The sequence below is a fragment of the Apium graveolens genome, unplaced genomic scaffold (genome assembly GCF_009905375.1).
Source record: "Apium graveolens cultivar Ventura unplaced genomic scaffold, ASM990537v1 ctg5383, whole genome shotgun sequence".
Taxonomy (NCBI): Eukaryota; Viridiplantae; Streptophyta; class Magnoliopsida; order Apiales; family Apiaceae; genus Apium; species Apium graveolens.
In genome coordinates, this window is record NW_027418949.1 from 44,030 (window position 1) to 116,118 (window position 72,089).

Consider the following 72,089-nt stretch of genomic DNA (forward strand, 5'->3'; position numbering starts at 1 on the left):
CTTGGAGGCAGATAGGTTTCTTGGTTTAGCAAGAAACAAAAGTCAATTTCCACATCAACTGCAGAAGCAGAATATATTGTTGCAGGAAGCTGTTGTGCACAGATTCTTTGGATGAAGAATCAGTTACTGGATTATGGGTTAGAATTTTCTAAAATCCCTATTTACTGTGATAATCAAAGTGCTATTGCTATGACAGGTAATCCAGTTCAATACTTAATGACAAAGCACATCAGTATTAGGTACCATTTCATAAGGGAACATGTGGATGAAGGTACAGTGGAATTACATTTTGTTCCAACAGATCAACAGCTAGCAGATATCTTCACAAAACCACTATGTGAAGCTACTTTTATAAGATTGGTAAATGAACTTGGAATAGTTTCAGGTTCTTTCTCTAAATCTGCTTAGTTTTTGTTCTCATGCATCAGACTTTATGATCAGTGTTTAAAGATTGTATTATCTCTATGTCATCTGTGCTTAATTTGAAAATTCATTAAATGTTGATTGTTATCTAATGTGGATTTATATACTCTGATAAGTGTTTTGAATGTTCTGTGATAATTCAATCCAATGAGGATAACTGTGCTAGATGCTGACCTAGTAGTCTTTAACATACTAGAAATCCCATGTTTGAATTAGTTATTTATGTGGAAACTCATTAACACAAGCAGATTATGATATTGAGCTTAGTCAAGTTTACTTTGTGTATCTTATTACTAAGTCATAAACTAGATTCTTGTTTCTTATCTGTCAAATTCTGATGTCCTTAAATCTTAAGAATGAACTAAGTGCTGACAAGTCTCACTTATCAAAAGAAAAGAAAAAAAAAAGAAGAAAAGAAAAGAATAAAAGTCAGGTACTCCTTTGAGATCTAGAGTAAAAATGTGGAAGGGAAGACCCAAGTGCATTGCTGGTATTAAGTTATATGCATTAGAAAAGCAAAAAAAATTCTTGGTGACTTTTCACACTCTATGATTACTGGAGAAATACTCTGATGACAGCATAAATTCTGATAAGCAGTCGTGACTCACTTATACTGAGAAGCCACTGTAAAAAGGAATTTCAAAAGATGCATAAAATGAGCACAAACAGTTGAGGTGGACTCTTGCATAAATTTGTTCTATAGTAGACTTCATGACTGATGACAGATTTTAAACATTTTTCTTAGTTATGCCTTATTTCTAAGATGTACTGAAGTTTATCAGACTTTAATCTTTATCTGATATTTTGCTGAATGCACACACTTTCACTCCATATGAATGATGAAAATTACTGTGGTGATTAAGTTGTTTTTGACAAACAGTTAAGTGTCATTTGCATAAATTCTGAGGACAAGTTCTGATGGAAGTTCTGATGATTAAACTCTGAAGAAAACAAGTCAGTATTTGTATGAAGAATCATAGAAAAAGATATTCACTGTTTGAGTACAGAAGCCATGTTCTAATGACTGTTAAAATCTGATATAAGTTAAGTTCTGATATTAAATCCTGATGGAATCTTTGATGCTTACGTGGTATTTTTCTTTACTTGACTTATTTGTGGTAAAATCTGAAACAGTCATATTTAAATCAGAATAATTTTGGGTGAGATAAAAATAGTCATAATCATTATGGGTTAGTGGTTAACTGTGTATGTCCTGAAAAACTGCATGTGCACGGTAATTATTGCCTATTTTGCGTGCCCATTAACTCCTGCTCTAAACTTTTTATTGACTGTTCACACGGTGCCATGCTGTAAAGTGTATCCCATGCTTCAAAAATATAACTGTTGAGTAGAGAGAGTGTATATATGGGAGTTATCAGATTTTCTAATATTTTACTTACTTTTCTATTTTTCATCTCTCTTATTCTCTCTCTCTCTCTCTAATATTCTCCGAAGTGTTTTCTTTCAGGACTTTTAACAAACACTTTGCAAACACTCTCTTTCTCACTTAATTTCTTACAGAGATGGCACCAAAAGACGTAATTTTCAATGGAGCTAAGTTTGTTCCTAACAACTACTCTGACCATTAGCATAAACAACCAGACCTTCATATTCCAAACCTTCTAAGAGGACAAAGTCTGTTCCTCAACCTCCACAAAAGAGAAGGAAGATGATTCTCAGAGATGAGTCTGAGAGTGAAGAGGAAACAATTGAAGCACGAGTTTATGCATCTGAACATGTGATAATTGAAGCTGAGAATATTACTTCTCAGAAAGAAACAGCAGCTCAAAGTTCTGATACTTTTAAAAGGAAATCTGTAAATTCTGATGCTGCTGAAGCAACTCCTTCATTGGCAAGGAGATTGAAGAAAATGAAGGTTAGGAGGTATTTGGCTAAGGCTATATCAGAAGATACTGAAGAAGCTGAGGAAGGGGATCAGGAATCTCTGATCTCACAAGAACCAATTATCATTGAAGCCCTTCCAGCTCAAGCCAAAGACACTGCTAATGACACAGTTGTTACCCCTCATGTCTCTCCTATTAAAGCTACAGATGATGCTAAAGAACAAACTGACAATTCTGAAATAGATATTCATAATTTGAATATACCTGAAGTTCTTTATCTGGAAGCTCCATCTACATCAAAGACACCAGCTCTGGAGATAAATTCTGTTGATCAGAGTTTAGATGATGTTATTCCTGAATCTCCAGTTGCTTCACACACTGTTGAGCTATCAGAACAGAATGAGTCTAGGGATGGCAAAATAATCCGATCTGGCGGATACCCGATCCGAAACCCGAAATTTTGGATTTACCGAACCCGGTTTTTTGGATTTGGATTTGGATATGGATTTAATTTTTAAACCCGAAAATTTTTGGATTTGGATTTGGATATTAGGTATACCGATATGAACCCGATCCGAAATCCGAAACTCTATCCGAACCCGATCCGAACCCGAAATCCGAAAAAACCCGAATTATTATTATATATATTAATTATATATATAATATTAGAATTTTATATATTACACATTATAATATTATAATATATATATTAATAATGTACATTATACATATTATTATATAAGTTTTTGAACATATATTTTCATATTTATATTAAAAATTAACTTATTATAAATATTCAATAATGTAAACGAGTGATAAGGTTTATAAGGTTAAAAAAACATCTTTTAGTAATAAATTTAAAAAACTGGGTATCAATTGAGTTGATTTTTTAATTATTAGCTATACATATAATAACACAATTAATGATGTGGTGTAGTGGTTGAAGATGACACGTTAAAACACTTTCTCTTCAAGTCGCGTGTTCGATCCCAAGCACTTGCAATATCAATAATTATACAAATTTTCAGATTCCGGAATCGGGTTCGGGTTTCGGGTTCGGGTATGAATATCCAATTCAAAAAATTTCGGGTTTCGGGTTTACCCGAATCCGATCCTGAAATCCGATGGATCGGGTTCGGGTATTCATTTTCGGGTATTTTTCGGGTTCGGGTCGTGTTCGGGTATGGATTAAATTTTCGGGTTTGGATATGGATTCTACAATACCCGATCCGATCCGACCCGATTGCCATCCCTAAATGAGTCTTCCTCAAGTTCTGATGACAGTGTTTCCGTTGAGACTCCAGTACCTATTCTGGGCAAGGAAGAATTGGTGAAGAAATTTGTTGAAAAGGAAGCACCTATTCCTTGGGAGGATACTCACAGAGGTGTTGAGTGGACCAAGAAGTGGAATGAATCAGATTTTATTCCATGTTCTAAAGTTCTGACAGAGCATATTGCAAAAACTGATGAGTTGCTCACAAATGCTGATTTCAAGACACAACTCAAGATCACATCTCTGTCTACAAAACATCTTCAAGATCTACATACTTCTACTCATGAAAAGGTTGATACACTCAGGGAACAGGCTGATAAGCTAAATCTATAGATCAAGCTTGACAAGAATAGGTATATCAGACCTATTTCTGAAAAAGTTGAAGCCATTGAGAAAATTTAAGAGAAGCAACAGGCCCAAATTGATGAGGTCCTGGCTAACCAAGTTTCTCAGAAAGCTCAATTGGATGAAATCCAATCTTCAGTTGAATTTCTTCTTTCTTTCTTACTTCCTGATGATGCCAAAAAGGGGGAGAAGGTAGTTAAGTCCAAATGCTCACCTACTCAAGAACTGAAGAAAAAGGATGATAAAGGTAATGACCAGGGAAACTCTGAAAAGAGCAGAGGTCAAAGAAAAGTTCAAGGAAAATCTTCTATTCAGAACAAGTCAAGTTCTGATGCTGTGAATACTCAAAGACTGAAGTCAAGTGGTGATAAACAAAGTCTGATGTCAAGTTCTGATATTCTGATTCAGTCAGGATCTTAAGACTCTCAGAGGTTTTTGCAAACTCTGAAGTTAAAGGGGAAGCAGACTACTATATATTATAAAGATCCTAAAATCCAAAAACTTGATGAGGAGATAGAAAGAAGATTATTTCTGAAACAAAATCCAGGAATGGATTTAGAAACTCTCAAGGAGGAAGAAGCTAGATTTGCTGCTAAGAAGACAAATCCTAAGTCTAAAGCTTCTGATGCAAAGAAACCTCCAAGGCCTAAGGAAAAAGGTATTGTGATCAAAGAAAAGTCAAATTCTGAAACTTCAAAGTTCAAGACTAGATCACAGACTGAGAGTGATCCCAAAGACAAAGGGAAAGGAAAAATTTATGAACCAACCAAGTCACTGGACTTGAAAACTTCTCAATGTTTGATGAAACTAGTGTGTAAAATGGTTCAAGTAACTGATGATAATCTTGTTGAAGATGAAACTGTTCAAATTCTAAAAAGAAGAAACATAAATGAAGATTTTAAAACAAAATCTAACACAGCTCAAGTTGTTATTCAGAATAAAGGACAGGAAGGTACAGAAGAAATATCAAATTCTGATCAAGCTATCAAGACATCAACTATTGACAATTCTCAAGTTGATTTGGATAAAATGATAATTGCTGATAAGTAGAAGCTGTTATGGAAGAAAGCTACTCCAGTTGAACCAAAATCCAATCTCATGATTAATCAACTTGCTACATTTGGGTTAAAATCCAAGCAACCTAGAGATAGAGCTGAATTAGGTTCTTACGAAGAGAAGATTCAAACAGGAGTAGAGGTTACTCTAAGAGATCCTTTCATATTGACAGACAAACCATATGAACAAATCAAACAAAGGCACCTTGACAAGGTGTTGTCTGCTCAAGTTGTGATAGATTCTCATGATAAGGAGAATCTGAAAGAGAAATTGATCTTATTTCTCAATGATGGAAGGACTTATAGATTAGCTGATACTGATGTACTAAAGAAGTCTATCAGAGTACTTCAACATATTCATTATCTTCTGGAAGTAAAATCTGATGTTACAAGAAGATGGTCAGAATATATTGTGAAGGCTATAAGAGATCTATTCAGAATCTCTTGTACAAAGACTTCTCATTACAGTCCAATGATTACTGAAGGTGATGGAAGAGAAATTCCTATGCTGAAGTATTCTGCTAAGGTGGAAGTTATTCTGAAAGAAAGATGTTTATCTTATAATGAAAACTTTTCACATCCTAAGGTTATCAGACTTGGTGATGGACTTGAAAGAACATCCATTCAAGCTCTCAGAACAGCCATTTATTAAATTGTTGATAGTAAAGATGAAGAACTGATGCAGGTCAAAGCACAGTTAGCTGAAGTTCTGAAGAAAGCTGAAGATAATCTGATAAATGATTTTGTTAAGAATCATTATGGATTCAGATTGATTCAGTGATGTTGGTAAAGCTGGATGTTTTGTAAGTTGTAATTAATAGTCTTATTAAACTCTTATTGCATTTGAACTTAAATATTTTTGACATCATCAAATCTATTAACTTGTACATTCTTGCATAATTTACAAGTTGGGGGAGATTGTTGGATATATTTGAGATGTCATGTCTAATATATTTCATGTTTAGTTTTCAGATCTTAACTAACAGGAAATATCAGTTCTTACTGGAATCAAGACTTACTGGAAGTCATGACTTAAGGATATCAGGACTTAGATTATCAGAAGATGGATATCAGAACTTAAGTACTAGAGGACTAACAGTTAAGGAAAGAAGCTGATTTACAGGAAAGAAGATCGAGACTAATACAAGAAGAAGATATGCATGGAAAGAGTTGGAGGACTAGAAGAATTATATAAGATATCTGATTGATATATTTTAGGAGACAGAATTATATTCCATATCAATTAGAAGTTATCTTGTAACTGTGTGTCTATATAAACACAGACATAGGTTTACACTATATGTGTTACGATCATCGAGAAGATCATACATTGTAACCTAGCAGCTCTCGTGATATTTGTTCATCACTGAGAGAGAACAGTTCCATTGTAACAGAGTTTATTATATCGAATACATATGTTTTCTATTACTTGTGTTTTAAATCGATTTGATTGTATTCTACACTGTATTCAACCCCCTTCTACAGTGTTGTGTGACCTAACATTGTTAATCTTAGATATTGAACTGATCTGTAATTTGTACTTTGAGATTTTACTTTGAGATCTCCAGTTAGGCATATAGAGATCTTGACATCCCGATAAGTATAATGACTTATCGATATCTCTAATACTCCATAGATGATTTGACTTGTAGAGGTCTCTGAGTTCTCTATAAGAGAATTTGGCTTATCGAGATCTCTAATCTTCATATCGTCATTTTGACTTATCGATATCTCTGAGTTCTCTAATGACTTATTGACTTGTCGATAACTTAGAGTTCTCTAGTCAATTTTGACTTATCGATAACTCAGAGTTCTCTAATGAATGTTTACTTGTCGATAACTCTGAGTTCTCTAGTGAAGAATTGACTTGTCGATATCTCCAATCTTTATGTCTTCAATTTGACTTGTCGATATCTCCGAGTTCTCTAGTAGTTTTCCTGAGTTCTCTATAAGTCATTCTGGAGTTCTCGAATGACTTCTCTATAACACTAAATCTGTGACTTGTAGAGATGTTGACTTAAAACTTTTTTCTCAAAACAGATTTATTCAACTCCAAACTTCTTCATAATTCTTTTGAGGCATGATTTTCTTGATCTTATTCCAGATAGAATTCTTAGGCTTGACATTGTTTACAGGAAAAAAAACTCCAGTCCGTTCCTTTGATATTTTTGCAGACTTTAAATGTTACAAGTACAAAATGCAAACTAAGATTATAATACAACTTACTTAGAGTTGTCAATTTGACTTAGTCTTGTTAAAGTACAGGCATATCTTGCACAACAGAGAGGAACACCGATAACAAATACTATGTCCCAATTTATCTGTCTAGTTTGATTTTTTGCGTCCATGTTGACCCAATTTTGACCAAAAATTTCATATATATACAATCGAAAAAAATATAAAAATTATATTATTAGAAAGTACACGTAAAATACTTTAATATGTATTTTTCAATTTTTAAAAATAATGAAAAATTGATATTTAATTTACGGTCAAATTGGGTCAATTTGATTATAAAAAGTTAAACAATATAGATAAATTGGGACCGGGAGTATTAATAATAAATTGAAACATAAAAATGAATGATAAAATTAGATGCATCAATCAAATTTAAGGGGTGTGGTAAAGCTCTTAAATATTTATTAAGAAGACATGTATAGTCATGTAAAGAGTTTAATCGAGTTGTTCATATAATGTTAGAATTGCTCTACTGAATAAATGACAAGATAGAAAATACTAGCACAAGCAAATAATGCATCAACTGTCATTTTAATACTTGAACAAGATTTCTTTTTCTTTTTTATGAATAGTTTAATTTGGAAAAGTTTTTTTTTTTCAAAATAACTTCCCAAAGGTACTTCTTGAGCTCATTTACGAAATGTACACTTCATTCAATTAACAGAAAATTGTGTCAACTAGTGGCCGAGTTTCATCAGGAATCAGAGTTGCAGCATGGTTGAGGAAAAGAAAATTAAAAAGAGTAACCGCTTTGTATTATTGAAAAACAATAATATTCATATAAAAATATGGTACTATATTTTTGTACCTTTCTCGATTTCAAATGGTTTTCGAGTTCTTCTACCCTCGTTTATTTAAATTAAATATTCGTAGGTAATGATATTGGTATACCCTGGTTATGTTAGCGTTGAAAAGTATAAGATATTAAGATTTTTTTGACATATGTTTGGTTTATGTTTACGAGAAGAGGTGTTGAAGAGTGTAAGATCTTTTATATATATATGATTTACGTTTGTTCATTCTTACACTTGTTAGAGAAAGTTAAATAATATAAGATCATGCTCAGTTTTTTCGGCCACACGAAAGTTTAGATATGGTATGTGCACTATATCGCATACTATATCGCAAACAATTTCTCTTATATGTATAAAAGTGAATTTTCATCTATTCACGCGAAAATTCTCCGATACATGTACCATGAAAATTTTTGTCAGTATGATATGGTGCAACAACCGTTGTATTCACCAGACAGGGTTGTTGAAGAATGGATTGTGGATGTTTCTTGTGGAACTGAAATACAACTTTCTTTAATTTTCCCATTATTTTAGTAAAATGCTTGTGGCATCTGTGTGTATCCCACACTCTCTTCAATTTTCTAATACATTTTATCCCATTTGTGTGGCAACCACACTCCAATCTGTTATGATATTGTCAAATGATCTTCTTGAAATCTTGCTTTTTGAGTGTGCCCTCCTACTCAGCAATCCATAAATTTTCCATTCAAATGCATTAACCTGCTTTATTACACTAGTTTACTTGCTTTAGTTGCAATGTCATGGATTATTAGAAAGATTACTGATATTGTCATGATCAGTGTGATATCTCAGTCTGCAATATTAGATTGGTACGAAAACTTTTGAAATGCAAGCATGATTTTGACAGTAGTGTGACCCTGGTACTAGTTACCCTGGTACTAGTTACCCTGCTAACTAGTCATACCACATCATTTTGTAACTATTTTGACCATGCTTTGTACGAATTATATTTTGACACGTGTCATGCCACGTTATTTTGTAACTATTCGATACAAGTTTTGGGTTACTTAGCATTACTCGAGTAAATATAGTGTTATAGTATATATAGTGTTGTAGTTACAGTGTAGATATATGAATCTGTAAATCTTGAAGCCAGTGTAACTGGAAGGTGTGCAGTAAACAGAATATGTTTATATCATCATTCTGGACAATGATAAATTAGACAAAAGAAAAGCTTGTGCCCCAACACATTATCTTAACTTTATGCACCACTAACAACTTAAATACCACCAATAATATCATGTAGAACTAGCCTTTAGCACTATAAATACTCTCATTTATGGACAGTATCTTCATAAGCACTTCAAAATCTCTTCTTTCAACTTCCTTTCAAACAAGTACTTGACATTTTCTACTCTGATCTTCATGGCTTCTTTAAATGATGTCCATATATCAATGCCAAAAGAGAGCCAAGTACCTGAAAAGGAGTACTTTGATTACTCACAAAGGGCACAATGGCTTCGAGCAGCTGTTTTAGGAGCAACAGATGGATTGGTTTCAGTTGCTTCACTAATGATGGGTGTTGGAGCTGTTAAAAACGACGTTGCAGTTATGATTCTTACTGGTTTTGCTGGCCTAGTAGCAGGTGCATGTAGCATGGCTATCGGAGAGTTTGTGTCTGTGTACTCACAGCTAGATATTGAGGTAGCTCAGATGAAGAGAGACAAGAGAATGTCAGACAATGAGAAGAATGATGAAGAAAGTGAAAACGAACATCTGCCAAATCCTTTTCAGGCTGCATTTGCGTCAGCTCTTGCATTTGCTTTAGGGGCTATAGTTCCTCTACTAGCTGCTGCATTTATAGGTGATCACAAGGTGAGGCTTATTGTGGTGATTGCTGCGGTGACCTTTGCATTGCTTGTGTTTGGAGGAGTTGGAGCAGTGTTGGGGAAGACTCCGGCTTTGAAATCTTGCGTGAGGCTGCTGATTGGTGGCTGGATTGCAATGGCTATTACCTTTGGCTTGACAAAGTTAATTGGCTCTAGTGGATTGTAAAGAGTGATTGTTAGATTTATATCAATATAAATGATTAATATGTTTAGTATTCTTCTGCCTCTTTATCATTTCCTTTCTGAATCGAGATAGAACTTGCCTAAACATGCGCACATGAGAACATATTGTCATGATCCATAGAAAACAGTCACTATCACTCAGAGGAATAATCGACAAATTTGAGTTTCTGGCTTCTGAAGATGTTAAGTTTATATGAACATGACAGAAAACTATGTTATGAACATAAGGCTCGGCTGAATATGTGTTTCGGATGATAGATTTTAGAATTTGCAGAGGTTTGATATACAACTTGTTGCCTGCTTGCTACTTATGTGTATGTAACAATTTGTACTAAGCACTTGAAGAAACAATATAAATGTAGAATTACTGATACTTCAAAGGTATTTGAAATGAAGACAACACAAATGAGTTTGAAAGTGAATGAATTTGGATATCACAAAGGATAGAGTAGATATTTGGACAGTATCATAAGTCTAAATCATGTGTGCCACCTATAAAGACATGATCTCTTATTTACCTGATTGACAATCACAAACATTACAATCTTGGCAGGTTTGATTCTAAGTGGAAAGCTGAAAAGAAAACCAACAGAAAATCAAAAAGTTATCATCATTTCTATTTTAGTGGAAAGCTCATGTTTCTGTTCAGTGATTAAACCTGACTTTTTCATTAAGACTTTAGACAATCTCATATTGAATAACTAAATATATGAATGGCTGGTCTCCTCCACACTATGTAGCCATGGAGTTCCTTTAATTCATCATATCCCATTGGTAAATTCCCCAGCTAATGGACTCGTGCCCTCTACGCTATCTTAGCATTTTGAGGCACGATAACAGTGCTTATTATCAATAACCCTCTACACTATCTTAGCATTTTGAGGTACGATAACAGTGCTTATTATCAGTAAAGCATTTATTCCAGCAATTTTATGCTGTATATTTCTTTACATAATCTGGATTTCAAGGAAAAACTTATACCTTCTTTATCCTTATTTCTACCTATTTCACCTTCATGAATTCTGTTAACGTTAATGGTATTATTGATTCTATTATAAGGCTGTTACTTGTAAAAAACAATGACTGCGAGTACTCAAAAAGGTCAGAATGGCACCAAGCATCTACATCGTGACCCAATGATGGTTTGTGGTAGAATATAATATATGATCCTATTGGGGCCTTCCTCTAACACCTTGAGGTTTTAGAGCGACTGGTGCCCTGACAGTTTGGTTTCGTCTACTTCACTGATGAAGGGTATTGAATTTTTATAAAGGGAATCAAAGAAAAACAAAAGAAACTGAGAAATGAGAAGGCCTGCAGACTCGAAAGGCTGGTTGCAAGCTCTTTTATTATGCTTCCACATGGTTCGAGTTAGTTGCATACTTGATGTAGGTGGTAAATTAGTTCAAGACAGACAAATCATCTCAGTGCTAAATCCTGTAATATAGCATCAGTTCTTGTGGGCATTATGCTTTAGTGTTTGTTAGAAATTTCAATTATCCCTTGTCAATCTAGGTTAGCTATGTTTGTGTCTTTCACCTTTTCCTTTTCCTTGTACTTATCTTTGATATATGATGAGTTCCGTATTTTGTCAGAGAGGCTATTGAGTGCCTAAAGATGCATGTCATATGTGATCGACGGATTGTGACATCCGTGCATCTTTTTGACTGATTCTTTCTCAGAGGGTGGGAAGAACAAACTAGAGCATAGAAACATTTAACTGAAATGAAGACACATTTATAGCACATCGTTTATATAGACCCCATTCTTTGTCCTCTATTTCATTTTTGGTAAAACTGTTCATATTGCTTTTGCATCCCCCCTGGTAATAATAAACCGAACAAGATCACCAAATTTGGCGTTACAGGAACAACACAGATGGTACATAACACAGAATGAGTCCCTTGTTTACAGAATGAGTCAAGATTAGTAAACTTAGCAAGATGATCACAGAAGGCCTAACACAGCCTCTAATTGTGCCATGAATTTGAAGAACTTTACCATATAACCATATGATATGCATCATGTTGCTATTAGAGCATGTTCCTCAGTTGTTTGTTTATCCAGTAATCCAAGACCAAGAACCTTTGTACCTGATCCTGCATTATATGCACACTGCTAAATCAACGTCGTAGAGGACCAAGGAGCCAACTTGTAGAACACTATTTTCTGATCACATACTTTAGTAGTCTAGTTACAGTAAACACAGATTTACTTCGATATTAATGATCCCTTCAGCTCTGCGTTTATTGCTCAAGAATTACGGCCCTATGATGACAAGGTTTAGTGATAAGAATGGAACAAGAAAGTACATGTGCAGTGTGCACTCATTCACTCATCACTACTCTGGAAAGCCTTTAACCTAAAAGATCCATTCAACCTAAAACTGTAATCTTCTAATTTAGTGCAAGATCAAGAGCCTAATCGATTTAAATAAAGAAGAGCGTGTGACCTCTCTGTGTAGTCCACACTCTCTCCAATTCAAACAATGATATATATTCCACTTTTGTAGAATCCGACCTCCCACTAACATTTGAAAGAATTATTTCTCATCTATCTGCTCTCCTACACAGCATTCCATTTTCTTTTATATCCATTAAAATCGGCATTCTCTGAAGGCGACAGGTTACTATGCATGGTAATCTTAACAGATAGTCAAATGGACAAGGAAAAACACTAAAAATGTCAGCACTAAGTCTCTGGTGAAGAATCAACACGACAAGTCGATGAGGGTGAAGAAAGACAAATTCTGGTCACTTCTGTTGGAATAACTGTTGAGAATTCTAAATCTTAAGTGTCATTTGAAAAGTTTGATGAATTATATTACAGTTCAGCATATTTCTAAGAACAAATGTTATGAGATAAGAGTAAATGTGTCTATGTAAATGAGTAAACTGAGACTGCATGGTTGTTTTTACCAGAATGAAGTCTTCATCAATGTTTTAGATCAGTAAGTATATAGAGTTGTGAAGACTATAATAGTGTTTAGTTAGGTTAATGCATTAGTTAGATTATACCACAAACATGGGGCTTGTGCTTGACACAGTATCTTATATTTAAAAGCAATAAAATCCTAATCACCATCATTCCTATCATCCTTTACATTGCTTGTTAAACTCTATATATACTCTGCCAAGGGACTATCTTTTCCATAAGCAATACATTATCCCTTCATCCTCCTCACCTCTCGAAAATCACTTGAACCTTGCTTTTAGTTCTAATGGCTGCCCAAAATGATATTCAGCTTACAATTCCTAAGGATGACAGTAGGACTAATGAATGCCAAACACCTAATGAGGAATTCTTTGATTACTCTCAAAGAGCACAGTGGCTTAGAGCCGCTGTCTTAGGAGCCAATGATGGATTGGTTTCTGTTGCTTCACTAATGATGGGTATTGGAGCTGTTAAAAATGATGTTTCAGTTATGATCCTCACTGGTTTTGCTGGTTTAGTTGCGGGTGCATGCAGTATGGCTATTGGAGAGTTTGTGTCCGTGTACTCTCAGCTGGACATAGAGGTAGCTCAGATGAAAAGAGAGAGAACGGCAGAGGAGAATAATGAACAATGCGCGAAAGAAAATCTGCCAAATCCCATTCAGGCAGCTTTTGCATCGGCTCTTGCATTCTCCTTAGGAGCATTAGTGCCATTACTTGCTGCATCATTTATAGGGGACTATAAAGTGAGGCTAGCAGTGGTGATTGTTGCAGTAACCGTTGCACTGGTTGCATTCGGAGGAGTTGGAGCTGTACTAGGAAGGACTCCTGTCGTAAAGTCATGCTTAAGGGTGCTAATTGGAGGCTGGATAGCAATGGCAATCACCTTTGGGTTAACCAAGTTAATTGGCTCTAGTGGACTGTAAACAAGACTGTCTGAAGAATACCTTGTCTGTTCTTTTCTTTGGAATTTAGTTTTTTATTGGTACATGTAATGTTTTTCCTATGAGGAAGTACATTAAAATAAAACCATTCTCTGATTATTGTTATTTGATTATCTCTAAATACCATTGAACTCTTCCTTCCTGCACATTAAAAAAAATATTGCAAGGAGATATTAAGCTAAATTTGACCATTTGATCTGGCCTGATCATTCTGCTTAAGTTAACAGTTAAAGTTGATAAACAGTGATCAATTCTCCTAATATCATCTTACAACCTTAATCATTACTTTGTACTAAACCTATCCACATGACTTATTCACCTGCAACATTAGATTATTCAGTTAAACGGATAAAAATATCTGCATTCAACGAGACCTTTCCGAGAACCTGCTAATTATGGAGTCCTGTCTACTGGATACGACCACAGAAAATCTTGAATTTTCTGTATTTACAGTCTTCTAAGTTCTGATTCATCCTTAGAACTAACAAAAATCACTCTATTTTACCAAACCAGAAAACATTACATTTGAGTACAATGATTGTCTGAAACTTTCTAAATAAAAGGACTAGCAATAAAGCAAAAGATTGCTGGTCAAAAACCTCTTAATCAACCCTACAGTCTAAAGTTAAGATGTCTTTAGTGGAGACTTAAAACAAACAAGACACCATCTGATTGGTGTTTCTTGAAAATTAAAAGGCAAAGCATTTCAAAATGCAAAAAGAGGGGAAAATGTAAGCTTTTTTGCTTGAATTAAATAGCGAGAGCCTGTGCCCTTTGTGTGTATTCCACACTCCACAGTTGTTTAAACATTGTTTATGATCTATCATCTTCACCTGTGTGGAATCCACACTTCAATTTATAATATTAGTAATGGCCCTTTCCATTCCCCCTCACTCGAGAGTGGAGTGTTGGGAACCACGGACTTAGGGTGTTATTACATTTTACGATAAAGATTACGAAAAGAGAATTACCTTGTTAATGGTTGATTCCACGCTCTTCTATTGTATTCCCAAATTCCCTTGAGCGAAGTGTGGCCTCCGTCTTCTCAAGTAATCCTCTCTTCTTGCTCCTTGATGGCTACAATATGTTTTCACACAATTTCAAGCAAGAAGAGAATAAGAATATATATAGGCTACAATATGGACCATGGATAATTAGGTTGGGCCTTCTAATTACATCTTGAGTCTAGCCCAATGTAATTAAATATTAATTCAATCCACTAAAGAATTAATATTTGCACTACCTTTCCTAATACCGTAATTTAATTAATTCGGTTCCAATATTATTTGCTTATTAAATTCCCCATGTTTAAAATATCATATGTCCATTAATTAAATAAATTACTGATAATTTATTTAATTAATATTTTTTATCCTTGATCATCAACTCAACCTTTATTTAATTATGCTAGAATAAATTCCACCTGCAGGGTTTCACATAATTAAATCTTTTTGAGCTTTCAAGGGGACATCATTAACCCGAATATTATCAGGACATGGATTCCTTCAATAAATAATATCCACCATGTATATAATTCCATCACCCAAAATATAATGATATAATTCAAAAGAATTATTTCATATATAAATCAAAACATGTAAATAATATACACGTGTCAATTACTATTTCCGGATTAAGAACCTAAGCATTAATAATAACATAGAATCTTAGTTCTCCTTCTTAATCAGTATTAAGGGAACAATTCTAAATTTGATCATGTTCAATATACACAAAGTATACTAGTATTATTTATTAGTCAATATAAACTAATCTAAATAATACTACAGCCATACCAGTGGATTGTCCAACACCACATGTGCTGTGAACCTTATTATATTATATAACCATATTTAACAATCTAATATTTTGTATCCCATTTGATACTAGATTGTTCACAATATATAATATTAGACAACATGTAAACATTCAAATGATTCTCAAATAAACTGGCCAGAAATAAATATACATACTTCAAATAAATATTTTCAGTATACACTAACAATCTCCCACTTATACTCAAAATATTCTATGTGTACATCAGTGTTTATTTAATCCACTATTACATAAAAATCTATGTGTCCATCCATCTGACTCCTATCGCTTCCACATGCTTGTCAAAAACCTTGGTTGACAAGCTCTTTGTGAAAAGATCTGCTCGGTTGTCTTCTGATGATATGTGAGCCACAACTATATCCCCTCGCTTTACGATTCCTCGTATGAGATGATACTTACGTTCAATATGTTTAGCTGCTTTGTGGTCTCGCGGTTCCTTTGAATTTGCCACAGCACCAGTGTTATCACAATACACCATCAAGCTCATAGGCAAATTAAGTACCACATCTAAGTCCAAAAGGAAGTTCCTGAACCATACAGCCTCCTTGGCAGCCTCAGAGGCCGCCACGTACTCGGCCTCCATGGTGGAGTCTGCAATGCATTTCTGCTTTACACTCCTCCATATAACGGCTCCACCTCCCAAAGTAAAAACATATCCCGAGGTTGATTTCCTCTTATCCCTATCTGATTGGAAATCTGAATCAGTATATCCCAATGGAAATAGATCTGAGGCCTTGTAAATTAACATATACTCCTTAGTCCTTCTCAGGTACTTGAGTATAGTTTTTACTGCACTCCAATGTTCCTGACCTGGGTTCGACTGATATCTACTAACCATGCCTACAGCAAAGCAGATGTCAGGCCTCGTACATAACATAGCATACATTAAGCTTCCACATGCTGAAGCATAAGGAACTGCTTTCATGCTCTCTATATCCTTAGGTGTCGAAGGACACTGCTTCTTAGATAGAGCAACTCCATGCTTAAAAGGAGAAAACCTTTCTTGGAGTTCTGCATGTTAAAACGAGCTAATACTTCATCAATGTAGGGCTCTTGAGATAAAGCCAACATCCTTTTCTTGCGATCCCTTATAACTTTGATCCCAAGGATGTATGTCGTTTCACCTAAGTCCTTCATGTCAAATTGTTTGAACAACCATGCCTTTACTGATGACAACATCTCAACATTGTTTCCAATGAGTAAAATATCATCTACATATAGTACTAGAAAAATCACTGCATTACCTTCACTTCTCTTATACACGCACGATTCGCTTGGACTTTGATCAAATCCATATGACTGGACCGCCTGATCAAAACGAATATTCCAGTCTCTAGAAGCTTGTTTAAGTCCATAAATAGACCTCTTAAGCTTACATACCAGATGCTCTTGCCCTTCCTTAATGAATCCTTTTGGTTGCTGCATATAGATGGTTTCTTCAAGACTTCCATTAAGAAAAGCTGTCTTGACATCCATTTGCCAAATCTCATAATCGAGATGAGCTGTTATAGATAAAAGAATACGGATTGACTTAAGCATGACTATCGGTGAAAAGGTTTCCTCATAATTGATACCTTCTTTCTGAGTATACCCTTTCGCAACAAGTCTTGCTTTCCAGGCTTTCACCTTTTTATCTAATCCCCTCTTTTTCTTGTAGATCCACTTACATCCAATAGGTTTTATACCTTTGGGTGGTTCCACGAGCTCCCAGACCTGATTTGAATACATTGATTCTATCTCAGATTCCATCGCCTTTTGCCAAAGATCTGCATCTTTGTCTTGTGCTGCCTCTTCGTATGTACGGTGATCATCATCATGTTCACCAGAGACCAAGTCTGAAGACTCACCCAAAAACATGAATCTATCAGGCTGTTGAACAACCTTCCCACTACGACGAGGCACTGGTGCGGTATTAGTGACAGGTTGTACATTATGTTGTGGTTGTTCTACTTGTACTACAGCTTCATGGGTATTATTTGTCCCTCCCACTAGTTCCTCTAAAACGACACTACTCATGGGTTTGTGATTCATTATATATTCCTCCTCTAAGAATCTTGCATTGGTGCTAACAATGACATCCCGATTCTTCGGACTATAAAATAAATATCCTTTCGTTCCCATGGGGTAGCATACAAACAACCTTACTTCTGTACGAGATTTTAACTTAGTCGCGTTCTTGTTCAGCACATGTGCTGGACAACCCCATATTCGAATATGTCTTAGACTCGGTTTATTCCCGGTCCACAATTCTAAGGGGGTTTTAGGAACCGACTTAGAAGGTACTAAGTTCAGAAGATAAGCTGTTGTCTCTAAGGCATGTCCCCAAAACGACTTGGGTAAATCCGAATAACTCATCATCGATCTAACACTCTCTAAAAGAGTCTGGTTCCTTCTCTCTGCTACACCGTTCTGCAGGGGTGTGCCTGGTGCAGTTAACTGGGATTCTATCCCATTTTCTGATAAATATTCCCTAAATTCTCCAAGCAAGTATTCGCCACCACGATCTGATCGTAGTGACTTGATACTTTTATTAAGTCGCTTCTCCGTTTTAGCTTTGTACTCTTTGAACTTATCAAAGCACTCAGATTTACGGTGCAACAAATAAACGTACCCATATCTAGAATAATCATCAATGAAAGTGACGAAATATTCATAACCACCTCTTGCTTGGATATTCATGGGTCCACATAAATCAGAGTGAACCAATTCTAACAGTTGTTTGGCTCTATTCCCTTTTGCCTTGAAAGGCCTATTAGTCATTTTACCTTCCAAGCAGGATTCACAAACTGGAAATGGCTCCACTGCCAATGAGCTTAAAGGCCCGTCTACTACCAGTCTTTGAATCCTCCTCAAGTTAATATGACCTAATCTCAAGTGCCAAAGATATGTTTGGTTCAAACTAGAAGGTTCCTTTCTTTTAGTAGAGTTAGAAGATGTGTTGTTCAATTCCCTAAATTGCAGTTGCAGTGCAGGTTGACTAGGATTAATTATATACAAATTGTCTTGCAATGTACCAGAACATATAATTCGTTTATTCATCATAATAGAAATATTACGATCCAAAAAAACATTATAACCATCCAAAGCAAGTTTAGAAACCGAAATTAAATTCCTTCTAAAAGAAGGTACATAAAGACAATTGTTCAAAACCAAAATCCTATCAGAACCAAAAGATAAATGAATAACTCCTACTGCAACTACTGCTACTTTCGTAGCATCTCCCATGAACACGTATATCTCACCATCTCTAAGCATTCTGGATAGTTGGAACCCCTGCATAGAATTACAAACATGATCAGTGGCTCCTGTATCTACACACCAAGTGCTCGTAGATATAGCCGCTATAAATGTTTCTGTAACTAGAGAAAGAGACATACCAGTATTGTTTGTCTTCTTAGGAAGAGGACAATCCTGTTTCCAGTGACCTGACTGTTTGCATCTGAAGCACTTTCCCTTAGGCTTTTTCACACCACCCTGAACTCCCACTGCCTTCACAGCTTTCTGTATCTGAGCCTTTTTCTTCTTCTTAATACATTTCGGCTTAGAGGAAGAACCTTTCTCAGCCACATTCACTTGAACACTCTGCCGAAATAATCCTTCAGCTGCCTGAAGTTTTGTCAGCAGTTCCGCGAGACTATACTGCCTCTTGTTCATGTTGTAATTCAAGCGGAACTGCTCAAACTCTTGGACAAGCTCATAAGGATAATGTCAATCTGGGTTTCCCAGTCAAGTTCAGCACCAAGGATCTCTATCTCATTCAAATGCGACATCATCTTGAGAACATGATCCCTAACAGGTGTGCCTTCAGCCATCTGAGTGTTCATTAAAGCCTTCATGGCTACTTGCCTAGCAGCCCTATTCCGATCTCCAAAAAGTTCCTTGAGATTAAAGAGCATATCCGAAGCAGTGGCCATAGAGTGATGCTGATGCTGCAAAACACCCGACATTGCTGCCAGAATGTAACATCGCGACATCTCATCAGCCTTAATCCACCTTTTATAATACTCTTTCTCATCTTCAGGAGCATCAGCAGCAGGCTGTTCAGGCTTGGGTTCATAAGTACAAAACTTGTACTCCTCAGCAGTCAACACAATGTCCAAATTTCGTTTCCATTCAATATAGTTAGGTCTGGTAAGTTTGTTATCCTTAAGTATGGTGAATAGTGGATTAAAGCCCATTTTATCCTGAGAATCATGCATAAAAACATCAGATAAATAAGGGTGCATTAATTATTAAGATCTAAATTATTAAAATTTAATGCACTAACATCTAAACACCATAAGCTTCTGGTACGCCACGATGTGTGACATGTATACCACCTAATTTTGTTTAAATGTTACTTCGGTCCTATTACTAAACAATATGCCACGTTGGGGTGGACTATATTATTTTTCATAGCTAAGTGTATACCATCATCAAATCTTAAATTATTCGAAATCTATGGAACTTGGTACGCCACGATGGGTGGCGTGTATACCTTCCAATATTCGTAATTTTGCCTTGAATAGAATACTTCAATTCAATATTCATCAATGGTTTGATTTCCAGGTAGTGGAGGAGTCACATCGGTCTCACTTAAAACCCACATCCTTACAAGTTCGATGAACCCGTTTTTGACAAAATCGCCCCAAATCAGAAATAAAGAAAATCCGTATTTATTCCTTTCAAAATTTATTAATTTAAAAAGTTTTTCTAGTAATTTCTATAACATTCTAGACACCACAAATTACATGCCACGATGGGTGACGTATATATAATTTATATTCGTCTTTATGTTAAATTACCTACAACCAATAATGGAGACCATGGGATTTAATTTTATATAATTCCCTCTCCCACTTAGATTTTTTTTATATTAAAATTGAGGAATTTTAAAATTAAATGGGGCCCTATGTTGTTATAATTATGTCTAATCATGCATTCAAAATACACACATAATTTTAGCAACATATAACATTTAATTAAAGCAATAAATAAATTTTATGTCCATGTCGTCCTAATTAAGTTAAACATGCAATTTTAAAAGAATTACACACATAATTAACGACACACATAATCAATAAATTAAAGCAATCATTAAAATTTAATGGAAAAAATTAAAATAAATTTTCCACTATTATGGCCCTTGAAAAAAAAATCCAACTCTAAAAAAAAATCTGCCCCAAGCGCGCCCCGACGCCCCCAGCAGCCCCAGCAGCCTCAGCAGCCCCAGCAGCCACAGCAGCCACAGCAGTCCCTGCTGCCGCAGCAGCCCCAACAACCCCAGCTGCCGCCGCAGCCCCAACAGCCCCAGCAGTTCCAGCTGCCGCAGTGGCCGCAGCGCGCGCGCGCCTGTTACTTTTCTGTGAGTTTTGTTTTGATTTTGTTCGATCCAAACATCAACAGCAGCCCCTTGTAATCGCACAGCGGAACAAAAAACTACCGGAATTGATTTCCGATCGCACATAACTATTACAAAATACACGAAACAATTACAAAAAAAATAGATCTAATACAAAACTAATTTTGTAAAATCTATTCTAACACGATCAACCCTCGTGTAAATTACAACCACGATTAAACCACATGGAAACCAAAACAAAAATTAACCACGATTAAACCACGTGGGATCCAAACACATAATTAAAATATACATGGCCATAATAGTGGATTAACAACCTGCATCAAAACCAATACAAGCAAAACACTATATACACGCATATATAATTACGACATGGACATTATATCATAAAACGTAGAACCCATTACCAGGCTCTTGATACCAATTGTTGGGAACCACGGACTTAGGGTGTTACTACGTTTTACGATAAAGATTACGAAAAGAGGATTACCTTGTTAATGGTTGATTCCACGCTCTTCTATTGTATTTCCAAATTCCCTTTAGCGAAGTGTGGCCTCCGTCTTCTCAAGTTATCCTCTCTTCTTGCTGCTTGGTGGCTACAATATGTTTTCACACAATTCCAAGCAAGAAGAGAATAAGAATATATATAGGCTACAATAGGGACCATGGATAATTAGGTTGGGCCTTCTAATTACATCTTGAGCCTAGCCCAATATAATTAAATATTAATTCAATCCACTAAACAATTAATATTTGCACTACCTTTCCTAATACCGTAATTTAATTAATTCGGTTCCAATATTATTTGCTTATTAAATTCCCCATGTTTAAAATATCATATGTCCATTAATTAAATAAATTACTGATAATTTATTTAATTAATATATTTTATCCTTGATCATCCACTCAACCTTTATTTAATTATGCTAGAATAAATTCCACCTGCAGGGTTTCACATAATTAAATCTTTTTGAGCTTTCAAGGGGACATCATTAACCCGAATATTATCAGGACATGGATTCCTTCAATAAATAATATCCACCATGTATATAATTCCATCACCCAAAATATAATGATATAATTCAAAAGAATTATTTCATATATAAATCAAAACATGTAAATAATATACACGTGTCAATTACTATTTCCGGATTAAGAACCTAAGCATTAATAATAACATAAAATCTTAGTTCTCCTTCTTAATCAGTATTAAGGGAACAATTCTAAATTTGATCATGTTCAATATACACAAAGTATACTAGTATTATTTATTAGTCAATATAAACTAATCTAAATAATACTACAGTCAAATAAATATTTTCAGTATACACTAACATGGAGTGGATCACGGGCGCTCATCTTTGGAGCATTAATTTGTCATTTGTACTACGTTAGATTGTGAGAATAATGGGGGTGGCAGGGATCGAACCTCAGTCCTCTGCCAACGCTAACCTGAGCTCCGATACCATGTGAAGGAACCAGTTACTATAGAACCTCAAGGTGTTAGGGAATGGCCTTTTCCAGAATCTTATATTCTAACAATTGGCACTGTATCCTTCCAGCATCTCTGTGTTTGCTCTCCTATGCAGCATTCCATCTCCGAAGCTAAATTATTTTATTACACGATTAGCGTTCTGTTGAAAGTTGAAAGGCAGTGCAATTACACAAGCACACGCACAAAACACGAATCAAGAACACCACAACTTCACTGTTTCCAGAATATAGATTGCAGTACCAGCTCTGGATCCTGGCTCTGGCCAATGTGCTGATATCAAGTTATCGAAATCTTTCACCTAATAATCAAGAAAATTAACACAATGTCAGCAACTCAATTTCAAGTCTTGTAGATAGAACATGAATCTGAAGTTTTGCATAGTTTTTTTTTAATGTATTTATTAAATCCCACCATGATCTTTGTGCTCTCCAGAAATATAAATGATGATCTCATTCTTTTGTGCCACTACTGATTATAACAATGCTCATTATTCTAACATTTCTGCCCTATAAATATGCTTAATCAAGAAATTTATCTCCACAACACACTCATTTACACTTGATAACTGAATCCTTCACATTCTCACTTCCATGGCCTCTAGAAATGATACCAGAACTCCAATTCTGAATATCGAAACTGAGCAAAGAAAAAACCAGGTACACAAAGACAAGGACTTGGAATACTTACAAAGGGCTCAATGGTTGAGAAGAGCAGCTGCTCTGGGAGCGGATGACAGGCTGGTATCGGCTACTTCATTGATGATGGGAGTAGGACTGTTAAAAAGCACGTCGAAGCCATGATTCTTGCTGGTTTTCAGGGTTAACTGAAGATTATGATCTTTCTGGTTTTCAGAGTTAACTAAGATGCTTATCATCTGTTTTTAAATTGTATTTGCATGCAGGCACAAGGGGATCAAAAGTTATTAAAATGTGTGTTAATGAAGACGGATTTAATATCAAGTCGATGAATGAATGCAATTCTTGTTCAGCTGTGCATTCACATCTTTCTGAAACACTCTGAACTCTCTCATTTCAAGTACTTGCAAGAACACAGTGATTACTTAATCATAGTATCTTGATTCCAAACCTAGTAGTTGTTAAATGACAGAGATATCGATTTTTTTTTAAAAAAAATAAATTAAACCTAAGGTCATTTACAAATGGGAAAATTCACTTTAATGGAAGACCTCTCCTAAATGCTCTAGCTTTAGCACACTTTATCAATTCTCCAAAAATGCAAATCTAACCTGATTATCATTCATGAGTACTGATATTTTGGGAGTTTTTTTGCCAAAAAGCAAAAACAGTATTCATTAAATAGAACATGGAAAAGGCTAGAGACCCCAAATTTTTACACCAAAAAATTCTCCAAATCTGATTTGTCATATGAATATTTGGCAACATTCTTAATAATAATATGAGATCTCGCGTGTATTTATATGCGCCCACGAATTAAAATCAGTCATATATCAGTCACGTCATTTGATAAATTTTTTGGAAAAGATATTTGGGGTACCTAGCACTATTCATAGAACATAGCATAACCGGGACAAACTCCCAGCTGCCGAATACAATCTCATATCTCGAAAAGAGAGAATGAACAGAATGGCTTCTTAGGGATAGCATTAATGGCATCCATGGTTCTTGCTTTCTGTTGTTGATTTTTATTGGTTCAAATGTCGTTTGCTAACGTTCTTGAAGAATCTGCAATTTTAGAATTTATATAATTTCGCTGTCCAATTGTCACCCAAAAATCATTGTATCATTCTGCCATATTTGAGCAGATTTCCTGGGTAGCAATTGCTGTTATATACAAGACTTGATAACATTTTGATACTCTCTTTTACCCCTTGCGGGAGGTTAGGAGTTCGACTCCCCATATGTGTGTGTTAATTAATTAGTACTGAAAACAATTTTTTTTACTCTTGAACCCGGAAAAAAACTTAAGAATCAGGAAAAAAACTCAATATGAACCTGACCATTCAAGATTATAAAATACCTTTTCACTATTTCAAGAGCAAAAAGAAATATTTTTAAAACAGAGCGACAAATGAATATATTTGTGAATCTTAAGGTTTAAAAAATTATTAAGCCTGTATTTATGACATCAAACATCTAATTATGCTATTCACATCCATGATGTTACCATTGGATAACATCAAACGTCGAATTTGCTAATTTACATACATGTTTACCACTGCCCGTTCGTTTTATTTTTGATGCCATAATGTAAATAGAATGGTGGAGAGCACTTCGGCAAAAAAAGAAAAATGGACCAAAATGTTATTTTTTAGTATTAAATGACCCAAAATGTCATTTTTGAAATGTCATTTTTGAAAATAATAGTCCAAAATGTCACTTCATAATGGTATTTCGTCTTTCGATTTGTATTTTTAATACAAAACGGAACACTAAGTTCCGTTTTGGTACTTTATTTTTAGTTTTTAATTTTTTTATAATGTGCAAAACAGAGGTTAAAGTAACGTTTTGTACCAAAACGGTACTTTATCATCCGTTTTACGCATAAAAAATTTTAAAATGCCAAAACGTTACACGAAATTCCGTTTTAGGTGATTTGCATAAACGATACATGATGTACCGTTTTAAAATGACATTTAAGGCCATTTTTAACCCACATATGACATTTAGGGCCACCACCCACAAAAAAATGCCTCGTAATTTTATAATGTGGTTTGTTGCCTAGGTAATTCTTACGATAAATGTAAACTTAAAATGACTATACTAATTAACTAGTGTTGTATTTTGGAACCAACATGTGTATAACTATTGCTATAATTTGGTCCACTACTATTTTTTTGCACTAAAATTAAACTTAAATACTGTTTGTATTTTGTAGCTAAATAATTTTAAATTTTAACTAATTTTTGTTTCTACTACATTTTACTCGACATTATACATGTTTTTTATGGTTATTTGATGAGGTTACATGAATTCATAAATGCTTCCTTCATTTCAAATTTAAAACAAAGTATTTGCATACAAATACAAAACCATGTATGCAAATTTGCATACGTACAAAACCACTTCGGAGTTGAACTTTTTACCATTTGATTTCAAATTGTAGAAATGACACCAAATATAGCATTAAATTGGACTTGCTCTACAATAGGAAACCACAAAGAACCAACACATTAAACAAAAAGATATTCTTACTGATGAATTTAACATCACAATTCCTTCAATCCAGATCAGTAAACAAAATTCAAAGACACCATATAGCACTCATTTTCAAGGAGGCCGCATGTTATACCACAGATAGCCATATAGTATGTGAGGATATATGCAGAGGACGACATGTTATACCACAGATAGCCATTTGTATGTGCGGATATATGCAAATGCATGTCGTATTTATGCATGTATATAGAAGGAGATTTCTAAAGTATCGGGCAGGTGTAAGACTGAGTGGTCAAAAGATACCAGTTAAATGGAATTTGCAAAAATAAGCTCACAAGACCTAAAAAACATCATTTTCAAAACTTAATTGAACAGTGCAGCCCTAAACTAATAACGAAGTTAAGACTAACTATAAAACACAACAGCTTATCCAGTATAATTAAATCAGGATACGTTTACTTTTGAAGAGCGTGCAGCCTTGACTAGGATATTTTGAACCAGACTATACCGCACCATACTGATTATAGAGAAAATATGATAAGTAGCACAAGCTAAGAAAAGATGAGCAATCCGATTTAACCATCAGGCTGATACAAGAACAGCAGCTGAATGAGTTCCTGATCTAGATCTCAGCAACAGATACTAGGACATCATGTTGTGCGTAGAGATAAACAAGAACCAGATCCCCAAGTTGAGCAACGAGGAAAGAACACTAAAAAGGTGGACAGGATTTGCCAAACTTGTCAAAAACTTAGAAACAACATTCGAAGTGCTTACAGAAATGGAACTTGTCCACAGCTGCACCTCTCAGAATTTAAAGGGAGATCAAGGAGTTAAATTCACTTGCTGAAGACTTGTTTTATCCCAAAAAGCACTCTCAATGTAAGTTTAAACATTTCCAACTAGCAAGAAACAAATCGAATCATGTAACCAAAAAGACCATAACTAGCCAAACAGCCTGCGAAAAGGTTAACAACATTAATATTGCACATGTTTTCAATGTTTAAAGTAGAAAATATTCAAGGTTTTGTCTAATTTACCCGGCCAATCAACTCCACCTTACTTGTTAGGCAAGCAAAGTTGAAACGAACAGGAAAGCAACCTATGCTGCTAAGACGATCATATCCAAGATCCAGTTTTACACCATGTAACTAATTTTCTTAATGGAAGTTGGCAGTTCAAGACCCATTTATCACCAAATACTTTTGAGACGTGCAAGTGTGAATCAAGTAATCAATTTGCATCCAGCAGCAATATTGGCAGGTGTAAACTTGTTTATAATTAGAAAACCAGCAGCAATTATGGCAATAGACCAGATTTTCTGTGCAAAGTCAAGCAAGCCTAACACTCCGGCAGACCATATAACGAACAATTTAGGACACAAAGTACGTTACGAAAACCAAGTTTCACACATTCAAAAGTTCAACCATATAGTCTTGCAAAATGCCAAACATGAATAAAGAAGATATCCTGCTAGCAGACACTCCGAGGCCTTGCATCTGGTAGTAGCAGCACCTCCGATATCCATCTATAATCTGGCATGAAGATACAACCATTACCACCAACTCATGCTAGCATAGGTAATCCACAGCAAGAGTACATAGTTATTACAATCAATCTAATATGCATACTTACAATTATTAAGCAATCATTTCATCTGCGCTCGTATGGTCCAGAGCGGTCCCTGCTATAACGGTCACCTCCTCCATAGCCACCGCCATCCCTGCTGCGGCCACCATACCGATCTCCATTCCTATCAGGACCAACACGACCACCACCTCCACCATACTTGTCATCTCTGCCACCATACCTACTACCCCCTCTATCTCCTCCTTCAGGACATTCTCTTGCAAAGTGCCCTGGCTTTCCACATTTAAAGCACTCTCCACCACCAGACCCACGTCCACCTCCTCCATAGTCACGATCCCGACCACGATCACGACCACGGTCTCGACCACCATCACGGTCTCTACCTTGACCCTGCGGCTGAGCCTTCTCCACCGTAATATTTCTCCCATCTAGCTCAATTCCACGCATTTTTTCAATAGCATCTTCCATTGAATTCCTGTCATCAAACGTCACAAATCCAAATCCACGAGAGCGGCCAGATTCCCTATCAACAACCACCTAAAGTGACAAGTAAACTTTCATGTAAAAAACCAACTGAAAACTATCAGTTCATTCATCAAGCTCACATATCTACCTAAAGTAATACATGAGACAATAATTACGAATTTATGTGTAATAATTATGTATTTATGTGTAACCTCAAGTATGCATTTATGTCTGTTGATTGACCATAACTCAACATACCGCTAGCATTTATAATGAATGTAAAAGTAATCAAGGGCAATAGTACTGATATCGGGAAGAGGAAGTTCAAATCTGATAGCAAAATTAAAAGAAACTAACTGCAGTAATTGTCATAGGTCGGAAGTAATAGTCATAGGTCAGAGCATACATGCCGGCAAGCCGTCCGAAGTAAACAGGTGCATACATAACTATATACAAAAGATATTAATATTAACTAGCATTTAATAATATCAAACACAGGATGGACCCAATTTTTGTATGTAGAAGTTACAAAAATAAGATATATAGCTATAAATAATTAAATATAAGTTAACTTTTAGACATTGCTAAGTACTAACGTCAGATTTGTTACATTCTATTAGCAAAAACATTAATTATTACAATATAATGGCTTTGTTTACATAAAAAACAATTGATACTTTAGGTCAGACATTCTATTAGCAAAAACATTAAATAATTACAATATAATGGCCTTGTTTTCATCAAAAACAATTGATAATTTAGGTCTGGCATTTTTTGTTTGGTCTGGATCAGGTCATAGGTCAACTTGGACCAAATTGGCAACTAAAGAAATATGTCGGCAACGTATCGTGCATGCCAAGCGGTCAAGAACCTAGAATAGACTAAAATTGTATTTCAACAATGTCATGCAAGTTATACAATAAAAATAAGTAAACGCGTCAAACTCGGATAAAATAAGTTATACATTGAAGGACTACATAACGAAAACCAACTTCCTTAATTACCTTTGCATCAATAAGACCACCAAACTTATCAAATGATTCTCTTAAAAGTTTATCAGATGTTGACCATGAGAGGCCACCGACGAAGCAGCGATATTCAGTATCATCAGACATTTCTGCACTGTTTCCAAAAAAATGTGGCATTAAGACAACAAATATAGTGAAATTTATAAATTTATAATTATTTATAACCTCGAAAAACAAGAACACATATCGAGCCTTCCAACGCTATAACATACCAATATAAATAATTCTACACAAACAAATCGGTAACAGAAATAACTTAGCCCGACATATAAGCCCATGATTTCCAAAAAGAGTGACTAACATCCTAAACCTATTTGATTATGTGCTAGGATAAAAAAACAAAAGATTTCAATACATCAGATGTAGCATATCCAAGAAGCTATATTGCATAAACATACTAAACAACCAATACCAATACACAAACACTTTTATTTACCCCTTTTACTACATACAACTACAAATCACACCACCATCCTAGTTTCAATAAATTCAATTAAACCGAAAACGTCTAAAGATCACAAAACCATAAGACCTTCAAACATCACTATTTACAAAAACTAGTTATGCAAACTTAATTACTTGTCAACAGAATTACTAAATCACTTTATTATCTCTATCATCCCTATTTAAACCTCGAACCAGTTCATAAAATTCACCTAAACAAATCACCGAATTCAATCAAAATCACGTAAACTTATTCAAAAACCTCGTAATCCAATTCACTCTCAATCCTTCGTCTACGATACACAATCTTCCCCGAAAACTAAAAAACCACCACAGATTTCATCTAGTTAACATCGAAACTACGTCGTTTCAGGCCACACAACAACAGCAATTCAAAGATACAAGAGTAATAAACAAGGTATATATACATACAAAAGCAATTAACAAGATATAGATATAGATCTAACATAACAATTGATTCATAGAACAAATCAAAACTTATACGTGTAATTAGAGAAGCAGAGAAAATAATTATTAATAGTGTAATATGATTTATAACATGAGCACCTGTTGAGGCTGAATTGAGAGAGAGAGAGAGAGAGAGAGACTTTATTCGCCGAAGAGATAAACCCTAGAATTGGAATAAGAGAAATTGGGTTAGCGTTGGCATCGTCTTATATACCTCCCCAAAATCTGTTATAAAAATCGGCCGAAAATCGCCGATAAATCACTCAAAAATCGCTCAAAAATATTTGTTCGATTTGACTCATTTCCGATAAATCACCGATAAATGATCCGATTTTTTAAAAATCGTCCGATAAATCACAAATCGGTACATAAACCGAAAAATCCCGATTTCTGAAATCTGTAAATAATAATGAAATAGAATATATAAATTATATTTTTAAAGTTTAGACTTAATCCAATTAATAATAATAATACATTTTCTTTCAAAAAATAATGTTATAAGTGACATAATTTCTTCAAAAATGGTCAAATCTTCTCGAATACTTGGTGACTTAACTATTTTCTACGTGATTTTAATCAAACGACTGTAATGCTAAGTATAACTCAATAATTCTTAAAACAAATGACGTCATCGAATTCGTAATAGCCGAACAGGGGGATAAAATTGATGAGTAATTTTATTCCCTGTGAAAGGACATTTTTACCCCACTCTGTTTGTCCACCCTCTGGCCGCACCGCTGTGAAAGGACATTTTCACCCCACTCTCTCTGTCTACCCTCTGGCCACGCCGCTGTGTAAACAGTTCGAGGCAGCTCTCCATTCGCGAAGTCTAGTGATACACAAGATCGAAGGCGGCCAGTTCCGTGATTGTGTCTTTGGTGTTGGGCACATAGAGTTTTGGGGATTAGGGTGGTATTGGACCGGGGTGGTTTTGCTTGGTTATATGGATCCTGCTGGTGTGTCAGGTACGTGATGAGTATGCTTTGTGGTTTCATCCGGTTGATTGTATGTATGTGTGCTTATATACGTGTCTGCATAAATTGAAGTTTGAAACAACTGCGCAATTTCATGTACCTGTCTTCTTTGAAACCAAATTGACTGATTATTTTGATGGTTGACATTCAAATTTATAAAAGGAATTGGACCAAAAGCAATGCAAGAACTGAAAGTTCTCAAGAGATTCATCCCCTTTTTCCCCCAAGTCGGAGCATAGAAAAGACAAGCTCCTCTCATGAATTATATATGACAAGCCCCTGGAAAGATGGAATTGGCTAATTTTTAATGTTTATAAATCTAAAGGTCTGGATTATTACATGTCAACTGCACATAATTTGGTGCGCATTCCCTGTTTTAAGTTAATCCTGAAGTGTATATGTATCCCTGAACACTTCCCAACTATCGCCTTTTCAACCGCAGCCTCAGTAACAAAAAAATTAACATTAGACTGACTTCGTTTTGGACTTTGCTCCAACTACTTGCTACTATTTATATTCTTAGTTTTTTAAAATTAACCTGAACATTCGTTAATTTTATCCCCCTGATATAAAACCAAAAAAAGGGGGAAATGCGCAATTTCATGTACCTGTCTTCTTTGAAACCAAATTGACTGATTATTTTGATGGTTGACATTCAAATTTATAAAAGGAATTGGACCAAAAGCAATGCAAGAACTGAAAGTTCTCAAGAGATTCATTCCCTTTTTCCCCCAAGTCGGAGCATAGAAAAGACAAGCCCCTCTCATGAATTATATATGACAAGCCCCTGGAAAGATGGAATTGGCTAATTTTTAATGTTTATAAATCTAAAGGTCTGGATTATTACATGTCAACTGCACATAATTTGGTGCGCATTCCCTGTTTTAAGTTAATCCTGAAGTGTATATATATCCCTGAACACTTCCCAACTATCGCCTTTTCAACCGCAGCCTCAGCAACAGAAAAATTGACATTAGACTGACTTCGTTTTGAACTTTGCTCCAACTACTTGCTACTATTTATATTCTTAGTTTTTTAAAATTAACCTCAACATTCGTTGTTGGGGAAGAAGATTAGGTTTCTGTTATCTTATGTCAATGAGGCAAGTGTTGTTTATTTAGATCATGTTTCCTGCCCATCACATGCACCCCCATAATGGTGTCCTCCATTACTGGGTTTTCTCTCATGTTATTATAATTTAGTTTAAAACTTATGTAATTTAATGTCCACAAAATAGTTTTCTTGTCGGCATAGGTTAGAACCTGCTTATATTTATATTTTATTATACATGTTTTTAAGGTTTGTCAACATGAATTGCATAGTGCCAATATTTGGTTTGGATGGAAGTTTTGGATGCAAATATTTAAACAGACAAACAGCTCAATGTACGGAGGGGCACAAAGTCAGTGAACAGATAGATGGCTGGCACAATGCTGATAGACTTACCTTGATTACATGATATTAATTAACTTTTAGCACTTGAAATTTCTTAATATATGCATGGGGAAGCACTTCATAAATTAGAACTTAAACTAGCTCTGTAACCCGTGCGAGGTACGAGTATACTATAACCTCGGCTATTGTAAAATTTATATATATATTTGTTAAATAAAATATATGTTTGTTAAATACAATATTGTTATGTTATAAGTGATTATTTGTGTATGCGTATAATGACAAGTTGTGATGATGTTTTTTTTCGGTTTACGTATTTTTATAAACCTGCACAAATATTTTTAAAAGCACATGCGTTAATAGCCTATGTGCATGTTACATCAGTAAAATAAATATAATTTTTGTGTTGTTAGATTAATTTTCTTCCAATTTTGTACTAAAAATTGATAAATGGTGTTCGTAAAAGATGTTTTTAGGTGTTTTGAAATTTTGAATTCTAGGATTGGTGTCATTGAGTATGAATATTCATTATTTGACAATATTATATTAATTAATTAAGAATAAATTCAATTCATTTTTATTATTTACCTTCATTTCCCATGTTCAGTGTGCATAACGACCATCCTGAAGATATGGGGGTGGTGGCTCTAAATGTCAATTTGGGGTGAAAAATGGTCCAAATTGTCACTTCCGGAAATAATGGCCCAAAATATGACTTCACCACACAACTTCGTTTAGTGTTTTTGCAAAATGTGACTTCATCTAGGATTTTGTTGTTTTTGTTTTTTTGTCAATAATGCTAGATCAAGGAGCGTTAGTTCTTTTATTTAGGTTTACCCACGCTAACGTGACACTACTTCATCTAGCATTTTTACCCATTTTTAAAAAAAGAAAAATTAAACCCAAATAAAAAATAATTAAACCCGAAATAATTAAAAAAAAGCTAAAACTAAAAATGGGATTGGTGAACCATAAAATGTTACAAATTATTAAATTAAACTATACCATTAAAATTTAAACCCTATATTAAATTATGGTTTAGGCTCTAGACCTAAAAGGATTATAATCCTATCCCCTGCTTAATACCATAAAACAAACATGGCCTTAGGGTTAAAACAAGGTTACAAGTAAATTCGGAAGTTATTGAAATGGTTTATGTCTGGGCTTGATAGGTAATGACGGTGTGGGTCCGACTAGAAAAAGGGGACGTCCTCCCATTGCGGTGACTGAAGAGATTTTGGAAAGACGGAGGTTAGCAAGGCAAAGATATAATGCCCGCCGTACAAAAAGTGAGTTATAGGTAAAGTGTTGTGATTTGTGGTATTTAACAAGCTCCTGCAAATCATCCATTATATGCATTTCTAATATTTTTGCAGAAAAATTATAGTATGTTGTTAGTTGTCGGGCATAATGTTAAAATGTACAGTGGGTTTTCTTCTGCTTAAATTTTTTTCCCCAAATTTAATTATAAATTATATTTCATGACACCATACCCCAGGCCTTCGATAAAGAGGTGTTTGTTACTGTTAATGTGATTTAATGCATATATCTTTGGTGATTCTGTGACTGAAACAAGGGGAAGGTCCTTCCAGGGAAAGAGGCAGGCCTAAGGCCGTGATGGACGAAGCTGTTTTGGGTACGCAAAGCCTATCAGTGCAAAGACTTGGATCCTGCCCAACAACAATGAGTGAGCACGACCAATAAAACGTATTATATGCATCAAACCTTGTATTCTACATTTTCATAGCTTTATTCTTCCCTATGGTTCTTTTTGCAGGTCTCATTGATGGCGATACCGAGCCTACACGGACAGGTACATTTAATGTAATTCCATGTAAAATCTAAGCATAACGTATCCTCCATGCATAACATTTCTTAATGTAGCGATTAAGTTTTGGGAAAATTTAATAAATAATAAGGTGTCCATTAATGTGCAACCACTTACCCTTGCCCGGCTTGTATTGCAAGTATACAAAGTTTCAAGGGAAAGGAGAAATATAATAATTATAATGTTCATGGTTTGCATATTAGTATAGGCTCCATAATATACGTATTACAAAACTGCTCTGACATGTACAATGCAAGCACAATTTATCAAGTTCATTGTGGCACATGAAATCAAATAAACAGAAGAAAAAACTTTACACTCAATAACTAGCTTAACAAATATAACCTACGGGGCAGCAGGAATATAATATTGTTGGTTTGAGGTCTTCAGTGTCCTGTTATCCAGAATGCTATGAATGAGTCGCTTAATGCATCAAGCCCTAAGATCTGCATATCTCATTGCTCCAATCTTTCGGGGGCATATTAACAAAATATTAAACCGCATTAATTACCCGCTATAATCCATAAAGCCAAAAATTAAGTGTTGTTCTAGTGGGGATTTAGTAATTCGCACAGACAACATCGATATAAACTAGACCGTTACATCTGCATTTTCTAACAATTGCATATTACATAGAATATAAACTCGCGCATACAGAAGAGTTTGTTGAACCCCTTCCAACAAACATTAAAACCACATATACTATAGATAATGGCCTTCGGTTATTGATTTATCATTTATAACCCCATTTTGGTGATATGTATTTTCAGTATTTGTTGTTTAAATTGTTGCTACCAGATGAGGATCCTGGAGAAGGTGGAGCGGGGAACAAAGACCCAGGCTCAACAAATGGAGGAGGAACAAACCAAGGTATTACTGCTTGTATGCGCCTTCTTCCTTATGCATTAGTTATTATTTTATGGAATAGATTTACTAAAATTCTCAAGCAAGCGTTGTCCACCTGTGTAAATATTCTCTGAATATGTTGGCTCCCAAATTATTGTTAAAGCGCGGGTATGCCCCCCTAAAAATAAATAGGTAGAATGCCCTTTTTCATGCTTATGTGTTAATCTTCCATACTTCGCAGAATCACGGAGAATGCATATTAACATGATATATGTTGGCTCCCAAATTATAGTTAATGCGCGGGTATGCGCCTTTAAAGGTAAATAAGTAGAATGTCTTTCTCCATGCTTATGTGTTGGTCTTCCATACTTCACAGAATCACGGAGAATACGGACGTCCATTAATCGAAGGAAAAAGGATTTTTGTAAGACTTCACGTTTGTGCATGACTATTTCTTTCAAACTTAGTGCAAATGTTTTTTTGGTGAACTCTTAAACTAGATTTGTCGCAACAGTGGAGAGTGAAACAATCCTCAATATTGGCAGACAAGAAGAGGTATGCGGTTTCTGCAAAGCGCACGTTTGGCCTTCTGAATTTACGGGCAGACATGTGGGTACCGGACCCAAGGGCTATTCAATTTGTTGTGGTAAGGGGAAGGTGCAACTTCCTTTATTGCGTGAAACACCTCCAGAATTGAACGACTTAATAAGTGCTGACGGAACAAGATCAAATGTTTATTTTAGCAAGAGCCGTATCTATAACAACATCTTTGCATTTTGTTCATTCGGGGGTAACGTTGATCATTCGGTTAATAATGGCAAGGGTCCATATGTATTTCGCGTGTGTGGCCGTACTTATCATAGCATCGGCTCTTTGGTGCCTCCGGATGGATTAACACCGAAATTTGCACAATTGTATATGTATGATGGTCAGGAGGCCGTGGAGCACCGGTTAAGCTTTCCAGGGAAGGAAGGTGAGGTGGATCCCACTATTGTCTCAATGTTGCAAGAAATGTTGGAGCGTGAAAATGCTTTGGTAGGTATATTTAAGCAAGCGCGGGAGCGATTTACATGCACTCAACCAGAACACGTTAACCTAAGATTGTTTGAGAGGCGGACTTCTGATGGTCGTTTTCAAAATGTTCCAACTGCTAATGATTATGAGTTTGCTGGGCTTGTAGTTGATAATGACTTTGCTAATAGGAGGGATATAGTTGCTGAGCATAAAAGAAATGGGCTACAACACATCAGTGAATTGCATCCTTCTTTTATGTCGTTGCAGTACCCTTTGTTGTTCCCATTTGGGGAAGATGGATATAGAATTAATATTAAGCATCGTAATGCAAACAATTCTAAGAGTGAAAAGGACACGGTAAGTATGCGCCAGTACTATGCATTTCGGGCACAATATCGTGTTGCTGAGGGACACGCTTTGTTGCTCGGTGGACGTCTATTCCTACAATTTATAGTTGATGCTTGGTGCTCAGTTGAGCGTATGAGACTCATATGGGTGCAAAGGCATCAATCTATCATAAGATCAGATCTTTATAATAACATTGTAGACAGCCTAAGATGCGGTGATGTCGATGCCACAGAGGTAGGTAGACGTGTGATTTTACCGTCGAGTTTTACTGGTGGCTACCGATACATGCAACAAAATTTCCAGGATTCATTAGCCGTCTGCAAAGAATACGGACATCCTGTTGGGTCCCAATGTGTTTGTAGAAGGGGGGGTTGAATACAAACAGTACCGAATAATCGAATTAAATGCGGAATAAAAAATGTGAAACAAAATTCAAGTTAAATAAAAATATTATTAAACTTGAAAGGTGTTACAACAACTGTATCGATTACAAGGAATTAATCTCAAATTAATTATCACAAATCTAGAATAAATTCGACATGAACTTTTTCTATTTTTGTAATAAAATAGATTCAAATGCTAAACGCAATTTGAGATTAAGTTCTAGGGATTTTGATCCGCTAGATTGATACACAAGAACAAGATAAATAATTCTAGTGGTTTGGATTTAACATTAACAAACTAGAATTTTGATCTTGATGTAAGCAGAGAAGAAAATAAAATGTTTCAAGGCGGCTGCTCTTCTTGTTCTTTGTACTTCTGTTTGAATGATTGAGTTGAATAATTGATATGCTGCTTCTCTGCTTCTATTTAATCAATCAGCTGAATCAATTGAATTGGAATGACAATCCTTTAAGCTTGCAAGACTTTCGGTAGGACAATTGAATGAACTAGCAAGACAATCTGAATGAACTAGCATGACAATCAGAATGAACTAGCATGACAATCAGAATGAACTAGCAAGACAATTACCCTCCTAGAGTAACTTTCGGTATGACAATGGAAAATGGCCTAGCATGACAATCGGTATGACAATCCTGATTGTCATGCTAGTTCATTTTCAATTGTCTTGCTGATTTAATGCTTGAATTTAATCCAATTAAGCTTCTGAAAATTCCTAAAATTCCTAGAATTAATTCAGAATTAATTAATCAATTAATTCAATTAATAAATAAATTATTCTTCGCAGATATAATTTATTTTCTTAATTAAATTAGATGAATTAATTAATTAATAGAGAATTAATTCTAGTCTTGAGCAGCAACCATCCTTCTGAAAATCACTGAAAATTATGAATCAATTCCACCACTTCAATGTTGACACTCGATGTACTGTCTGGTTCATGAGTGACTAACTTCCGTGACGTTTCTTCATGTCTTGACTTTGACGCTTTGATTTTCTTCAGATTAAATCCTTGTAATTAATGATACTCTGACGAGATCTCTGTCACTTGATTAAATCCACGATCTTGATTTATATCACTGAGGCATGATCAACTTCTTGAACTTCTTCCAGTGAATTAACTCTTCAAGTCTGTAGATGAACCTTGTCTCTGAATCCTTTGACAGATATTACTTTGCGAGATCTCTCTAACGGTCGATCCACTATTTACTTATTACATTCTTATTTGAGTTGAGTTGAATCCTCGAATATACAAATAGGCTATGACATATGACTTACAATCTCCCCCTATTTGTTTGTTAGACAATAACACACAAATACCTAGAGGATAACTCAACTAACAAATAAGAAAAAGATATATAAAAAGAAATGCAAAGTAAATAGTAGAAAAGTTCTGGATGACATTTAACATTTTCCAGATTCCAAGTAGATGTTCCTCTAGACTGAACATATCTTCAAGTAGTTCCATCTTCATTTGTACAACCACATTTCCTGTTGAGAAGCCCATATCTCTTGCTTCTCCCCCTATGAGAATCAACTGATTAAAGAAGATCACCTTCGTTTTACCACCTCTCCCTTACAATAGGATCCGCAGATAAAAACCAATGGTACTCCCCTAACAGCTTCTTCCCTTACTAGGAAATCACCTTGTGTTTACCACCTCTCCCGTACAATAGGATCTGTAGTTAGAAACAACAATGGTGTGGAGTAGTGTACATATGATCTTTTTCTTCCTCCCTGCTATTTCTCCCCCTTAGTTGAGGAATCCTCCAAACTATTACTTAAGCTTTTATCTCCCTCTTAAAGAAGGAATGTATGCCGTCGTCTGAAGGAGTTCTCATATTTCACTTGGTTGGAAAAGAAATAACAAGTAGTTTCTCTTTCTTCCTCACTGTGAGTGTGTGATTCTGTTTAGTGTATCTCACATGTGTTTCACTCTTCTCTCCACTCGTGTTTACACTCTTTCTCACAAGTGTATCACTCTTCTCTCATAGCTCCAAAAATCAGCTGTACCTGCAAGGAAAATCACCTTAGCCATCCTTTAAGGAGGTCACAGGTGGTGCAATGGGAGTTCACAAATCCCCATCCTTGTTAAACTCGTCAGATAAATCTGAGTCATAATCTACAAGTTGCTAGTTTCCCTTTTAGGGTTCCAGATTTGAATTCTGGGAAGGTAAACAATGATCCAAAGAATTTAGCATAAAGATCAAAGTTCCCTTCTAATGCCTGTGAAGACATTTCCTTGTGACTCATCAGTTAATATCTGAATCATTGTCAACAAGTTGCCGATCTGCACCTATGTCAGATCCACTATCCGCATATGCATCCAGGGGATTTAAGCCTGGGGAGGTAGACACTGACCACTGATATATGGCTTTTGGATCAGTATCCTCTCCTAACACCTGTAAAGGCAATTGGTCCACTAACGAACCTCGAACAATCGAATCTGACCTTAAAATGGTCGAAACTCTTGTTTCCGTCAACTCATCCTTTGTGTGTGTAACCTCTCCTTGTGCATCAAGAATTGATTATGTTTGAAGTGGTGACACTACATCGGATGCCTTGGCCGACAGGCAAAATTCAATAGACGCACCCTGTTGAGAGAATGAATCTAGTAACTGTTTTTGTGCCTTTTCAGCCATTACATCTTTTTGAGAAGATGTATGGGGGCTAGCAGTTGTCTCGGTTTAAATACTACTCATCTATGTAGGAGACAGAGCTACTGGGTTGACTACAGAACCTTCCTTATGTGGTGCACTAAGGCACTATCTCCCTCACGCTCATTCATATTACATTTAGTGGTAAGAGAGTGTTGGTTGGTTCTGTTTTTGTGTTTGTCTTTACAGTCTGGGATAGACGTTGTGGGTTTTCAACCTCATGACTGTCAATGAAAGAAAGTCAGTGGAGACTGAACCTGTAACACAGAATATATGGTAATAGAGAGAAAATGATTTACAATAGTGATTTCAAAAGATTTTACATGAAATAAGAAATCGCTAATGTAGAAAGAAGTTTGATTTTGTTTTTCAATATGAATGAGTTTTTGATAAAACATTGATCACTTAGGGTAAAGTCTAAGTAATTCTCATTCATGTCAAAAGCTTACAAATATCTGCAACATAATGTTAACAACATATCATTGACCGATACTTGTCAAGTACTTTAGATACTAATTGTTATGTTGCATAAACAATATACCACTGCACATATAAAACAATATGATTGTGCTTAGTGATAAGATAGTTATTAATATGACGACTCTACTTATTCATATAAAATTATAACTTCTGTTAGAGTGCCATACCATGTCCTTGACGATTGCTTGAGCAGTATACTAGTTCATACCAACCTGAAGTGAGATTGTGAAGAAGAGATTGCATAGTCCAATAGATCTGCAGCTGCAAAGTCCATGAACTGTGGTGCATTGACTTCCTCTTTTGACTTACCAACCAGGAGTACACTTGTACACATCTTACTAGAGTACAATTCCAAGTGTAATGTGCAGCAGGTGCCTGATATGTCGTAATATTCTCAAGTCTCGTCACTGGTGCTATATGTTAGATACTGCTTCCTGATAATAACCTAGCACAATATACAAAATTACAATGATAACATTCCCAGCTTGCAAACAGCCATATCCCTCGGATACACCTTTGCTGTTATCTCCAAAGGTAACCAGGGGGCCAGCTTTCTCAACCACATTTGATAGCAGGGCTCTATCTCCGGTCATATGTCTTGATGATCCACTGTCAAGAATCCACACTACCGGTTACACCTGTTTAATGCCCTGCACTACAAATGGATTAGACCTTCTTCGGAACCCAAACTTGGTTGGGCCCGGCATACTTGTAGAACTGTCCTTTGTCAGGCAAAACAACATTTTTAATTTTAATTGCCTCAACTTTCTCAATGACTGAACATTTGACCTTGTAAACAGCGTTAACAAATTTCTGTTTAAGCTTAGGCACAAATGTCTCCTTTCTAGCCTTAGAAGGACTAGCAGTCTTAGACCTATCATGCTTCTTGTTATTCACATGCTGACGAGGAGTAGTCTTATCATTAGACACATGCTTACCATTAAAATAAGCATACATCATATTAAAAGCACAAGACATACAATTAGCAACACCACATGCTTTATGAGAGTGATTAACAGCAGGCAATTTATGCATGGTAGACATGGCATTATTGTTATCCAACTCATGTGTGTCTGAGTTAGTCTCAGTTGCTTTCACAACTTTGACTGGAACTTTCGACTCACTTGACTTGGAAACAATCTTCTCATTAGCATGATCCTCAGCACGTATTTCTTCTTGAATAACAGAAGAGGTCGCATCAAATGGTTCAGCAATTGATGCTTTATAGAGGGGTTCATCAACACCCTTAAGCACATGTGGTACTTCCCTCCCTTTAGCACATACATGAGGAGGGGAGTTTATGCCTAATTCTCCAATAGCAGCATTGTAATCATATCCTATTCCAGATGTTTGATTAACAGCTTGCTTACTGTAGAACTCTTTAGCCTTCGAACAAGAATTGAAGTAGGCTCTAACCTTAGTCTCAAGACCGGTGATCTTGTCTTTGAGAATAGTTTCGAGTTTTCTATAACAGTCAACTCTATTCTCTAGAAAAGATACATGTTCTTTTAATTTGTCTTGATTAATATGCACAAGTCTTAATTCATTGACCTCTTTCTCAAGGTCTGTGATCTTTAAACTTAACAGTTCATTATCACGACGTGCACAATCTAAGTTACCTCTTAGATGATAAACCATTTCAGCATCAGAAAGTTTTACCTCTATTCTTGACGATGAAGCTTTTCCATCAATAGCCATAAGAGCAAGATTTCCTTCATCTTCATCTTCACTGTCAGTATCATCCCAGCTTCTTCCCTTTGCCAGATAAGCCCTTTCAGAGTTCTTTCTTACTTGCTTTGGCTTCCTACATTCTGTGGCAAAGTGTCCCAACTCATTGCAGTTATAGCATCTAATGGTGCTTCGATCAACCATCCCTGTTTTGTACCCACCACTGCTGGTGTTAGAGGATGAAGATCCACCTTTCTGGAATTTGTTGTAGTTGGACTTGTACTTAAGCTTGGGATTCCTCCTGAATCTGACATGGGAGAATCTCTTGACAATTTGGGCCATTGATTCATCTTCCAATTGCTCCAGCTCTTCCAAGGAATAAAAATCATCACTTGATTGATTTGTAGTAGGAGGATCATATTCTGCTACTAACTCATTTTCCTCACCCTTGGAAAACTGTACCATTCTTTCTAACTGTTGAGATTGTTGTTGTTGTTGACCTTCAGCTACAAGTGCAGTAGATGTGCTGACCATTCTATCCTTCCCGTAGACTTCCTTCTGTTGAATCTGCTCCAACTCATAGGTTTTTAACACTCCATAGAGCCTGTCCAAAGAAATCTCACTCAGATCTCTAGCTTCTCTAATGGCAGTGATTCTATGTTCAAGATGAGCTGGCAGTGGAAAAAGGAACTTTTTGTTGACCTCCCTGATTGAATAATACTTTCCATTGATGTTCAGGTTGTTGATCAACGCATTGTACCTCTCAAACACTTCAGTAATTCCTTCTCCTGGATTTGATTTGAAATGTTCATATTCAGAGGTTAGGATTTCCAACTTGTTCTCCCTAACTTCCTCTGTGCCTTCATTAATCACCTCAATAGTTTCCCACATGTGTTTGGAATTTTTACAGTTCATCACATGTCTGTTCATCAAGGGATCAAGGGAATCAATTAATATTAATTGAAGGCTGGCATCCAAGGAGGCTTCTTCCTTCTCAGCAGGAGTAAAATCTTCAGGCTCTTTTGGATAGGTTCTAGCTTCAGTAGTCACCACACCATCTATTATTACCTCCGGTTCAATAATCATCGGAGTTTTTATACCCTTCTTTAACAAGTTTGAATATTTGGGATTTGCAACTTGTAAAAATAATAGCATCTTCTTCTTCCACATGATATAATTCTCTTTATCAAATTGTGGAATTTTAACGGTTCCAACTTTATGTGAAGTCATTATGAATTTTTGAATAAATAAAAATTCAAGGAGTTGAAAAATCACAAAAGTCTAGGATCTTGATTTGTTCGTTAATCAGAAGGCTCTGATACCAATTGTTGGGTCCCAATGTGTTTGTAGAAGGGGGGGTTGAATACAAACAGTACCGAATAATCGAATTAAATGCGGAATAAAAAATGTGAAACAAAATTCAAGTTAAATAAAAATATTATTAAACTTGAAAGGTGTTACAACAACTGTATCGATTACAAGGAATTAATCTCAAATTAATTATCACAAATCTAGAATAAATTCGACATGAACTTTTTCTATTTTTGTAATAAAATAGATTCAAATGCTAAACGCAATTTGAGATTAAGTTCTAGGGATTTTGATCCGCTAGATTGATACACAAGAACAAGATAAATAATTCTAGTGGTTTGGATTTAACATTAACAAACTAGAATTTTGATCTTGATGTAAGCAGAGAAGAAAATAAAATGTTTCAAGGCGGCTGCTCTTCTTGTTCTTTGTACTTCTGTTTGAATGATTGAGTTGAATAATTGATATGCTGCTTCTCTGCTTCTATTTAATCAATCAGCTGAATCAATTGAATTGGAATGACAATCCTTTAAGCTTGCAAGACTTTCGGTAGGACAATTGAATGAACTAGCAAGACAATCTGAATGAACTAGCATGACAATCAGAATGAACTAGCATGACAATCAGAATGAACTAGCAAGACAATTACCCTCCTAGAGTAACTTTCGGTATGACAATGGAAAATGGCCTAGCATGACAATCGGTATGACAATCCTGATTGTCATGCTAGTTCATTTTCAATTGTCTTGCTGATTTAATGCTTGAATTTAATCCAATTAAGCTTCTGAAAATTCCTAAAATTCCTAGAATTAATTCAGAATTAATTAATCAATTAATTCAATTAATAAATAAATTATTCTTCGCAGATATAATTTATTTTCTTAATTAAATTAGATGAATTAATTAATTAATAGAGAATTAATTCTAGTCTTGAGCAGCAACCATCCTTCTGAAAATCACTGAAAATTATGAATCAATTCCACCACTTCAATGTTGACACTCGATGTACTGTCTGGTTCATGAGTGACTAACTTCCGTGACGTTTCTTCATGTCTTGACTTTGACGCTTTGATTTTCTTCAGATTAAATCCTTGTAATTAATGATACTCTGACGAGATCTCTGTCACTTGATTAAATCCACGATCTTGATTTATATCACTGAGGCATGATCAACTTCTTGAACTTCTTCCAGTGAATTAACTCTTCAAGTCTGTAGATGAACCTTGTCTCTGAATCCTTTGACAGATATTACTTTGCGAGATCTCTCTAACGGTCGATCCACTATTTACTTATTACATTCTTATTTGAGTTGAGTTGAATCCTCGAATATACAAATAGGCTATGACATATGACTTACACATCCCGACCTATTTATCACTTTTACGTGTAATCCAAAATGGGATGAAATTGAGGAGGCTGTTCGGGTTGCTGGATCCCACAGTGCCTCTGTGCGGCCTGATATTGTGGCCCGGGTCTTCAAAATAAAGCTCGACGCTATGCTCAATGACTTCACCAAAAAACATGTTCTAGGTCGTGTGCTTGCAGGTATCTTTTTTCTTAGTTTGTGATTTCTACCACTACTTAACTTATAATATGTCATGGCTATATGTTTTTTTTGTTACCAAAATATTTGGCTACCAAAATATTTGGCTATATAAATTTAACTTTCAGGTTTTAACCAACAAAAATTCATTCAACCATGTAATTAAAATACATCATTAACTTTATACTCAACAATAGTAAACTGTTGGAATGGTAGTGCCACATGTTAAAGTTAAATCTCAGCATTGTACAAAGTTACAAACCAGGGAATGAAATAAAAACGTTTAGGAGGAAGCTCTTTACCATACAGGCAGATGTATATACGTACCTAAAAAAATTTAGAAACTTGTGTAGTATCTCATATTTGACCACCTAATTACCTGGTTCTGTACTTTCCCCTGTAAATACCTTATAGGCAGTTGAGTCCTCTAAATGATGACCATCAACTGGGTGGTTGGACTGTTCAGCTGTCCGAGTCTGTTGAGGAATTTTCCGCACTTAAGCCTAAACATGGATTTTCATCACATTGGTTTTTTTGGAGATAAATGTCGAGCATTAATATCAAGCATCAACGTGTCCAGCTTCATGTGTGGCACTAAAATGTAAAAATAATTGTGCCATGTAGTTTAATAGAACTCTAATTACTCTATAAATTAGGTGCATTTATTTACTATATAAACTTCAAACCTTTCATAAGTCCGGGTAGGATTCCTGATTGGTATATTAATTACAAATTCAGACAACCTTCAGCTATAAATCATCTACATTTCTGTTCTTCAAACTGCAATTCTTAACATAAAATTTACCATATAGCAGTGCGTTTCAATAACAGGTGGTGCCTGACAGTATGATAACATTCTTTTCTTTGTTTTATATTGAATTGCAGTAGTATACACGGTGGAGTTTCAAAAACGGGGACTTCCGCATGCTCATATTGTATTATGGTTGGCTGTTGCAGACAAGTTGCTGACTCCAGAAGACATCGATAATGTCATAAGTGCTGAAATTCCTGATAAGGAAGCAGATCCAAAAGGGTACAAGGCAGTTTCCCAACTCATGATGCATGGACCATGTGGACCTGCAAATCCAAAATGTCCCTGCATGTCAAATGGTCGATGCACAAAACTATATCCCAAATCTTTCAGTGAAAAAACAGTCGTGGACGTGGACGGGTATGTTTTGTATAGAAGGAGAGATACAAAAGTAACAGTGGAGTGTAACAAAATACATTTGGATAACAGGTACACACTTTTCTTCGACATCTTATTTTCAAGCTGTAAAAGAGTTCCGACAACAATATGACTACTTTAATCTTTTACATGTAAGAGTGTCTAGAATCCATGCTCCTTAACCGTACTAAATGGCATATACATATATGCAAAAGAACATTAATATTGCTCATTTACCTACATTAAGGTGTAGGACACACCTGCAACCCTCTAAAAGTTATTGTCTGGTTACCTCTTATTGTACTATGCATTATTAACTTTAATTAGATTAAACTCTTTTAGCCTCTAATATTTGTTTACTTTCATTTATATATTTAAATTTAGTGTTTGGAGAGGCATAATCCACACTAGTGATTGTTTACGCAACAATCGCCCTTTCAATAACGAGTTTACTAACAGTCGCTAGCAGCATGTAAAATTGCAAAACTGCTAATGTTCCGCATTTTTGGGGTAGTAGTAAGTAGTCTAAAACCAGGTTGCATCATAATCAACTATGAACACGTGCGCCATATCAAACAGTTTTCGTATTATAGATTTTTAAGTTAGATGTTTACTATATACCGGATAGCAAAGATTTCAAATAATGGGCCATTATCTATGGTTGCTTGAATTTACTTATTATGCAATGTTAAAAAAAAAAAATTAATGTGGTAAAATAGCTACAATTTGGTGAATTTTTTTTTTAATGGTTTCATCTGTGTCGTTAGGCATGTTGTCCCATATCATCGTGGATTGTTGGTGAAATATCAAGGACACATAAATGTTGAATGGTGTAATCGGTCTCTCTCTATAAAATATTTATTCAAATATATTGGCAAGGGTCCTGATACAGCAACTGCGCGCTTAGAGAACGCTAACCAAAATCTCTCTAGCAGGAGTGAGAGCTCACCGACTCTCACAACTTCAAGTTCAGATGAAGTGAGCAATTATCTTTCATGTAGATATGTATCGGCAGCTGAGTCATGTTGGCGTCTATTTGAGTTCCCCATACATCACAGAGAGCCCTTTGTGCAACGATTGTATTTTCACTTGGAAAATGAACAAGAGGTAAGATTTCATGACAATGATACATTGCCCGAGGTTGTTCGCAGAGTTGATCCTGATGGCACAATGTTCATTCAATGGATGTTATCTAACAGGCATGACAACTTGGGTCATGATCTAACGTTTATCAAATACCCAACAAAGTTCCGTTGGGATGCATCTGCTAAACGCTGGTTCCGTCGAAAACAAAAAATAGATGTAATTGGGCGTATGGTTTATGCACATCCTGCCTCTGGTGAACGATTTTACATGCGCCTGTTGTTAAACATTGTCGTTGGGGTCAAAACGTTTGAAGAAATCAGAAAAGTTGATGGGATTGTTTACTCTACCTACAAAGAAGCATGCTTTCATAGAGGCTTGCTTGAATCCGATAAGGAATGGCATATTGCCCTTACTGATGCCTCCCTATGTGCCTCTGCCTCTCAACTTCGCGATTTGTTTGTCACTTTATTAGTTTTTTGTGAAGTTAGTAACCCTTCTGAACTCTGGGGTAGCCATTGGGAAAATATGGCTGACGACATTGAATACAAACGGCGTAAAATCACAAATTTTCCAAATCTGAAAATCACTAATGTTGACAAGGAGATGATGACCCTTGAGGCAGTAAATGAGTTGTTAAAGCAGTATGGTAAAAGATTGGCCGATTACCCAGGTTTGCCAGAGCTAAACATTGTCTGCACTTCTAAATATAAAAATGAATTATTATTGGAGGAGATGATGTATGATCGCGACCAACTTCAATTTAAAGCAAATGAGGCCATACATTGCTTGAACCAAATACAGCGCATCATTTTTGACCAGATTGTTGAATCGGTGGAAAAGGATATAGGAGGATTTTACTTTGTGTATGGGCCTGGTGGAACTGGAAAGACCTTCTTATGGTCAACAATTATAGCCAGACTAAGGGGTGAGGGAAAAATAGTGTTAGCTGTCGCTTCCTCTGGTATAGCTTCCCTTCTTATTGAAGGTGGTCGCACAGCTCACTCACGCTTCAAGATACCAATTGACGCAAATGAATTCACATGTTGTGAAATAAAGCAGAACACATATCTCGCTGAACTAATATGCAACACAAGTTTGGTCATCTGGGACGAGGCCCTAATGACTAACCGATTTGTTTTTGAAGCTGTTGATCGGACTTTCCGTGATATACGGTCCAAGGTGCAAGAGGACAGCCGAGCATTGCCATTTGGAGGACTCACCATGCTCCTTGGGGGGGGATTTCAGGCAAACTTTACCAATTATTCCAAAGAAAGGACGTGAGGAAATTGTTGCGGCGACCATTAGCAAATCACCGCTATGGCAGTTTTGTAGGGTTTTTAAATTGCATGAGAACATGCGAATTGAGCGAGATGTACCCCCCATAACAATACAGGGCAACAAAGTTCCTTTCCGAGATTGGGTTTTAGCTGTCGGGGATGGTTCGCTAGAGACCATTGCACTTGGGGATGACCTAGAACCCTCATGGATAAGATTACCAGAGGAGGTATGCCCTATAAACTCATACAACACAGATTCGATTGCATCTATATAACACAATTATTTGCATTCTCTACCACATACATATTTCATCCAAGCTTCTACCATTGCGTATCCTTGGGTCCAGAGCTATAGTCCCCAATTCCCTATCCAGAACGTCTATGCAACTGCTGTAATCAAGCACAAACCAATGGTTAAATTCATTTTTGCCATACGGAAGTGTTTATTGTTCTAAAAGTTTCTGTGCATGAAGCAACTTAGCCCAACATTTGACGCCTCGCAAAAATGGATTTTTAGTTTCTGCCTGAGCCTATATACTCAACAGATTCTATGCGATTAATTCTACATTTTTAATTTCCCAGATCCGCGTTGAGTGCTCCGGTGATCCAATAGAGGCGATAGTGAACGAAATCTACAGAGACCTCCATCACATGCATGGAGACCTAGAATATCTACGAAATCGAGCAATACTGGCACCGCTTAATGAACACGTGGAAAACGTTAATATGATCGTTTTACAGAGGCTTCCAGGAGAGTTTAAAGAATACAAAAGTTATGACACCATCTGTAAGGGATCCTCTACTTCTGTAACGGACGAAGCGTTGTATCCCCCCGAATACCTAAATTCACTGAAGTTTAGTGGCATGCCAAATCATGAACTCAAGATCAAGATTGGTGCCCCTATAATGTTGTTACGTAACCTTAATGCTAAAAAGGGATTGTGCAATGGTACTAGACTTATAATCACTCGCTGCTACCCCTTCCTGATCGAGGCAATAATAATAACGGGTAAAAGGATAGGTGAGTTAACATACATTCCAAGAATAACCATGTGCCCAGCTGATAAGACTTTGCCTTTTGTCCTAAAGAGAAAGCAATTTCCAATTTCGGTATGTTATGCAATGACTGTGAACAAAAGTCAAGGTCAAACAGTTCAAAATGTAGGACTTTATCTCCAAAATCCTGTGTTTGGACACGGACAAATGTATGTCGCTGTTTCAAGAGTGACCTCTCCTATTGGATTGAAAATAGTCACAGTGGACGATGACCATTCCCACAACGGGCTTACCAAGAATATTGTCTATCATGAAATCTTTGATAATCTAATGTGAACTCCCATCTTATTCTGGCAAAATGTTTGGCCAAAAAAATTCATCCCCGATTAATATCAAAACAAGCTTACGGCCCGTGCGATGCGCGGGTCTTGTTTAATATTTATATATTTTCATTTCTATTTTAGACAGTTTTGTTAAAAATCTATATAGGGACGAAAATACTAAATAATGTTTATGTAATTATAATTTTATTGTGTGTAATTTCAAGTTAATTTGAAATAGTATAAATGAATTCCCTACCTGGTTTAATTTGAAACATGTGTTATAGAAGGAACGTCTTGTCTGCTACCATAGTGTGCATTTTTGCCCGCCTCATTTTGCATTCACTTCCGGTCCTGTCCTTCCCAGTATTTTAAGTTGTGTCGTATAACCTTGTACACTCAAATTATCGGCTAAGATTTTTCCTATATCCCCGACCCCTGCTTATTTTCGAGCAACTGATTTTATGGAGCCAACTCAGGTCTCCACCGGTTAAATTGTAGCTAAACAGGAACTGATGTAAATGCCAGGCCTTCTACTTCTACCACAAACTACTAGAATTATACGGTGTTGGGCATCATGATATTCAAGTGATTCTTAATAATGAGAAGCAAAACCATGATACCACTTTGGAGGGTTGAACATGAAATGTCAGTATTCTTAAATATTACTTTCCTAAAACTTTACCTTTTCTCTGTCATGTTAGAATTGAGCTTGATATTAATATCAATTGTAAATAATATTAATTTCTAGACTAAATTTGATGTAGGAAATTTACCCTTTCAACGACTAGCAATTGAATGTGTAACTGGTGACAACAGGTGGGTCGCCTTCATTTTAAAATTGCTACGCATTAAATCTCTTCTATATATAATAAAAGATCATAGGGAAAAAACACTAAAGAAAAACTGCTCTTATTTTTAAGGAAATTACAGGCGCCCCTGGTCATAATAGAATTGTTTGACTATCATAGCTCTAAACCTCCTGAGACGATACGCGCCACTCTAGATTGTTTCTGCGCCACTGACTTTCACAACCCAAATCTTGCCTCTTCTCGGTTGTTTGCCTAAACTTATTTTCCCATATCATATGAAATCATTCACAACTTTGTTATTTGGCTTTGCGGGCGTATGAGCCTGATACTCGCCCAAATCCACCTAGGAAAACCTACCTTTAATTTGGAAGAAAATACAGCTGCTCCAGGTCCTAATAGAATTGTTTACTATAATAGCTCCAACCCTTCTCTCAAGACGATACGTGTCACTCTAGCTTTTTTCTGCGCAATTGATTTTCACAACCCAAAGTTTAGCTAATCCCAGTTGTCTCTCTTAACTAATATTTCCAACTCCTATAAATTCAATCATAACTTCATTTTTTGGCTATGCGGATGTATGCTCCTGATACTTGCCAAAATTTCACTGTCTATACCATGGACTTTACATTGTAAATTAAATACTAATATACGGACTAATCGACCTAGTGATGGCAATCAATAAATTGAACAGTTACGAATCTAGGCTCCTCAATTTTATATTTCACATGAAATTCAATTTCTAATATTTTCAAGTGATAACGGATCAAAGGAAAGCCAATAGCTATACGTTGACCTTCAGTCTTTGACTTCACTAGGGTTCCCACTCTAATAGTTACAGCCCGGTAAAAAATGGGTACGTCTATAATGTGTATTCTTTTAAAAAATTATTTCAGTCTCCGATCAACTCATTCAAATTTTTGTTTGTTTCCCTTCAAACCATAGGTTCCTGATTTTTTATTTAATCTCTATTGTGTGAGATAATTCAGTGAGAATGTCCGACAACAAACAACACTAAAATTATAACCAGATGGCTGAAACAAACGTAAATTGATCATGCCAACACATTTAAAAATTTTAAAATTTGTGCCCCATTATCATTCCAAAATCTGATCAAAATCGACGCAAGTAGCAACCTTAATAGATTGTTCACATTTATTTAACCAATAATTGTCGGCACAAACTTTAATTTAGATATAACAACCTTATTATAGATAGATCATTTAGGCAGAAATGCAGACTTTTATTTAATTCTTCAAACTTGAGGACGACACTGCATTAGCCAACCCCGACACGGTCACGCACTTCACCCTACACCGGAAAAAGCATAGAGCATCTTCTTGGTAGCACAGAAAAGACAGTCCGGGTTGTGGTTAGTAACATGGATAGGACAACCCACAACCAAAGAAGATTCACCTATAACCTCTGGACAACCAGCAGCAACATAGATGTGGCGAAGATCATTAAGGACCGGGCCTATTGCACTGTTAAATGTGGGGTGGTAAAATATACAGACCAGAGCTCGAAGTGTGGTGCAGCTTGTCTCCTGCTTGTAAAGAGTACGGATAATGAAATTAGCAACCATGGCCGCAAAATGTCCAGTGGCCGCAAGTCCATCTAGAGCTGCAAAGTTGGCCTCGATATTTCCCAAACCATGGAAGATTGCAAGACACTTGTGGTACAATATGGCATCCGCGACTCCCAAATTCTCAGCTATCTGCATAAAGCGAGCAAAGGATGCCTTGTCTTCATCACCACCTTCTGAACTGAACTTGTACATGGAGCGAACAGGAAGCCCAGCCAAAAGAGAGAGTATGACTGGTTGGCGCTGCGTCCTAGCCCAGGCAAGAAAAAAGTTGAAACAACTTTCAAAACCAGCCGCCGAGACAAGGTCCATTAGTGTGCATATGATGTCTGTGGGAAGTGTTTCAATATTATTGGGTTCCTTCATTCCGCCTCACGGACGTCTGGAGTGATAGATATAATAGAACACACCATCCCCTTTTATATAGCCTACCACTGACACTTCACATTCACATCAGTTACACATGACCTATGAGTTATTCAGGTTCAATCTCAGATTTAACCCGTCACTCACAACCCTAACGCTGCCGCCTTCCGTTACAATCTTTTCACCTACACAGGAGGGGGATATGGGCTAAAATGGAATTGACTCCATCCCACATCAAAACAAAACTGCCCACTAATCATCTAAGTTAGCCCATTACAATTTGGACCATCCTTAATATTTCAGAGAGCCAGTAAAAAAGCACGGGTTAACATTTTTATGGCAATCTATTTATAAACAACCGGGTACTATTCCTTTTGACAAAAAAATACAAGGTACTATTCCTACGTGCTGCACATATGCCAGTTACACTTTTAATAATTCTGTGCAAATAAATTAAAGTACCAGCCTTGCTAAAAGAAGCCATATTAAATTGTTCGTGGATGTGTTCACTAGGAAGTGGAAATGAAAGGTCTGGCCGTTCAAAACCAACCGAAAAGACACCTCAAATCACCACCCCTATATAAGCACCTCTGATACTTTTAGCACCTCACGCCTTACACACTCAACAACACCATTAGCCCTCTTCTGAAAAATGGAAACTAACCCTCTTGCTACTATGAAATCCACCGGGGAAGCAAATACCCTTGCTGCTATGAAACCAAATACAGACGGTAATACCATTCTGGTGAGGGTGACTAGAGTATGGGAAGCTATTAACAAGCGGAATGGAACTACACTACATACCAATGTTGTGCTCCTTGATCAACAGGTTAGTTTTACCTAAAGTCCTGACCAAAACTTCTCAAATTTGCATACTACGATTTAATGGGTTAGATCAAAAACAAAACCGTATAACAATGGCAACCTTGCAGGACAAACATATAATGGCAGTTGTGCGCAATAATCAAAAACAAATATATCTCCCCATCCTGAAGGAGGACGAGGTTTTTGTTATCTCAAACTTCAAGCTTGTGCCTGGACCAAAGCAATACAAAGCGGTAGATGCGGAACACTCAATCAACTTTTACTATAAAACTAAGATTGAAAAGTCCCCTGACACTAATGTCATACCACACTACAAATTCGAGTTGACCCCTTTCAGTGATATCAGGAACTTGGTTGGAAACGTCAATATGTTGATAGGTAAATTGAACCCTCATTCGCATAAAATCTTAAATTCCAATGATAGCTAACAATGCTAACATCTAGCAAGTTTCTTCTCATTGGCAGATGTGATCGGACTGGTTAAGACCTATGGACAGATGGATCGACGGAATAATGGGGCTCAGAAGCTGGACGTCCTCCTCACTGATTCAAGGTTTATTACTCATCAAAATCATGTTTGTGTTTACCGATATATTGATCTACATGCCACATGTTCTTACATTGACCCATGTAAGTTTAGTTACGTTGCCATGACTAGGTCGTTAGTCAGGGCTAACCAAAGTCAACCGTACACTCCACCCAAACAACCATCCATCACGCACCGGTTTAACCTTCTTTAAAAATTGGCCTCACTACATAAACTATGTCATTTAATGTAAAACTTATTTCCAAGAAACATATAACGTCTTTTAGTGGCTTGAAGAAACCTATTTACTGGCCACATATAATTTAATCGTATCTTGTATCTTATAGAATTTATATAGCTTGGAGACGGCCTATTTTTTGATCACATGCCAGTTGTGTCTTGTGGATTATTAAATTTTTGAAGACTGGTTTATAAGAAATTTGGTTAGATATAATAGATGTGTGAAATTTGAGCCATCCGTGAACAAATTAGGTTTGATATAATAGAGGTTTTTCCAAACATAACTAATATCAATACTAACCAGACTGGGGACACGAAGCGCTTCTTCTAACTGTTTAATGATCTATTATTGATCGTCGAGTGTTTTTTAAAAAAATCCTCAGTGAATCGGCGACCTTGCGAGTTAGAAGATTTAAGTTAAATCACAAGCTTCTACTGTTCTCTGCCAGCAATACTGTGCAATTACTTGTGTCACTTGACTTAGTTAGATTAAAAGACATACCTGGTTTCATTGTTTAAAAAGGCTGCAAGATTGCAATATAGAGCATTTGAGCTAAATCCCTAAGTTCTGATATTGTCTTCAATAACTTGTGACGCTGAACTTTCTTGGGTTGTTCATAAACATATTACTACCAAAAATCAAATAGAAACTTTTACAAAATACCCATAAATTGTCAAATAATGAATATTCATACTCAATGACACCAATCCTAGAATTCAAAATTTCAAAACACCTAAAAACATCTTTTACGAACACCATTTATCAATTTTTAGTACAAAATTGGAAGAAAATTAATCTAACAACACAAAAATTATATTCATTTTACTGATGTAACATGCACATAGGCTATTAACGCATGTGCTTTTAAAAATATTTGTGCAGGTTTATAAAAATACGTAAACCGAAAAAAAACATCATCACAACATGTCATTATACGCATACACAAATAATTACTTATAACATAACAATATTGTATTTAACAAACATTTATTTCATTTAACAAGCATATATTATCATAAAATTTTTGTTCTTCCCCCAGGAGTGAGAACATTGTGGTGACATTATGGGAGGATAGGTCAAAACAATTCCTGGAATTGCTACCAGCTTGCAAGGGCGACCCTGTATTTGTGGTAGTCACAGGATTACTGGCCAAGAAATTTTCAGGTAATATAAGCACTTATGCCAACCTACATGAACTCCATACACGCTTACACCACACACGGTACACAAATCATTTTTAAACTGACACGTCCTTCACACCCTGAATGAACTAAACAATAACACCAATGGTAGCCGAGGCTTCCCTGTCCAGTACTGATGCGACTCGCTGCTACATCAACATAGACTATGCTCCCCTCACTTGTTTGAAGAATGAACTTGCTGCGATTACCGGCAACAAAACAGCGCCGCTACCACCACCAAAGTTCGAGCACTTTGTTACACCAACAGGAGAGAGCATCCCCGAGTTGTCCATAAGCTCCATCCTGGAAGCACTAATTCCACCAGGAACTCTGGTAAGCCGGTTCCTCCCATCCACTCTAATGCCAAACTACATTACTCGGGCACTACAACTCACCCGATTGCATCATAATATATTCCTCTATCCACTACAGGCTATACATTGCATCTGTCGTGCTAAAATTATTTCAATCCTTGATGGCAATGGCTGGTATTATAACTGCTGCCCCACATGCCCACGCACTCTCAGGGATCTAAATGGAACATTTTTCTGCCTAGCATGTCAGGAGGAGACACAAACACTGGCTCAACGGTAACCTTAACCCTCTAAAGAACAACTGCCCATTATGAACGGCCAAACAAAACCACCTTAATTCCCCAATAAAAATGTGTTGCTTTAATAATGACATTTTATTAAACATTCAACAACTGTTTACTCAACATTAACGATTGCTATGAAACAGGTTCAGGGTGGTGATACGCATTGAGGACCCAACTGCTTCCACAACCGTAACTTTGTTCAACAAGGAGGCTGAGCAGGTTATAGGCGTTCCTCTAAAAAAAATTTTAGCTGAGCAGGAACAGGTATAAACTTCCACATTAACACCTCTACACAAATTAACAACCAATGACAGACACAAACACTAACCATTTTCTTTTACCTCTGCAGGATGATGACTCAACACAAGTTCCCCCTGTCCTGAAAAATATCATAGGAAAGACCTTTGTGTTCCAACTTAAGATCACTCCCTACAACATAATACAAGGCTGTGAGGAGTATACTGTAACACGAGTGTCTGAAGTCGCCGAGGTGTCCAACATCACTGCATCACCTAATATTGGGACCTCATCTGCAACACCACTCAAGAAGAAGCAGAGGGTGGTGTGATCATTTCCCACTACTAAACCTCCTACTAAATAAGGCTATGATAATATGAATGAGACATCAGACTCTCCCCCTATTACCAACAATTAACTTTCAATGCCCTTGCTCTTCAAATCCATTCTCTGTTTGTAATTAAATCTCAAAGTGACCGGGACGTTTACCTACTCAGGTTTATATATTCTTCGAGCCCCTCCATGTTTACGCCTGGCATTATCACTCGACAACCATTACTTAAGTTATTACTTGCTATTACTATTGCGTACGGTATCAACTACTAATCCCAAAGAAGTTTTTTAAGGTACCACGAAACAATTAATTACAAGCACGCTGAAATGATTTTCAAAACGATTTATATGAGAGGTAGACACTAAATTTAATAGAAGATATTACCAATGTTCCAATACGCTGACCACTCGGAAATCTATATCTAACATAAAAATCCCTTTACAGCTTTGCATACTTTATAATTAAATTTTAATTTATATAATTTATAATTGTAATTTTTAATACCAATATAGAAATACCTACGTTATTTATTAGCAGGAAATGTTCATCAACATAGTACCACAATAAACCCTGCATTTTTTTCAACTATATCCTTTAGTTTTAATTATACCAACTAGATTTCAGATTTTAGGATCCCTGGATACATTTATTACCCCCATGATAAGTTAGTTTAATAAATTCATTTAAAGGGTTATTCATGTGCACCAAGTTTTTTTGGCTTTTGCCCAATGATTGGGACTTCTATATGGTCGGCTGTTACGGGCTTCATAGTTGTTCGACAAAATAAATTCAGGTGTTTAGAGGGGGAAATCTTTGAGTGTCTTAACATTTATACCCTAGACACACTTGGGGTGACGTATCTTTACAGATTCACCTTTTACTTACCTACGGCCCCTAAAAAAAAACTTTGAGTTCCACGCCAAGGTGGAGTACAAACTAATAACCTTGCCCATTCTTTACCAACACATACAATAGTATTAACTTACTTCAACATTTATATGAAGCGTTCTGGTAGCATACTACTTTTACCATAATCAACCCCGCATCGTTTCTGGGCAACTTCATTTATTCTACAAATAAAGAAATCAAGGGCAACCTCCGATATACATTCTGCATCAGACCACAATCGACCAACAAGCTCCAAGCGACTTACCAACTACCGGATACCAACTATAGCTTGATTTATCCCCATCTTTAATTTCATCTTACTGCTCATCCCTTCCACCTAACCTACATTCACACAGCAACTACAACCATGGAACTCCAACTTTGATTCTCCTGACACTGCTCGCATTAGTGTACTAACCCAAACAATGTTATCACCGATAGCCTGAATCCGTGCACTAGAACAAGACCCGTGCCTTGCACGGGTTTTCATGCTAGTTCTTAATTAAACAGGATCAAGCTAGACAATTAAACCCGGACACTAATAATATTTACTATTATATATTTAATCAATTACTTTTTTAACTAAATGCACTATCAATTTCATTCAAATATTTAAAAAAATAATTTAAATTAAATAAAAAGTTATATTTAAAAAAAATTGTGCATCAAACGGGTTTTAAACTAAATATTCATCCTGACTTTAAACAAAGTTATAGTATTAATTAGGTTTAAAAAATTAAATATGAATAGTGATAACTCCGGTGTACGGGGCTGAGCCTTCCGACGTCGCGCCTGGACCTTCTTGTGGTGGTTTTGGTGCAACTGCTGTGAGGTGTCTACCAAACAACACCAGAGGGGGATTTGAGTCCCCCGACGCCTCCAGTGTGAGACTAAGAACTCGCTTTGAAGAAGTTGAAGATAGATCAAGGCCATTCGTTGTTGGAGGCGGAGGACGCCTGGATTGGATGGATTCCATACACGTGTCCAGGTAAGGACCACCTTTAGGATGCACCAAAGGTGTGTTGATGCGTGCCATACTTGTCTCAGTTGTTGGTTGCTGATGGATGTCATTGTCACGTGCCCGCGTGCCCTTCCTTGGTGGGCTGTGGGGTATGCCTGTGTTTGGGAGACCCCCCCTTGATCCTGCTCTAACTAGGTTGGACTCTAGTAGGGAGGTGATCTTTCTCCTGGGTTGGGCCTGAGCCCGCTATCAACCTGGGCCTGGCTCTATTCACCTGCTTGTTCCGGGTGGGGGGTCTTGGTTCTTCAATTGAGCTTATCTTACCCTAGATCTGGGTTGAGTTCTAGCCGGGTTGCTTATACCCTATAATTTGCCCCCACTCCCTTATGTAGACTTTCTGGATGAGGTAGTAGAGTAAAAGTGTGGAACTATTGTTGAATTAATTTTTTTTTGCTTTTTATTGCCCCCCTATCCGGGTATGGTGTTGTAGAGACCAATCCGGATTCAAGTGGAAGAAATTGGTTCTCTTTAGAAATTTTTTGCTTCTTTCTTGCGCCCCAATTTGGGTAAGGTGTTGTAGAGACCGATCCAGATTCAACTGGAAGAAATTGGTTGCCTTAGAAAATTTGTGCTTCTTTCTTGCGCCCCAATCCGGATATGGTGTTGTAGAGACCGGTCCGGATTCAATTGGAAGAAACCGGTTGCCTTAAAAAAAATTTGCTTTTTTCTTGCCCCCCAATCCGGATATGATTTTGTAGTGACCAATCCGGATTCAAGTGGAAGAAATTGTTTGCCTTAGAAAAATTTTATTTCTTTCTTACCCCTCAATCCGGGTATGGTGTTGTAGAGACCAATCCGGATTCAAGTGGAAGGAATTGGTTGCCTTAGAAAATATTTGCTTCTTTATTGTCCCCCAATCCGGAAATGGTGTTTTAGAGACCCATCCAGATTCAAGTGGAAAGAATTGGTTGCCTTCGAAAAATTTTGCTTCTTTCTTGCCCCCTATCCGGGTATGGTGTAGTAGAGATCATTCCGGATTCAAGTGGAAAAAATTGGTTTCCTTTGGAAAATTTTAGCTTCTTTCTTGCGCCCCAATCCGGGTATGGTGTTGTAAAGATCGATCCGGATTCAAGTGAAAGAAATTGGTTGCCTTAGAAATTTTTTGCTTCTTTCTTGCCCCCCAATCTGGGTATGGTGTTGTAGTGACCAATCCGGATTCAAGTGGAAGAAATTGGTTGCCTTAAAAAATTTGATTATTTCTTTCCCCCCAATCCGGGTACTGGTGTTGTAGAGACCAATCTGGATTCAAGTGGAAGAAATTATTTCCTTAAAAAAAATTGCTTCTTTCTTGCCCCCCACAATCTGGATATGGTGTTATAGAGACCAATCCGGATTCAAGTGGAAGGAATTGGTTGCCTTAAAAAAATTTTGCTTCTTTCTTGCCCCTCAATTCGGGTATGCTGTTGTAGATACCAATCTGGATTCAAGTGGAAGGAATTGATTGCCTTGGAAAATTGTTTGCTTCTTTCTTGCAGCCCAATCCGGGTATGGTGTTGTAGAGACCAATATGGATTCAAGCTAAATAAATTGGTTGCCTTGAAAAATTTTTGTTTCTTTCTTGCGCCACAATCCGGGTATGGTATTGTAAAGACCGATCCGGATTCAAGAGGAAGAAATTGGTTGCCTTAGAAATTTTTTCTTCTTTCTTGCCCCCAATCCAGGTATGGTGTTATAGTGACCATTTCGGATTCAAGTGGAAGAAATTGGTTGTCTTGGAAAAAATTTGCTATATCTTGCCCCCCAATCCGGGATGGCGGTGTAGTGACCAATCCGGATTCAAGTGGAAGAAATTGGTTGCCTTATAAAAATTTTACTTCTTTCTTGCCCCCCAATCCGGGTATGGTGGTGTAGAGATCAGTCCGGATTTAAGTGGAAGGAATTGGTTGCTTTAGAAATTTTTTGCTTCTTTCTTGCCCCCCAATCTGGTATGGTGTTGTAGAGACCAATCTGGATTCAAGTGGAAGGAACTGGTTGCTTTAGAAATTTTTTTGCTTTTTTCTTGCTGCCCAATCCGGGCATGGTGTTGTAGAGACCAATCTGGATTCAAGTGAAAGGAATTGGTTGTCATAGAAATTTTTTGCTTCTTCCCTGCACTCCAATCCGGGTATGGTGTTTTAGAGACCGATCTGGATTCAAGTGTAAGAAATTGGCCGCCTTAGAAAATTTTTGCTTCTTTCTTGCCCCCCAATCCGGGTATGGTGTTGTAGTGATCAATCCAGATTCAAGTGGAAGAAATTGGTTGCCTTAAAAAAATTTTGCTTCTTTCTTGCGCCCCAATCTGGGTATGGTGTTGTTGAGACCAATCCGGATTCAAGTGGAATGAATTGGTTGCCTTAAAAAAATGTGCTTCTTTCTTGCCCCCAAATCCGGGTATGGTATTGTAGAGACCAATTCGGATTCAAGTGAAAGGAATTGGTTGCCTTAAAAAAATTTTGCTTATTTCTTGCGCCCCACTCCGGTATGGTGTTGTAGAGACCGATCCAGATTCAATTGGAAGAAATTGGTTGCTTTAAAATTTTTTTGCTTCTTTCTTGCCCCCCAATCCGGGTATGGTTTTGTAGAGGCCAATTCGGATTCAAGTAGGATGGTTGGACCCGGGTAGGAGGCTAGGACCCGGGTAGGAGGCTTTGAATTCCGAAAAATTAGGGGAAGTTGTAACGTTTTTTTCAGTTTCCCACCTCGATTTTGAATTAGTGGGGCAGTTAATTCATCTTGAAATGCGCACCGTAATGATTATGGGTTATAATTATTTGTTTTGATATGTATATATATGTATGTATAAATGTAACTGAAAGGATGTCCACTCATGGCTTGCCACATGGCAGGGGTAGTTTCTCACCCCTACTCCCCTATAAAAACCCGTGTCCTTTCTTTTCTTTCTTTTTTATTATAACAAGAACTCAAACAATCAATATTCTACTCTTGTTAGGCCCTTAATCAACTGTAGAGGGGGGTGAATACAGTTAATACAATCAATTCGATAAAGTTTCAACAGAATCAACAGTTTTTATATTAGCTGATAAAAATTTATTACAAACGTACTCTCTCGAAAGGATGAACAAATATCCTTGAGAGCTGCTAGGTTATGCGGAAGATATAACAATGTCGCAATGCTTATAGCATGAACATAATCTGTGCTTTATATATTGCACAGCTACACAATGTATAAGGAATCATATTATATCAACAACAAGAAAACCTATACAATGCTTATGAGATAAAGTCCTCCACCGCCTTGAGTTCATGTTTCCTTTTCCTTCTCGAAAATCAACTGATGTGACAAATACTGATTGCATTATCCGTTGAAATCATCATCCGTCGATATCTTTATCCGTTGATGTCATCATCCGTTGATGTAAGTTATGATATGAACTTCTGATAGTTTCTGCTTGATATCATCAATTGCTCCTAACAATCTCCCTCAACTTGTTCATTATGGAAATATGGACAAGTTCCAATTGATGATGTCAAAACTATCTAAATGCAGGAATCAAGTATGCATATGCAATCTTGCTTCAGTGAATATCAGACTTTACTCTTCTTCCTGAACTGCTTCTTTAACTTGAGCAATAGTCAGCGGTTAATTCCAGTTCTTCATCTTAGAAAGCACCATAAATCTTCCTTCTTTGATGAGTTTGGCTGATTTCTTCTTCTTCACACTTTTCTTCAGTATCATAAGCTTGAACTACTGTATAGATTGGATCTATTAGTATTTGAGATTTAGTTTCCTTTGATATTTTTTTCTTCTTTGCAACAACTTTGGCTTTAGACTTTGAAATCTTTGACTTCTCTCCTATCTTCTCTTTTCCTTTAAGGTTCATGTCAGCAGTTACAGTAACTTATGATTTGAAATCTTCTGCCTAACTGATTTTCCCTTATAACTACACCTCTGGTTGGTCTGTTAGAAGGATCATCTTCATAAAGTACTTGAGAAATAACAACAATATCAGCATTTGTTGTCTTCATGGAATTCTTGAAGTCTTCCTCCATTTGCCTTAGTTGTTCAAGATCAACTCCAGGGTTTTCTTTTGCAAATATTCTTCTACTCACCTCAGAGTCAAATAATTGAATCTTTGGATCCTTGTAGAACAGAGTTGTCTTTCTTCCTTTAACTTTCAGAGTTTGAAGATATTGATTTGTTTCAGCACCAGCTTCTATCTCCAGAATACCTTGGTCTTCATCAGCAACAGTTGTGACTTGGAAAGATTTTTGCATTTTTGTAGTCACAATTAAATCTTCTACTCTTCTTTCATTCCTCTTACTTTCTCCACCTTTTCTAGATTGAAATCAAGTGATTGCTTTTGATGAACCACTAACTCCAACTAGCTCTTCACCTCTTCTCCTTTCACTTTCCTTATGTCCCCCTTATTACCTCCATCAGGATTTTCATCATCAGTACTTATCAATGTCAGCTGCTTGCATTTAGATTTAACAACTTTCTCCCCCTTTTTGGCATCATCACCAAACAGTAGAGAAAGAATCAGCTCCATTGAATTATGTACTTCTGTTAGTTGATCAGACATTTGAACTTGTTTAGCTTCCAATCTAGCTTGACTGGCTTCAATTGCAGTCTTTCTAGAAACTATTGGTGAAATTTGTTTCTGAATTTCCTGATAAGTAGTCAGCTTTGAAGCAATCAATGATTCCTTGATCTGATTGATTGAGTAGTAATTGCTTCATGAGCTGTGTGTAAGGATCTGATAACTAAAGTTGATGCTATGAGATGATTCAGCATATTAGGATCTTTAATCTTCTGTTCTGTTGTTTCCAGATGTGCAACAGCTTGTGTTCTGGAAATAGGATATGCATAATCATTCCAATAAGCATTCCAGAGATTATCAAAATAATCATGCTTCTTTCTAGCATCTAACTCTTTCAGTTTCTGTTGTCTCACATGCACATGCATATCTTCAGAGAAGAAAAGATCATCCTCGGGATCTATAATAGTATTAGAAATATTAGCTTCTTCACCATCATTAGATTCTTTAATAGCAACTGGATTTTACACTAATTGTTGAACTTCATCACCAGTTTCCGCATGTAGAATATAATTGGAAATTGGTGCAGTATGTGATCCAGTAGCTTCAGAAGTTTCCACACCTTCAGCAGTTAACTCCACATCTTCAACTATTGTAGATAAATGAATTGGAGCTTCGAGATTAACATCCAGAACCTCGGTTCCTGTAACATGCTGTGGTGATTCTAAAATGGATGAAACTTTATGAATGGACTGTTGTGCTACTACATCTTCAGCAACAACATTGATTTTCTCAGGTAATGGTAAAGTAGAGTAAATGGACTATTTTTCAACAAAAACAGGGATTATCTCATGTGGTGAAATAGTAGAATGTATGTACTGCAAGAAAGTATCGGTACTTAGACTTGCAGGGAGATTAATAGCCTTGGTATATCAGAGTTTTCTTGAGATTCAACAGATTGTTGTTCAACGTCTGTTTCTTTAGTACTCTGAGCACCTACAAACATATAGTAGTTAAAATTTAATCTTTCTATTCTTTTAAAGTAGTCTCACTACTCCTCACACCTCACATCTCATGACTTTTAATCGTCAGAGCTTCCTCACAAGGATTACTAAATCATATCTCTCATCTACCTTTCCTTTTACCAGGACGGATCCTGCCTCTCTTAAATTCTGTTTTTCTCTCAATCTTTTCACACATCTCACAGAATAAGGCTCAGAAAGATTGTCCTATAGAAATAAGAGGTGGCTAAAGAAGGGTGATCTGTGGTAATACAACTACAGGTAGTCCTAAAATAAGGTCTTGATGTAATCATACCAACATGATTTATATCATGAAAAATAAATGCTAAAAAGACTGAATCAATATTTAGAATAAATGCTGATAAAGTAATAACATTATTTATACCTTGTGAATCTGAAGATGCAGATTCCGTGCGAACATTCAGTTATGGTAGTGATAAAATATCAGTAGACAATTGAGACAGATGAACTCTGCCTTCAGCATCAATAATAAAAGTCACTGCAGCAGGAGTTAGGCTTGCATTGCAACTTTGATGCAATGGTTCTTGTAGCTGGAGAACAAGGATTTGCTGGATGACTTTGACAACCAGGTTCTTGTGTACTCTTCTCCACAATTGCAGTAATAGACTCTTGATCAATTTCAATCGAAGGCTCTTGTTCTTCAATATCTGTTGCACCACTTTGAGGTATATGTTCTTGTTAGATTGGATCAGGAGATGTAGCTTCTGTACCCGTTTGAGATACAGGTTCTTGTGTGCTTGATCTAGGGAAAAGTCATTTCCCTTGCAGCCTCTTGACACTAGCTTTTACTTGCTCATGAGAGACTTCCCTCGCTCTCTTGTGATATTGCGTGACTGGATTTTCAGATAGTTCTACAGGTGCTTCAGCAGTAGACTGGATATCAGAATTTGGATTTGATGCACTCTGTGTCTCCTTAGCAATTTCATGTTTAAGCTGGAGCAAGTGCTGATTGTAATAGGCTTTGACCAATCTTCTTTTCTTTGGTCTGGGATTTGCACCAGTATCAGCAGCTGTGTCTTTTGCAGTTGTCGGAACAACTGGTCTTGGAGAAAAATCAGATGAAAGGTTTGGAAATCTGGAAGATAAGGTAGCATTGTCCTCATCTGAATCTGATTCTAATCCAGCAAGTACAAGTTTCCTCTTTACAATTTCTGAAGTTTTTGAAAAATGAGGAACTTGAGATGCTTCATCTTTCGGTTAGCTACAGCAGGATTTGTAGCTCTTTCAACCAATTCTTTCTTTCTTTTTACAACAAGTGTCTTTTGAGATACACTTGAGGTGGCTTCTCCTTGAGATTGTTCTGGTGGTTGAGTTTGTGTTTGGATTTGTGTTTGGTTGTTGTGTTGGGGTGAGCTACACGAGGGTTTCCAATGGCGATTGCCTACAGCTTAGCACTCTGACTGTTAAGCAAACCATAAGTCTCAGGAAGACTTGCCAAAAGAAACTTTCTTGGAACTAGCTGTAACCTCAAAGGAGCTAAATTCAACCGTTTTTCATCTTATGAAATTAAGTCAGAGAAAGCCCTTTTTGTCAACTTAAACACTGACACTATTTGATTGGGGGGTAGGGGTATCAGAAAAATAAATATTGAAAATCAACTAACAGAATCTAGCATAATATACTATATTTCTATCAGCATTTATCCAATCACCAACAAAATACAGAACTACTCGACCATAATCATAACGTGAACCATGAATTAGAGAGTACCCTATTTATTGTGTCATAATGGGCAAGGCATGAAAAATTGAAGATTTGTTGTTGAATGCCTTTGTGATGCAATCAAATAAGAAATTTCATTCATTCCTTATCCCGATCCTTTTTAATTAACCAAGGTTCTTCAAATCCTTGTCGTAGCCAATCTCAGTAAAGAATCTCCTCATCTCAGTATCACCTATCAGAATTGAGTAGGAGGTATGAGTAGGCAATTGTAATGCATCCCTTACAATTTGAGGAGTTAAAATCTTTGTTGTATTGTCAAATTCAAATACAAGGCTTGGAGATCCATTAGCTCCTCCATCATCAAATACTCCAGTCCTCCAGATAGCAAGCACCTGGTCACTAGAGATTGTGGGTGGAGCTGTGAGAGCAAACCCAATCTCACTAATTCTAAGAAAGTCCTGAAAAATATGAAAATTAACTTTCACACGGTGTTAGTCAGGATAGCTGAATAATTGTTAGTCACAAACTTTGCACCACCATAATCAAATGATTTAGAAGCAACAAGTGAAATCATGGTTAATTTCCCAAGAAAGTTTTACGGACAGTATTTAGGGTTTCAGAGTTTACGGCTTTGAGAAGGGTAAGTAGCAGAGAGAAACAAATGAAAATAAGTAAATCATTATCTAAATTCAAAAATTGATTTATACAACACTTCTCTCCACTAATTTAGTCACAATTCAGTTTAATGGGACACGTATCAATAACCGATTGATTGTAAAAGTAATCATGTAGACGTGTGTTACTGTATTTGCAGTTCCCGAGAATAAAGTTGTGAATTAAATGAACGTGTTTCAAATCCTTACTCAACGTGTAAACATCTATAACCATGAAAAATTTCCCATCAGTGACTAACTTCAACCCTGTAATTACAATACTGATTTAAGCAATATCTTCATAAAAATAGCCAATCAAAGTTTGACCATTATCTGTATGTAATCACAACTATTAGGATTTATCAACTATTGACATAAACTATTAGTCAAAGCAAGTTTAACTAATAATAGGGTATGTATGCATAATCAGTAGTTCACCATGCAATTTTCACATAAGATCATTTAGCACAATTTGCATGTTATCATGGCATCAACATTTAGCACAAGAATCAGTATCTAACAAGTACTGGCAAATAATAAGATATCATGCTTCAAAAATATAAGCAATCTTAATTATCAGAGTTTGAGAATGGTACTGATATCATTCCCAATTCATTCACCAATCTTGTGAAAGTAGCTTCACAAAGAGGCTTGGTGAATATATCTGTTACTTGATGATCTTTTGGAACAAAGACCAATTCCAATGTACCAGCTTTCACATGTTCCCTTATGAAATGGTATCTGATACTGATGTGCTTAGTCATTGAATGCTGCACTGGATTTCCTTTCATTGTAATAGCACTTTGATTATCACAATATATAGAAATATAAGAATAGTCTAACCCATAATCCAGTAGTTGATTCTTCATCCATAGAATCTGAGCACAACAGCTTCTTGCAGCAATGTATTATGATTCTGCAGTTGATGTGGAAATTGACTTTTGTTTCTTGCTATACCAAGAAACCAATCTGCCACCAAGAAATTGGCAGCTTTCAGAAGTACTTTTCATGTCTATTTTGCATCCTGCAAAATCAGCATCTGAATATCCAATTAGCTTAAAGTCCGAATCTCTTGGACACCATAATCCCAAATCCATGGTGCCTTAGAGATACTTAAAAATTCTTTTCACAGTTAATAGATGAGGTTCTCTAGGATCAGCTTGGAACCTTGCACAGAGACGGGTAGCATACATGATATTAGGTCTACTAGCAGTTAGATATAGTAGTGAGCCAATCATACCTCTGTAGTTAGTTATATCTACCGAAGAACCAGTATTTAAATCTAACTTGGTTGCAGTGGCCATGGGAGTTGATGCAGTTGAGCAGTCCTGCATTCCAAATCTTTTGATTAGATTCCTGGTGTATTTGGATTGATTTATGAAGATTCTTTCATCAGTCTGTTTAACTTGTAAACCCAGAAAGTAACACAGTTCTCCCATCATACTCATTTGATACCTGGACTGCATTAGCTTTGCAAATCTCTCACAGAGTTTATCATTAGTAGATTCAAAAATGATATTATCAACATATATCTGTACTAATAATAAGTCCTTACCATGGTATTTATAAAAGAAAGTTTTATCAATTGTACCTCTTTTGAAACGCCTCTCTAGCAGAAATAGAGCAAGTATTTCATATCAGGCCCTTGGAGCTTGCTTCGGTCCATAGAGTGTTTTATCCAGTAAGTAGACATGATCTGGATACTTTGGATCAATCAACCCTGGAGGCTGTTCAACATAAACTTCCTCTTCGAGTTCTCCACTTAAGAATGCACTCTTCACATCCATTTGGAACACCTTAAACTTCTTGTGAGCAACATAGGCAATAAAGATTCTAATTGCCTCAAGCCTAACAACTGGAGCAAATGTCTAATCATAATCAATGCCTTCTTGTTGTGAGTAACCCTTTGCAACCAGTCTTACTTTATTCCTTGTAATAATGCCCTCACTGTCAGTTTTATTTCTGAACACCCACTGTGTGCCAACTACAAATCTGTTCTTAGGTCTTGGCACAAGAGTCCGGACTTTGTTCCTTTCAAATTCATTGAGTTCCTCTTGCATTACTGTAATCTAATCAGCATCTTGCAGAGCTTCTTCAACCTTCTTAGCTTCAATTTGAGATAGAAAAGAATGGTAGAGACATTCATTATGAGTGGCTTTTCTTGTTCTTGCACCACTGTCAGGATTTTTAATGATTAAGTCAGGTATGTGTGACTTAAACCATTTTCTAGCAGATGGAAGTTGACTCCTTGAAGACAAACCTCCCTTTGATCCATGAACTCTCTATTATTTCTTTGATTAGTACCACTATTGTTTCCTAATGCTCCCCCTGAATCAGTGTTCCCATTGTTATCAGTATTTGACTCATCAGAACTTGAGGAAGATGAGTCTGATGATCTTTTTACTGATGTTCCTTGAGTTAAATCGCTTATAGTAGTATTTGGATTTGATTCATGTTGCTCCCCCTCAACATATGCTTCAGTGTTAGAAGTATTTCCACTGTTTTGTGGAGCTTCAGAGCTTTGAGTGATATCAGGACTTACTGTATCAGAGGCAGGACTTAAAAGTTCAGCATAATGTATACTTTATTTTCAAATCTCAATATGTCGTGGTCATCTGCATCTTCTAGACCTATCATCTTCTTGTCATCAAAATACACATGTATAGATTCCATGATAATTCGTGTTCTCAGATTGTAAACTCTGAAGGTTTTTCTGGTCAACGGATATCCCACAAAAATTCCTTCATCAGCTTTCAATTCAAACTTGGTCAGCTGCTCCGGATGAGTTTTGAGAATAAAACACTTACAACCAAAAATATGAAAGAACTTCAAATTTGGCTTCTTTCCCTTCACCATCTTAAATGGTATTTTCCATGCTTGTTGATCAATGTTGCATTTTGTGTAAAGCAGACATTTTGCACAGCCTCAGCCCAAAAGTAGGCAGTCAATCTTGCTTCCTCTAGCATGGTTCTTGTAGCTTATATCAGAGTTCTATTCTTTCTTTAAACAACTCCATTTTGTTGTGGAGTTCCAGGAGCAGAAAACTCTTGTTTTATCCCCTTGAGTTTGCAGAACTCTTTCATAGAGCTATTCTTGAATTCAGTTCCGTTATCAATTCTGATGATCTTTACTTTGTATGTTGATCCTTTTTCCAGCTCCCTCACATGATCAAGAAGAACGGATGGAGATTCATTCTTGGTGTGCAGAAAATACACCCATGTGTATCTTGTATATTCATCAACAATTACGAGTGCATAGCTCTTCGTGGCAATGGACATAACATTTACTGGACCAAAGAGATCAACATTGAGTAGATGATACGGTTCAAGAATGGAGGATTCAGTTTTACTCTTGAAAGAAGTTTTCCTTTGCTTCGCTTTCTGGCATGAATCACATAAGCATGAATCACATAAGCCATCAGGAGTAAAAACTGCATTGGGCAATCCTCTTACAAGATCTTTCCTCATAAGTTCATTGATATTGTTGAAGTTGAGGTGAGAAAGTCTTTTATGTCAGTTCCATCTGTCTTCCATAGATGCTCTAATCTGTAGACAAACTTTTGAATTATCAATACTTGTGGAGACCCTGGCTTTATATAAACTACCATGTCTTACACCAGTCAATACAATCTTGCCATTAGACTTACTGACATTTTCACAATGCTCCTCATAGAAGTTGACATGATAACCTCTGTCACAGATTTGACTCACACTGATCAGATTATGCTTGAGTCCTCCAACTAGAGCTACATTTTTAATGATAATATTTCCAACTTTGATTTTGCCATATCCCAAGATTTTTCCTAAGTTACCATCTCCATAAGAAACGCTTGGGTCAGCCTTCTCCTTAAATTCTGATAGTAGGGATTTATAACCAGTCATATGTCCTGAGCATCCACTGTCCAAGACTAGAGCATTCCTCCTGTCACCCTGCAATCAGTAATTTGAATCAATTAGTGTTTTTAAGGACCCGGACTTGCTTGGATCCTTTGGCCTTTTTAAGTTTGTTAACATATGCAGCATAAGACTTTTTATCAGAGTTTATGTTAACATCCTTATGATAAGTATTTATACATGCAGAAACAAATTTTGCTTTAATTAAAGAGGGTTTCAGTTTATAATAATCATAATACAAATTGTGATACTCTTTACATGTATAAATAGAATGCCAAACACTACCACAATGAAAACAAGGACTCTGTGGTTTATATCTAACTGTTATATTCCTAAATTATGATTTGGAAGAAATAACATTTATTTTTTTATTCTTCTTGCAAGAGTTAGCAAGATGATTAGTACTACCACCATTTGAACAAGTCTTTCCAGGTTCATTATGAGGGGTTACATAATTTTTATTCTTATTAACACCTGCCTTGTCATTCCTATTTATCTAGACCTTTTCCTCTTATCTTTCATGTGAAGATCCTCCAGCTTTTGCTTAAGCTGTTTCTGAGTTATTGAACCAATATTTACTGATGTTTTGTGAACTTGTTCATTCTTATCAGTAATTAAGTTTGATCTAGGTGCTGAGGTTGTACCAATATTGACTTAACAGTATTAGCACTAGGATTAAACTTAATGGTCTTTATTTGAACCTTGTTCAGTTTGACCTTGCTATCAGTTTTTATTGGTTCTGTTCTCTCAGTTTCTTTTCCACTTTTCTTATCAGAATTAGATCTAGCTGAATATCCTAATCCGGATCCCCAACAACCATTCTCTAAAATTTCCTGAGTTGACTTTTCTAAGTTAGTCCAAAGTTTAATGACTTCTCTTTCTTTTGCAAGCTCCTTCTCTAGATAAGAATGTTTTTATAACAATTTTTTTAACATAAACAACATTATCTCTTTCTTTTAAAATTTATAGCATGGAAAGCAACTCAATTTTTAGGTGATCATTCATTTTCTTTAACACAGAGTTTTCACTTTTGATTATATTATTCTCTAAGGTTTGATCCCTAAAACTAACATGTAGAGACTTAAGAAATACTCTTAATTCATAGATATCATCAGTATCATAAGCAAGAGTAGTCTGAGGTACCTTTAATTCAGCATTGTCAGGCCTCAACATAAGCTTTTGTCATGAGAGCATAATTGACTCCATCATCTGAATATGATGAATCATCCCAGTTTCTCTTCCTTGAGATCAAAGCTTGTTTCTTCTCAGCTCTGGGTTTTCTGCAGTCAGCTGCAAAGTGTCCAATTCCATCACAGTTGTAACATCTTTCTTTTTACTTGTCAAGTTTTCCAGATCTAGATTCCTTCCCATTAGTATTTCTCTTGTTGTTCCTCTTATCAGAGTTTGAGGAACTGGAACCTTTTCTGGAAAATCTTCTCCCTTTCTTGAAGTTCTTGTAGATAATCTTCTTGAAACTTTTAATCGGTAGGGCAACCATTTAATCCATGTTTTCACTATTGTTATGATCATTGTCGGTATCTGATTCAGTATCAGTATTTGAGTCATCATCAGAGTTTGATGATTCAGTATCTGACTTTGCAATCATGGCTTTCCCTTTGGAGTAGCTTTTCCTCCTAGCTGTCTCTTTTGGCTTCTCTTCAACCTTGAGTGTAACTGGTCTATATTTAGATCCTTTCCACTTGCTTCTTTTCTTCATCTCTAGTTCATGAGTTTTCAGAACTCCATAGATCTCATCTAGAGGTTTGTTATCAAGTTGATAGTTTTCCTTTATTTATGTGACTTTAAAGTCCCACTTTTCAGGGATAGCAAGTAGGAACTTCAAGTTTGAGTCCTCTAAATCATATTCTTTATTGACAAGGGATAAGTCATTCAGCAACTTCTGAAATCTGTCATAGATCTCAGTTAAGGACTCATTGTCCCTTGAGTCAAAGTGCTCATATTCTTGAGTAAGTATTGTCCTCCTGTTTTTCTTGATAGTGGTTTTATCTTGACACTTTACTTCTAAAGCATCCCATATCTCTTTTGATATCTTACATCCAATGACTCTATTGGACATAACACTATCAAGACTATTGTGCAGGATGTGTCTGACCTTAGCATCCTTCATGATAGATGAGATTTCTTCAGGAGAGTAGTCATTCATGTCTTTGTCTATCATCTTCTCTAGTTCTCCTACAAGCGAAACAACTACCTTCATTGGTCTATGAGGACCATCATAGATCCTGTTTAGATATTCTGGATCCGTGGCCATCCTGACTTTCCAAATTGGATATTCATGTATCTTCAGGATAGGCACCTTGATTGCTTCATACCTACTCATGTTGCTGCTTATCTGTGATGTGGCTGGGGGTGGTGGCTTCTGATTCATATTATATGTCTCTTCTTCTTTGCCGACATTGTTGATTAATTTTCAGATCTTAAACTATTTGTACGTTAACAGCAAGCTCTTATACTAATTGTTAGGCCTTAATCAACTATAGGGGGGTGAAAACATTTAATATAATCAATTCGACAAAGCTTCAACAGAATCAACAGTTTTATATTAACTGATAAAAACTTATTACAAATGTACTTTCTCGAAAGGAGGAACAAATATCCTTGAGAGCTACTAGGTTATGTGAAAGATATAACAATGTCACAATGCTTATAGCATGAACCTAATATGTGTTTTATATAGAGCACAGCTACACAATGTATAAGGAATCATATTCTATCAACAACAAGGAAACTTA

The 72,089-nt window shown here is 36.3% G+C and overlaps 5 protein-coding genes across 6 annotated transcripts; 4 read left to right on the top strand and 1 right to left on the bottom strand.

Annotated features, from left to right (window-relative positions):
* The first annotated feature begins 9,274 nt into the window (after window positions 1–9,274).
* LOC141702623 (vacuolar iron transporter homolog 4-like) lies at window positions 9,275–10,039 on the top strand. Its single transcript, XM_074506271.1, has one exon. It carries the CDS (start codon window positions 9,359–9,361, stop codon window positions 9,986–9,988), a length of 630 nt encoding a protein of 209 aa, XP_074362372.1. The 5' UTR covers window positions 9,275–9,358; the 3' UTR covers window positions 9,989–10,039.
* Window positions 10,040–13,116: 3,077 nt separating this feature from the next.
* On the top strand, window positions 13,117–13,979 carry LOC141702624 (vacuolar iron transporter homolog 4-like). Its single transcript, XM_074506273.1, has one exon. It carries the CDS (start codon window positions 13,226–13,228, stop codon window positions 13,862–13,864), a length of 639 nt encoding a protein of 212 aa, XP_074362374.1. The 5' UTR covers window positions 13,117–13,225; the 3' UTR covers window positions 13,865–13,979.
* A 12,952-nt stretch (window positions 13,980–26,931) lies between these two features.
* LOC141702626 (glycine-rich RNA-binding protein RZ1A-like) lies at window positions 26,932–29,898 on the bottom strand. Of its 2 annotated transcripts, none has more exons than XM_074506275.1 (4): window positions 29,783–29,898; window positions 28,748–28,865; window positions 27,324–27,815; window positions 26,932–27,223 (listed from the first exon to the last, which is right to left on the bottom strand). In XM_074506275.1, the coding sequence occupies exons 2-3, from the start codon at window positions 28,856–28,858 to the stop codon at window positions 27,342–27,344; spliced, it is 585 nt and encodes a 194-aa protein (XP_074362376.1). In that variant the 5' UTR covers window positions 28,859–28,865; window positions 29,783–29,898; the 3' UTR covers window positions 26,932–27,223; window positions 27,324–27,341. The 2 variants fall into 2 exon arrangements, with proteins under 2 accessions (XP_074362376.1, XP_074362377.1); XM_074506276.1 differs by having other exon boundaries at window positions 28,748–28,860; window positions 29,783–29,897.
* Window positions 29,899–30,350: 452 nt separating this feature from the next.
* Window positions 30,351–49,012, top strand: LOC141702627 (uncharacterized). Its single transcript, XM_074506277.1, has 11 exons — window positions 30,351–30,648; window positions 33,225–33,341; window positions 33,629–33,688; window positions 33,830–33,865; window positions 34,679–34,750; window positions 34,968–35,045; window positions 35,241–36,440; window positions 45,035–45,320; window positions 46,085–47,648; window positions 47,797–47,907; window positions 48,263–49,012. Exons 1-11 carry the CDS (start codon window positions 30,351–30,353, stop codon window positions 49,010–49,012), a joined length of 4,572 nt encoding a protein of 1,523 aa, XP_074362378.1.
* A 3,396-nt stretch (window positions 49,013–52,408) lies between these two features.
* Window positions 52,409–55,695, top strand: LOC141702625 (replication protein A 70 kDa DNA-binding subunit B-like). The gene is made up of 8 exons (XM_074506274.1): window positions 52,409–52,585; window positions 52,689–52,959; window positions 53,047–53,134; window positions 54,388–54,512; window positions 54,642–54,862; window positions 54,962–55,017; window positions 55,271–55,391; window positions 55,477–55,695. The coding sequence occupies exons 1-8, from the start codon at window positions 52,409–52,411 to the stop codon at window positions 55,693–55,695; spliced, it is 1,278 nt and encodes a 425-aa protein (XP_074362375.1).
* The last annotated feature ends 16,394 nt before the right edge of the window (window positions 55,696–72,089 follow it).

Excerpts from the sequence above, each read along its gene's own strand:
- LOC141702623 (XM_074506271.1), top strand. The coding sequence starts at position 9,359 with ATGGCTTCTTTAAATGATGTCCATATATCAATGCCAAAAGAGAGCCAA.
- LOC141702624 (XM_074506273.1), top strand. The coding sequence starts at position 13,226 with ATGGCTGCCCAAAATGATATTCAGCTTACAATTCCTAAGGATGACAGT.
- LOC141702626 (XM_074506275.1), bottom strand. The coding sequence starts at position 28,858 with ATGTCTGATGATACTGAATATCGCTGCTTCGTCGGTGGCCTCTCATGG. Across the intron at positions 27,816-28,747 it reads GTGGTCTTATTGATGCAAAG|GTGGTTGTTGATAGGGAATC; the intron begins GTAATTAAGGAA and ends TTGTCACTTTAG.
- LOC141702627 (XM_074506277.1), top strand. The coding sequence starts at position 30,351 with ATGAGTAATTTTATTCCCTGTGAAAGGACATTTTTACCCCACTCTGTT. Across the intron at positions 47,649-47,796 it reads TCCTTGGGGGGGGATTTCAG|GGCAACAAAGTTCCTTTCCG; the intron begins GCAAACTTTACC and ends ATAACAATACAG. Across the intron at positions 47,908-48,262 it reads GGATAAGATTACCAGAGGAG|ATCCGCGTTGAGTGCTCCGG; the intron begins GTATGCCCTATA and ends TTAATTTCCCAG.
- LOC141702625 (XM_074506274.1), top strand. The coding sequence starts at position 52,409 with ATGGAAACTAACCCTCTTGCTACTATGAAATCCACCGGGGAAGCAAAT. Across the intron at positions 53,135-54,387 it reads GTCCTCCTCACTGATTCAAG|GAGTGAGAACATTGTGGTGA; the intron begins GTTTATTACTCA and ends TTCTTCCCCCAG. Across the intron at positions 54,863-54,961 it reads TAATTCCACCAGGAACTCTG|GCTATACATTGCATCTGTCG; the intron begins GTAAGCCGGTTC and ends TATCCACTACAG.